Source organism: Podarcis pityusensis (genome assembly GCF_964106645.2).
Source record: "Podarcis pityusensis genome assembly, chromosome: 8".
Taxonomy (NCBI): domain Eukaryota; kingdom Metazoa; phylum Chordata; class Lepidosauria; order Squamata; family Lacertidae; genus Podarcis; species Podarcis pityusensis.
The window spans coordinates 16,469,439-16,536,404 of record NC_138033.1 but is presented as its reverse complement, the minus strand read 5'-3'; the positions used below and the strand labels follow the sequence as shown (position 1 = coordinate 16,536,404).

General features: G+C 40.4%; 1 protein-coding gene and 3 long non-coding RNA genes across 5 annotated transcripts; all 4 read right to left on the bottom strand.

Annotated features, from left to right (window-relative positions):
- Positions 1-11,185: 11,185 nt before the first annotated feature.
- Positions 11,186-16,972, bottom strand: LOC308484532. Of its 2 annotated transcripts, XR_013989940.1 has the most exons (6): positions 16,946-16,972; positions 16,405-16,431; positions 15,566-15,592; positions 15,186-15,206; positions 14,100-14,126; positions 11,186-12,955 (listed from the first exon to the last, which is right to left on the bottom strand). It is a non-coding gene; the product is annotated as an uncharacterized lncRNA (long non-coding RNA). The 2 variants fall into 2 exon arrangements; XR_013989939.1 differs by having other exon boundaries at positions 11,186-14,126.
- Positions 16,973-17,244: 272 nt separating this feature from the next.
- LOC308483165 (uncharacterized protein) lies at positions 17,245-40,741 on the bottom strand (the record flags this gene model as incomplete). The annotated part of the gene is made up of 24 exons (XM_081016751.1): positions 17,245-17,386; positions 18,473-18,499; positions 19,104-19,130; positions 21,209-21,229; positions 23,085-23,102; positions 24,138-24,164; positions 25,585-25,605; positions 25,961-25,987; positions 26,978-27,004; positions 27,518-27,538; positions 27,932-27,958; positions 29,044-29,070; positions 29,855-29,881; positions 31,750-31,776; positions 32,300-32,320; positions 34,148-34,165; positions 35,200-35,226; positions 36,647-36,667; positions 37,023-37,049; positions 38,036-38,062; positions 38,577-38,597; positions 38,991-39,017; positions 40,103-40,129; positions 40,670-40,741. 24 exons carry the CDS (start codon positions 40,739-40,741, stop codon positions 17,339-17,341), a joined length of 660 nt encoding a protein of 219 aa, XP_080872877.1. The 3' UTR covers positions 17,245-17,338.
- Positions 40,742-42,988: 2,247 nt separating this feature from the next.
- Positions 42,989-47,824, bottom strand: LOC308483187. Its single transcript, XR_013989605.1, has 5 exons — positions 47,786-47,824; positions 47,410-47,430; positions 45,963-45,989; positions 44,910-44,927; positions 42,989-43,054 (listed from the first exon to the last, which is right to left on the bottom strand). It is a non-coding gene; the product is annotated as an uncharacterized lncRNA (long non-coding RNA).
- A 1,370-nt stretch (positions 47,825-49,194) lies between these two features.
- Positions 49,195-61,057, bottom strand: LOC308483164. Its single transcript, XR_013989604.1, has 9 exons — positions 61,010-61,057; positions 60,228-60,245; positions 59,696-59,713; positions 55,425-55,442; positions 54,128-54,148; positions 53,029-53,055; positions 50,876-50,902; positions 49,764-49,790; positions 49,195-49,370 (listed from the first exon to the last, which is right to left on the bottom strand). It is a non-coding gene; the product is annotated as an uncharacterized lncRNA (long non-coding RNA).
- Between the last annotated feature and the right edge of the window lie 5,909 nt (positions 61,058-66,966).

Below are 66,966 nucleotides of genomic sequence, written 5' to 3'. Positions count from 1 at the left end.
AGTCAAACCTCAGCTCCCGAATGCCTCCATTTTGGAATGTTTTGGCTCCCAAATGCTGAAAACCCAGAAATAAATGCTCCAGTTTTCAAATGTTTTTCAGAAGCCAAACATCCGATGCGGCTTCTGCTTGAGTGCAGGAAGCTCCTGCAACCAATTGGAAGCCGTGCCTCAGTTGTTGAACATTTCGGAACCTGAACAGGCCTCCAGAATGGATTACATTTGACAACCATGGTTTGACTGTATATCTCTTTCATCTATGGACAGCCATCGCTCCATATCCTCCAATACCTTGAAGCCAAAATCAGGACACATTATTTCTGGATTCCATCTTCCTGGGTTGTTGTTTTTTATAGCCAGGGCACAGTGCCAATAAATGTGAATTTCAGGGTGCCTTGTGATACTGTGGCTCCCCAAAAGCACTTTTTAAGGGTGAAATTGCATGAGATTACAGCAACCAAAATGGCCGCAGTTCTCTTACAATAAAAAGAAAGGGATGCTCCAATTTTTCCAGGACACTTGCAGAGTATGAGAAATTGCTGAAAACGTAGCAGGGCAGAAGATGCTCCTTAACTAAGTGATTAATGCAAAATATTTAGCAAAATATAAATAAAACCATGTAAATACTCACAGTCAAAGTAGCCGGGTCCTGAAATGTCAAAGTGCACAGTTATTTCATGGGATGTTTTAAAAACTTCAAAAAGTAACACTATAGTTTCCACTATAAAAGGGGAAATTTGCCCATTGTTAGTGAGACGAACAAAGCACTTTTACTGTAAGGTTCACTGGGATGAGAAGGGGGGGGGGGGGTTGAGAGGATCTCCACTGAACCAGAAAGTTCATGGCTCTGCCAATCTACCTGTAACTCTTGATCGTGAGCTCAGCTGGAGATATGCTAAAATATCCCTCTCATCGCAGGACATCCAGGACCCCATACCCTCTAACACTCTGAAACCAAAATCTGGGACACCATTTTTCTAGAGGCCAGCTTCCTATTTTTTATCACTAGAGCTGTCAGCCATTTTGGTTGCTGTGAACTTGCATAATTTTTCACCATGGTTTCCCCCACCAAAAAGCACTTTCTCAGACATGGTGCCCAAAAATGTGAATTTTAGGGTGCCACACAAGATACAAAACTGCTTTTGGGGGGAAATCGTGACATGTATTAATGCAAGACAACAGCAACCAAAATGGCCGCAGTTCTCTGCCAATAAAAAATGTGATGTCCTGGTTTTTCTGAGACGGCGGTGGGGTATGGTACCCTGCTGGCTAGATACATAGCAGGGCATGTATTGTGCTAGTACAAAATAATTAGTTACACTCCTTGGGAAATATGTAAACGCAATCATGTGAATACTCACTGGTATAACAGCAGGTACAGCTTCAGCCTGAAATGTCAACATGCACAGTTATTTAATGGCTTCTTATTTCACATAGTATAAAACAGATTCTCAATATAAAAGAGGGAGATTTCCTTTTATTCTTAGCAGACCACCAGAGCAATCTTACAGGTAGATCCACTGGGATGAGCAAGGTTGGGATCCAGCAGCTCTCTAGGTGAACTAGAATGTTCTTGACTGAGCAGTGATGTGCCAACATAACTCCCCATCTTCATCTCAGCTGGGGATATCCTACCATATCTCCTTCATCCCAGGGCAACCAGGACCCCATACCATCCAACACCTTGAAGCTCAAATCCAGGATGGCCCCTTTCTGGATGCCATCTTCCTGTTTTTTTAATTGCAAGAGCCTGATGGCCATTTTGACTGCCATGATTTCACACGGTTTCATATATTGACCCCCCTCCCAATGTGAATTTTGCGGCACTCTGTCAGGCGTGAGGAATTCTCTCCCTCCCCCAATGGCACCAAGAAGCAGGGAGGAAACAGGAAAGTTCTTAGTTATGATTTATTTCAGTATGACAGTGAAAGACAAAGAATCCAGTCATTCCTCAATGGTGGCGTTGCTTGCACTGAGCTCCTCCTCCTTCCCTTTTAGCAACAACACCTGCCTCTATGGCATCTGTCCACGGTCAACTGCCTGTGTACCCTTTGTTCTTGCACATGTAACGAATGCCACATTTTAGGAATGCCACGTGTCAGCTAGCTGCTCTGCCTCCCTTCTTCCTTCTCCTAACATCTCATAACTCTGCTGTTCGCCTGTCTCTGAGCTGTTATCTTCCTCAAAGCTCAGCTGTAACTCGAGACTGCCTTCCTCTTCTCTGAGAGCTACAAGAGAAATGGGGAGGGTCGATCTTCACCATTCCTCCTCCTCTTCAGTCCAGTCCATGACACACTGCATGAGATTGCAGCCCTGCTAAAAACACTTTTGGGGGGTAATCACACCACAAAATCATGCAAAATCATAGCAACCAAAATGGCCTCAGTTCTCTTGGGATAGAAAATGGGATGTCCCTGTTTCTCTGGGTCACTTGTGGGACATGGGACCCTGCTGGATGAATACATAAGAAGGCCAAAAGTGTTCCTGATCTGAGTTAGTCTATATTTCCAATGCAAAATAATAAGAAAAATATAAACAAAACTATGTGAATACTCACTGCTGCAGCAATAATACCCTGAAATGTCAAAGTGCACAATTATTTCATGCTTTTTTAAACAACAACAACTACTTCACATAGTAACAGTCTGCACACAAGGAGAAGCTCTCCAAATAGATGCCTCTGAAAAACAAAATTCACTGCTGTAATTGAATTTTTGTTATGGTGAGAATAATATTGTCAGCTTGGGTGAAAGACAAACCTGCAATGGAATGCAAACAGTGCAAAAGGACAGAAATCACGCTTAACTAGGCCTGCTCAGAAGTAAGCCCTATTTAGTTCAAGGGGGTTTTCTCTCATACAAACGGATTTCAGAAAACAGTCTTACTCACTAGTGTTGTGCTGAATTTTTCTCTGAATTTTATTTTACCATTCTCAATCAGTAAGGCAGAAGCCTCTTCTGCAGGGCAAGAAAAATGTCAGGAAATTGGAGAAGAGGTTTCAGCCCACCAGTATTACTCACCAACAGGGGCAGAGAACCACCATTAAGGTGTACAGAGTAGGGAACCTGAGAATCCATCAGACAGCATTTCCTCCACCATCATTCCATTCCATTCCATTCCATTCCAAGGCCCTGAGCAATACCCAAACTTCCAAAGTATCAAAGTAAATCTGTTACATTTGTGTTGTATGTTATAGGATTTCTACAGGGAAAACATACACAGTATAGCAAATATACATTTTCCCCACCCGCTATGGATGGTAGAGATTGAATTGGAGGGATGGATGCATTCTTCAACCAGATGCTGCTCATGCATTGATATATTGTGACTACTCAAACTCTGCTCATTCAATGGATAGGATATAACCCTCAAATTCTACATTCCAGCCATGAGTCTCATCCCAGCAGGTTTCAGAAATGCCTATTAGATCATCTTTGCTCAAATTCGTCTTGGTTGTTTCCTATACTCTGTACCAGTGCTTTTTTCTAAAAAATGTTTAGGGGTACTCTCATTTTCATACTCATAGTGAAATACTGCCCCTCAATGAGGCCAAACTTAGGTTCACAAAATGTTTAGGGGTATGCGTAGCCCTGCATGCCCCCAGAACAAAGCACTGCTCTGTACATTAGGATAGAGGCAACTGAAACCATGAATCATTCCCTCCAGCTGCTTCCTTCTTGCAGTTGCCTGCCCTTTAACAGGTTTCTGCAGCACCACCTCAGTTTCCTATGCATCACTGAAGCTATTGTCCCCAGTACCAGGTGTTCCTATGTAATATGTAATATTGACAATGCAAAATTATCAGCAATACTCACAAATTTGGCAGGAATAACCTAGAAAGTAGAATATTGCAGTTAATTATTGCTCTTATTTTACATCACATAGCTACACCACCATGGGCACAACCATTGGTATTTACTGTAATTTGCCGTATCATGAAGGTTCTCAGCACATTTCAGTGTAAAAAATAAAATAAAAATCTTACTCCAAGAAGTGACAGTATAAAATTTCATACAGGGGAGGCAACAGAGGGAGCAGAGGGAGGTAGAAGGTATGATAAAAGGAGTGCTGATATGAGGCGAATAGGTTCATTCTGTTCAGCTGCATGTTTTTAGACTTGTGTTCATGGGGGATTTGGACCATGGGGCTGTGTCAAAGACTCCACAGACAATGGGCATTTTGAGGAACAATTTGAACCAATAGGAGAGGAAGGCAACAACAGGGAGACAATCCATCCATCAGGGAAGCAAGTTGGGAAAGGGTAGAGTCAATGAACTGGGCAAGAGTCAGGCCTGGGCTGTGAGCATCAAACTGAAGTGAGCTATGAACTGGAAACTAGAATCCATGGGGCAAGTCACAACTCAAGACCACAAAGTAAGTCAGGACCAGGGATGGAGGAGAAATTCACTATTGTTTGCATTTTCATGAGAAAGTTCCTAATCTGTACCTCTTGAACCAATTCAAAAGCCTTCATAGAATTCACACTCAAATGCTGATGGATTTTCATGAGGTTCCCATCGCCCACCCCAGATTGCAGCAGAAGTAAGTAGAAGTGAATTTAAAGTTGTTAAATGGAAAACAGAGGGAAACCCACATTTGCACATTCATCCATTTCTAGGGAGGACCATAGGACCACAATAGGAGAAATAATACAGAGATTTGCACCAGTGAGTGAAAATTAGTAGATTGAAAATTACTTAATTTCATGATGCTGTTGCAGAACATGCTGACTGTGGTGTCAGCAATGCACCCCTCTGTACATTGACATTGCAAAAGATAAAATAAAAACATGACAAAATGCAGCCATATCTGTGGGTGAGTGAAATTTAGTTCACCACATCCATGTGACCTTAAAGCCCTGGTCTTGGACTGATGGGTGAAGGTCCACTACTGCAGGGATAGGGAATCAGTTGATCTCCAAGTGGTGTTGGATTACAGCTCCCATCATCATTCCTGACCATTGGCCATGCTGGCAGGGCTGATGGGATTTGGAGTCCAACAACATCTGGGCAGCCACGGATCCCCCATTTCTATCCTACTATTCAAGTGTTGCTGAATTAAAGAAGAACATGGATACAGTTGATAACCAAGGCTCTTAAGGGAGTCCAGAGCTTCCATGGATACAAAAGGCTTTCTGCTGCCAGACATCAGCCCTAAAGATGTGAGGGCAAGGAAGAATTGGATGACCTTGAAACTAGGTCTAAATGCTGGCCCTTCCAGCTCATCTCTGGCATTGTGTATATTGCAAAAAAAAAAAAAAAAAAAAAAGGAAAATACAGCAAGTCATGAAAAAGATCATATACTTACAGGAGATCTCTTGCTTCGAAGTCCCTTCAGATAAAAAAAGCAAAGCAAAGTGACAAGTTAATGAAATGACAAACAGATGACCACTGTGGTTGTTTTTTTCGGTCCACAAAGATATGTAATTCATGAGGTCCCCCCCCCCATTTAAAACTGTGTTTCCTTTGCAGTAAAATGGAAGGCGTGGGCATAATTATGGCATTGATTCCTAAATTATGTTTAATAGTAGACAGAGACACTAATAATGTAGCATTTTTGCAGAGGCCCAACTGCAGCAGAACAGAAACTGCACTAATTGTGATGAAGACAGGATAAAATGAAAAATTATCCCTTCGTACCTCCCCAGTTCACACCAGGGACTTCTTAATTCACAGCTCAGTCCACTGGCTAAAACGCTGCACTACATTGTAGTGTGTATTCCTTGTGGGGGTTTACAATGAAAAGTGGGATATTGCCAGGTCATTTCTGAGAATGAGCCAGGCCAAAATGGTTGCTTAACTGTGGAACAGCTTTATTGTAAAAAAGGAAAAGTCCAGAAGAAAAGTCACAAAAAGTTGGCTGAGTGCCCTGGTGGAGACTGTAAGAGTGGAGTGATTCAACAATTTGTATGAATCCCTGTACAAAGAGCAACACAACCATATATGAATCACTGTTTGGGCACTGCTGTCTCCACCTGGACATTTCTGATATTGTAGTAGGATTCTCCTATAATAGCCCTCAGGTACTGCTGAAGGAAGCACATTCTCTAGGGTACTTGAAGAGAAAGATCATTGTGGCAGAAAGGTGTTGCATGTCTCCTTTCAAAGCAGAAGTCACCTTACCGCAATGCTTTCCTGTGGGCAAAGGAGAAAGAGGAGAAGAACGGTAACCACAATCTGGGGAGTCATCTTGGTTTCTCCTTGGAAGTCTGTAAACTCTCTGGTGTGAGGCTTGGGTACCTTCAGCTGCTCTATTTATGGCATGGCTCTTTCCAGAAATTGCAGCCCAGGCTGCTCAGTGTAAAAGCTCCATTGTCAAGAGGACCAATCTCTTTAGGAATGAGGAAAGCATAACTTATCAGAAACCACCATCAAATGGAAAGGTGTTGTAGATCTCAAAGACAGGGACCAACGGGGTGGCAAACAATAATGCATTATTATTCAGCAAGCAATTATTAATCATTAGCTAAGCCAAGTTGCTCAGCTTGACCTTTTTCCAGGTATGTGCAATGAGGTAAGTGCATGGTCCATACACACAACATCCCCTCTTTGTAGTACAATTGAAGATTCTCTTGCAGAGATGGAAAGGCTTGTGGAGGTAAAACTGCAGACAACTGTGCTGTGTCAGGAAACTAGAAATAAGCAGGCAAGAAGCAGGGTAAGCAGTTGTAAATAGGCCTCCTTGATTAACTATCCCTTAAGAATTTTTGAAGTGCCTAAGGGAAATGAGACCATGTGCAGGAACTGTACAAATCTTCTTTAAGGTTCCTAAGCCTGTTGTGACAGGGCAATCCCTTGTCAAGCTCGTTTCAAGTAAACAGTGTGAACTTAGCTGACTACCGTAGCTACTCTGAGTGGTGGGGGTGACCTTTGGAGCCTAATTCATACTGTAGTGCCAAGTAGGAGTGACTCACAGTGGGAACTGAATCATTGGTTTTGGTCACTTGGCAGCTGGGTCATGGATGGGAAGAGGTGGACACCAATGGTGAGATCCCTGAATCTTCCACCAAAGTATCCTGGGGACAGGATGGGACTTTTCTATGGTTGCTTCCCATCTGTAGAATGTTCTCCCCTGGGAGGTTCGGCTGGCAGCTTCATTTAAACTGCTCTTATGTTTAAATGTTAAACTGGGTCAATACAGTCTAGGAATACGTGCGGAAATCAATCATTATGCTGACAGTCATTATGGAATACCTATTTCCCTCAGAAAGCAATAATTCTCAGAGTGCCTTCGCAGTCAATCCCCCTTCCCAGGAAGCTCTGGGAAATATAGCTCTGGGACGCGAATAAGGGTCTCTTGATGACTCTCAGCACCTTTAACAAACCCACAGGAGTCCTTGCAGGAAGCCATGACTGTTTATAGTGGCATCATACTGTTTTAAATATACAGTCGGATGCGGCCCAATTCACACAGCACAGCAGGGGAGGCTGGTCACTGTGTGTCAGGGACTAGCAGGATGCTGACAAGTGTTCACACTGGCAAGGGGAGGTGTCACTGACTTGAGAGAGGTTAGTGATTTGTGGGCTACTGTAGCAGCCAGGAGGCAAAAGCTGAAGGCAGGGGAAGCTTCAGAGCTGGAAGGTGGTGCACAGGATGGGTCAGAAGAAGAGGAGGAAGAGGCAGGTCAGGCAAGTGAAGGGTCTCATCTAATTTGACCCTGAGGTTCTATATCTTAGCCTGGTCCACCATAAAGAACCAGACAATACTGTACGAGAAAAAGCAGCATGTAACTTGCTTCAGTTGTTTGGTGAATGGAGTGTCCTTTATGCCAAGGACAAGGAAATTAAGACAAGCATTGGTAGGTGACGTCCCAGCTAAAGCCATTCAATAAAATACACTTTGTTGAAGCTGCTATTGTGAAGAATTAAAACATTCCAAAGTGTAGCTATTAAAAGAGTTGCACTTGGAATTTGACTTCGTCATAGGGAGTCCAGAGAGTTGAAAGAATGTCCTCCAGAGACCTCATTGCAGCCGGAAGTGGCAGCTCACCTCCTTGAGAGATTCAAGCAGCTGGACACTGGTGCTGTTATTGGATAATCACTGATCTAAGCTTTGCAAATTGATTTAGGTGTTTTGTTATAAGTTTGCTGCAAGACTTGAGGGGAGTTAACTCTCTAACCCACAGTGTTTTTAAATGGGGTTTACAAGTAAGATTTACAGGATAATGGAAATGTAATAATACCATTTCAAAAACAGGTCTGATTTAGGCAATCCAGGGTTTGATTCTCCTCTGGATAGGATAGCCATGTAGGAATGCAGGAAGCTGCCTTATACCAAGTCACACCATTGATACATTTTAGCTCTATATTGTTGACACTGACTGGCAGCGTCCCTTCAGGATTTCAGGCATCGGTCTCTCCCAGCCATCTCTGGAGGTTCCAGGGATAGCCCCTGGGAACTTCTGCATGCAAGGCAGCTGTCTGGTGCATGCTGCTCTGCAACTCAGTCCATTGCAGGTGAGTCGTGCAGAATTAAGAAATGGTTGTAAATCAGAACATTTCTGGAATATTTGTATCCATGTATTTATTCATTTTTAGAAGGTTGGTGTGGTGGTGCTATATACAAAGCACAACAGAAAACTGCTAAATGCTAAAGGATTACATGTAACTTCTGTACCCCAATTCCCAGGGAAAGGATTAGAGGTGAGGTTATTTGGGTAAGGCTTCTCAGCACGTTTTCAGGACAGTAAGGGCACCAAGCAAGGGTTTGGCAGACTCCTAGCATCTCATTTTGTGTTTTATAGACCATTTTGCTCATCCTGCTAACTCCATCAATTGCTGAGAAAGAAGTCTGGCAGCACCACCACCAGCAGCAGAAGCCTGGGGAGGAACAGCTAATTGACCCCAAGGACCCAGAGATAATAAATAATAATAATAATTATTATTTATACCCCGCCCTCCCCAGCCAAGACCGGGCTCAGGGCAGCTAACAACCAATAATAAAAACAAGTTGATTAAAATACAACTTAAAAAACAAGATTAAAATACAACATTAAAACATTAAGATGCAGCCTCTTCACAGGAGGAGAAAGGAAAAAAGAAAGAGGGGGGAGGAATCAAATTGATTCTAAGCCAAAGGCCAGGCGGAACAACTCTGTCTTACAGGCCCTGCGGAAAGAAATCAGATCCCACAGGGCCCTGGTCTCATGAGACAGAGCGTTCCACCAGGCCGGAGCCAGTGCTGAGAAGGCCCTGGCTCTGGTTGAGGCTAATCTAACTTCCTTAGGGCCCGGGACCTCTAGGGTGTTGCTATTTATGGACCTTAAGGTCCTCCGTGGGGCATACCAGGAGAGGCGGTCCCGTAGATACGAGGGTCCTAGGCCGTGAAGGGATTTAAAGGTCAAAACCAGCACCTTAAATCTGACCCTGTACTCCACCCTGTACTCCACTGGAGTTTCTGGGACAGCTTCAAATGCAGCCCCGCATAGAGCGAATTACAATAGTCCAGCCTGGAGATGACCGTCGCATGGATCACTGTGGCCAGGTAGGGATGCAAGCATGCTTATTTCCACACTCTCCAGTTCCTCTGCCCACCCCTGCATCTCATCCTCAATTGCTGCCAGCTGACATGCTCTGCTTTCATGCCTTCCATGGGCAAAAGCCTGGATGCTGAGACCAAGCCGCTGCTCCGAGTCACCGGTTGCAAGCTCATCAGGGTTGTCGGATCCTGCTTCCTCACTCAACGTCTTTCTCGCGGCCTCTCCCTCTTGCCTGGTGGACTCAACTGGCCGCTCCACTTGCTCCCCTTAGCGTCCACCTCCTCCTTCACCAACTTGTCAGCCAGGGTGAGGCTGCAGAAGCTGGGGCAGCTGGTGGTGGACAGGACAGAGTGCAGCGGGAACATACTGAGATTGGAGGCACTGCTGGACCTCCTGGTCGGCCTCCACACCAAGTGCAGCCATGACTCACTGCTCAGGAGGGACAGGCTTGTCTCAAACTTCCTCAAGTGGGAATTGACCTCCTGATTATCATGAGTGAGGGAGACAAGTTTTTTGTCAACAATGCCTGGGCAGGCTACCCAGTCAATGCCCACCTTACCATTGGCAGTAGGCCCAGAGCCCCACTGTCTCCACCATGGTCCACTGCCCAGGGACCCCAGCATCTGGCTGAGCTGGTGTAACAATGGGCAGCATCTGTGTTTTATGTGTATTTTAATGAACTGACTAGAGTGAAATATTATGAGTCATGAGGGCATGCAGTGTCTGTGTATAACCTTAACAGTGCTTTGCTTATTTTTTAAGTTGCTATTCTGTTGTCAATATTGTTTTATAGATTGTAAATGCTGTGTTGATTTGTTAATCATATGACTTTTACTGTAATTGCGATGTTTAGCCTATGTTTTTAGTTGCTGCTTTATAGGTTGTAATTGTTTTATTGATGATTGGTTAATTGCTTTATATTATTTATGCTGTATTTGTAATGTTCTTTTATGTTTTATTACGCTATTGTTATTTATTATTCGTAAGGCACTTTGGGATTCATTTGAATGAAAAGCAGCATAGAAATACAACAAATCAAATCATTAAAATTGATTTTCTCCTGGCCTGTCATATGCAGCTTTGGTTGAGTGGGCATATGATGAAATTTCCATAATTTCAGGAAAAGGAAGCTGTTTCTACACCAAGGACGTTAACCACATAATCCTCCCCTAATTTTCCTTCTGACCACTAGTTTCTCCACTTATTCCCATAACCACTGCTTATATGCATCTCCAGCTTGGACCAGCTTGCATTGCTTCCACCACAAATTAAAGAGAGGCAGGCCTGAGCAGAAGGAGGGAGCAGTCTGGCACACTTTTACTGGGCCTCGGAAGACTAAGCTGGCTAGGGGACCCCACCACAGACCGGCCCCTTTTTGGTTTGAGTTTATAACTTTATTCCAACAAGATTCCCAACCCGGGAATCAAACTGCAGGATGAAGTCATCATGTGCCCAGATTCCTGAACAGGTTTGCAGAAAATTCATGAATAGGTGGAGTCCTGTGGTTTTACTACCTCGTAGTGAAGATGGGCCATTCTGTAGCGAGCCACTGCCTAGTTGCCATCAGCCCTGTATTTACTGAATTCATATATCACAAAAACAAACATACGTGGTGACATGTGTGACATGTGAGTGGATCTTGTTTCAGCAGTAATGAATGTTATGATTTCTTAGTTGGACCGTTAATAAAAAGCAAGCAAACCATTTCAGTGCCATTGCAATTTTCTTTTATTTTTGCAAAGCGATTGCCATCCTCCAGGGGGGTAGTGGGGCAGTTTTTAGTGCCCTCTGCCTTCTATTACAAAGACAACAAAATCAGTTACAGAAATTATCTAAAGTGTACTAGTATGATTCGTGATTCTCTGGTTTCACTTGATTGGCTTTGGAGTGGCAATGTGGAGTGCGCAGGAGCAAGAAGTCATTGTCAACCTGGTCCAGGAGCGTAGGTATGTTCAGTCCGTAATACACCTGGAAATAATAAAGTAAATCATATAAATTAATGTAGTGATGACAATCTTATTCTAAAGGGAATTGAGGGACAACCTACCAATATTCTTGAACCCAGTCCCCATTTTTCCTAGACAGCATAGCCAATGGTCAACAATGATGGGACTTAGCATCCAACAATATCTGCAGAGCATCATTTCTCAGGAGTCCAGGCAGTGAGTGGTATCACCACAGGCCCAACTTTAACTCTCCAGTTTATCATCAGAGTTGAGTATGTTATCTAGTCAACTGAGCTGAAGTTTTATTAGTAGGGTCTTGATTTCATTTTGTATGATGGAGTATATATGTTATACTGTGGATTTGAGTCAAAGCATATTCAGTGGTGACAGGGTACCCATCCTACCCCCTAATCTGACAGCTTCTCTACAGACTAGAAAATATTTCACACATAGGAGGCTCTCAGAGAAAGGTAATCCTTTCCCCTGAAGTATTTCAGTCCCACCAGGATATTGCTAATGACACAGATGAACCATATGTAGACTATGTACATAGAAATACTTACAATTCTTTACTGCTCAGGTAGATTGTTGTTGAAAAAGAAGCAAAAGACACAAGTTATTTCTCTGTTTCCTTAGGACACTTAAGTAAGTCACTACAGGTCACTAAATGACTAGCAAACAGGCATTTAATTGAAAGGAAGGAGAGGCTACCCAGAACAAAGATTTGCTTATCACTGAGAAATATATATTTTACTCACAGAAGACTGACTGAAATTAATGGACATGACTAACTTAGGTAATTAATTTCAGTCGGTCTCCTCTGAATAAATAGACCAAGGAAGGCAGCCATTTCCACACTGAGGGAAGCTTTTGTAGGCTCAGAGCTACTGTAAAATGTTTCTTACGATTGTTTATATTTAATATATTTGTTATATACTGCCCTTAATCAGAAGATCTCATGGTGGTCCACAAGATGTAAATACAAGATAAAAATGCAAATAATGAGGCACCAATCTGCACATTTGTCTGTTTTCCATTCTAGGCTTGTGGTAGAAAACTCAGCCATGTAAGATATCAGAAGGCTAAATGGATTCTTGAATACCACTCCTTTCCCCAACCGCGCCTCCCTTGCCCCCAGGGGGTAAGATTTGCATTTCATGCTCAGTGCCATTTTTCCTGCCTTCCAGCCCTGTTTGGGGGGTGGGAAATGAGGCACTATTCTGAGGGGGAAGCATTTGGGGTCCCCACATGAAATGCAGCACTAGGGGGTGGGAATGGGGTTAACAACTTTATGCAGAGGCTCAACCTGTTGCTTCTCTCCATTTCCACTTGGAGAACCATAGTACTGCTATTACTCAGACTGCACTAATGTTGCTAGGGCCACAAACAAAGATTACACACAAATGCAAAAGAAGCTACTGGGTATCATCTAGTTAAATAATACTAATAATAGTAATAATGCCCCTTTCGTGGTAAACCAAAATATTGCTCATTTAAAAGTATCAGCAATACTCACAACTACACCAGTAACACCCTGAAATATAGAAGTGTGTATATAGTTAGTCTTTCCTCAGCAGCTCAAGCATTCATCACTGAGGTGTATAAGGGAGAGGACCTCAACATCCAATAGGCAGCATTGTCCCATATTTCCATGTGCTGCATTGCATGTCAAGGCCCTGAGCTTTCCCCCATTTGTTGAATAATAAAACACATGGACACCAGTATTTTAGTTTAATGGGCTAATAAAGGCCACAACTTAATTGGTCACAGAATGTGAGTGGTATTGGCTTAGGCATTGGAATTGAACTGACTATATCTGACTCCTGCCCGACATGCAGGTAGTCCAGTAAGGGTCAACCACCAGTAGGGGGAGCCCTGTGGATGTGCTGAGGCAGGAACCAAGATGGAGAACAACCAGGCCGTGTGGCTGCGTAAATGCTATAAGCCACGGCCATGGCCGACTGGATTGGTCAGTGGGGGTGTGACGCGGCCGGGACTCCCCCATGATGTGAGGGCACTGCCACACCCCCGCTGAACACGGTGGGAAGAAGAAGAAGAGTTTGGATTTGATATCCCGCTTTATCACTACCCTAAGGAGTCTCAAAGCGGCTCACAATCTCCTTTCCCTTCCTCCCCCACAACAAACACTCTGTGAGGTGAGTGGGGCCGAGAGACTTCAGAGAAGTGTGACTGGCCCAAGGTCACTCAGCAGCTGCATGTGGAGGAGCGGAGACGCGAACCCGGTTCCCCAGATTACAAGTCCATCGCTCTTAACCACACTGGCTCTCTCCCCACACTTGGAGTGTGGGGCCTGCCCGCAACCCTGCCCCCAGGGAAGGGAGTGGCCTACTAAGATCCTAAGAGACACCTGAAACTCTGCAGGAAACTGTGAGTAACCTTGTTGCTTAAGTAGCAAACTCTTCAAGATAGTATTTCTGGAAATGTGGACCAAATCTAATATATACCATGATCTAACACTACTATGAAGAAAAGAGATAATTCAGCTGCAAAGGGTTCCTTCTATAGTAGGCTGCTTACAACAGGAGAATCGATTATTTATCATATTCTTTTCTCGCTAGGATCATATTCTGAGGCAGAAAAGAACTTCCACCTTGCCTCCCTACTACCTTCCCACTACGGACTATATAAAAAATACAGAAAAGTTCCAGAATACTCACGCTCAGTAAGTTGTTCAAATCAAGACCCTAAATTGAAAAACAAATTGAACTTATTATGCTTTCAGGTGCCCTACATTACGGATGACTGCCTATGAAAATAGATAACTATCACCAGACAGTTTTCAATTAAAATGTGTTCTCTTAGAGGGGATGCCTGGTCCAAGTCCAGTTGAACAATATGGAATCAAGTCCAGGTTCATATTACATGCTGCTTGTTTGTTTCATATGCTTCCTTTCCTTCACGGATTCTTGCTTTTATTACAGCTGTTAGCAATACTAAGTGACCTTTTCCAGGAAGGATATGTGAGATATGAACATTTTAATACAACTCAAATTACATGGCCTTCAAGAGATATTCAGATACTCCAGTTAATCATGAGGCATTCACACTCCAATGCTCCCAAAAACTTTACACCAACAGGAAACACAAGACTTGTCATATGAAGTGACAATATACAGTACAGTAGATCTGCATGTCCCATGGGCGTCATGTTTCGGGGGTTTACGTACAAAGGCAAAACCATGCAAAGTGAGGAAGGAACCATGGAACCATTCGCTCAAGGCCTGCTACTACCTTGCCCGACTCTGGGAAGGTTGTGCGAGGCCTCTGGAAGGCTGTGGGAGGCTCCGGAGAGATATGAAGGGATGTCAATCCAAGTCCAGTTACATATTACACTATCTTGGAGACACCTACAATAAGACATCCCAGCTTTGATTTCCTTCATGTCAGCAATGAATGTAGGGAAGCAGCAAATGATAATCAAATGCTCTTCACAAATGCCTACCTTTAAAAAAGGACAATCATATTAACTCTGTCTGTTCTTCCCTGGCTTGGATCATATTTTGAAAAAGAGAAGAAGTAAATGGAAATAACAAGTTGAACTTCCTATGTTTTTGTGCTAAATTTTATAATTCTCTGCCTGGGTATCAAAACTTGGCTGCCTGTAACAAATGGCAAACATTATAGCCCAATGAGTTCTTCCCTTGCTGGGATCATCCTCTGACCACCTCCTTCCTTCCCTTCCTGCTTTCCATTTTCACATTACATACAATATAATAATCATTCAAAGGTTTCACAATACTCACGCTCAATAAACTTTGCACATTCTACAGTGAAAAACAAATAAAACTTGTTAGGCTTTCATGTTGTTTGCGCCCCTTATAATCTGCAACACTTGACACAGCACAGTTGTTTATTCTGAACAACCATCAGTACACAGTCCACTATATAAAAGTGTCCTTTGAGAGAATATGTGGCCAAAGTCCAGTTTAAGGATACAGGGCACAGCAGATTATATCTAAAATATAATCATTCAAAATTCCTGCCTTTGGAAAGGCAAGGCATTTTAGCTCTGTGAATTCTTCCCTGGCTGAGGTTATATTGTGACAGAGAATAACTTTTCCTTTCTTCCTCATCTCCCTTCCACTTTCCCACTAAAATCAAAACAAAAAATCTCAATACTCACTGCCAAGGCTCCAGTCGCATCAGCACGCTAAATTGAAAAGCAGATTGAACTGATTAGCAAATGGTATGGAAGATCCAGTCACAGATATGGCACGTAACACATATTTGGGTCAATACATATCAAGTACTAACAAGAATTCTTTCAAAGCGTTAATTCCATCACGCCAGAGCAAGCTATAACTCGGCTTTGGAACACGTTTTTAAAAGAAAAGCCTTACTAGCTTTACAGATATCTTTTAAATGAAAAACTTTTTAAAGAAATTCCTGAAGTAACTGCTATTATAGTTTGTACAAGTGTACAAAATATTAACAAAATTGGATGACATGAAGTAAAGAGTTGGATCACTTGACATGGAATGACCAAGTTTCATTCTCAGACAAGGATTCCTCATTTTCATGTAGGAAAGATTAGAATATACAGAAAAACCCATCAGAACTGATTCAGGCTCACGTCCAGTATCACTGCCATCATTTTAGCAACTTTCCTTTCCATGGTAATTCTAAAACATCCCGAAAGGAGGGTCCCTCTCTAACAGCCAGGCTGGTAAATTTGGTGTAGAGTTCACTCTCCTTTTCCATGAGGGTTACAAGAGCAGGTAACAGAGTAGACTGTCCAACTTGCAAGGACAAAACAATAGTGGAGTTGGAGCATACAAGGAAAATAAAACTATTTTCTGAACAAAAGAGAAATCAGCTGCCCAAAACAAAGATATATACAGAACTGCGGGGATTTAGAAAGGCAATTTTAAACCCTGGATGGACCTAAAATTGCATTTTGCAGGGGGAGGTTCAAACAAAACAGACCATATAGGTAATACACAAAGACTTCAAAATACTCACTTCCAGTGTCGAATGCACCTGAGGATCCTAAATTGAAAAGCAAATGGAATTACTTGGGCTTTTATGTACTCTTAACACTATGTCAGGTGCCCACCTATACAGAGGAAAATCTTCTACTTTGAAGGGTTGTCAGCTGTTTAAAAGTGCTCTCTATATGAAAGGAGATTAATCAAAGTCCAGATACATATGAAACACTGCTTGGGGAGATCTACAATGAGACGCCCCAGCTTTCATTTCCTTAATGGTAGCAATGAATATAGGGGGGCAGCAAATGCTTTGACAAATGCCTAGCTTTAAGAAAGGGCAATCATATTAGCTCTGTTTGTTCTTCCCTGAGTCAGATTCTATTTTTTTTGGGGGGGGGGGAGACCTACTCTTTTCTTCCCCGCCTTCCTCCCACTTTCCCATTATGGACTACGTAGACAAAACAATGGTTCACAATGTAATCATTCACTTTCACAACAGCACGCTAAATGGAAATAAATGGAACTTTCTCACTACAAACCATAGAATAACCATAGAAAGCTTTCACAATACTCACGTTCAACATTTGATTCAAAACCTACAGTGAAAAGCAAATTGAACATATTAGGCTTTCATGTTCTTTGCACAACATATATTTTGCAATACTTGACACAGGGCAATTGTTTATTCTGAAGAACCATCAACACACAGTCCACTGTGTAAAAGTGTCCTCTGTTTGAGAGAATGTTTAGCCAAAAGTCCAGGATTTTACCCAATTTCCTTCCTTGAATCATTCCATACCTTCTGGAAAAGAGGGCTGGCAAATAATATTAGTTGCCAGCCAAATGGCAAACATTATCGCCTAATGAGTTCTTCCACGGTTTGGGTCATCCACTGAGTCACAGAAGAGTTCCTCCTTCCTTCTCTCTCTTCCTCCCATTTTACTGCAACAAACCGTATCGTAAACACACTAAGCTTTCGCAATACTCACTTGCAGTTTGTCTGACAGACCAAGGCTCTAAATAGAAAAGCAAATTGAATTTATTAGATATTAGTGTCTGGCCAAAGTTCAGTATTTAAGGATACAGAAATGTAAAAAATGAGACCTGCAGGGGGCAGCAGATTATATCTGAATGCCTAAAAGAATTCATTGCTTTAGGAAAGGACAAGCATTTTAGCTCTGTGAATTCTTCCCAGCATGAGGTTATATATTGTAACAGAGAATAACTTTTCCTCTCCCCACCCCCAACTCCCTTCCACTTTCCCACTACAAATCATATAGGAAACCCACTCAAGAATCACAATACATTCATGGCTGCATTCACATCAAGACCCTAAACTGAAAAGCAAATCGAACTGATTAGCAAATGGTGGGAGATCCAGTCCCAGGTATGCCACCTAACACATAGTTTCATCCTCAAGCAGGAATTCTACCATTTCATGTGGCAAAGAACAAAATATAAAGGCAAACCAACGGAAACTGATTCAGTCGCAGGTGTTGCACAGCTGCCTTCATTTTAGCCAATTTCCTTTTGTGAATAATTCCGTATCTTCCCAAAAGGAGGGTCCCTCTCTAACAGTCAGGCTGATATATTTGGTGTGGAATTCAGTCTCCTATTCACTAAGGTTAGAAGAGTAGACTGTCCAACTTGAAAAGACAAAGTAATAGTGGAGATGGGACATACATGGAAAATGTGGAAATAATTTTATGAACTTGCTTGAAAGTTCTGCTATACTAGTTGCCAGCCTGCTCCTGCTTGCAGACATTTCCTAAAAGCCTTTATATTAAAAAAACAAAAACCCAAGATTCTTATTTCCAGTAGAACAATTTTCTGAATAGAAGATGATGCCAAGGAGATCCGCTACCCAAGACAAAGATATAGAAACTGAGCCCAGGCTGTGAGAGTGTAGAACTAAGGCAATTTTAGACCCTGGATGGGTTTGGCAAATAATATTAGTTGCCAGCCAAATGGCAAACATTATCGCCTAATGAGTTCTTCCATGCCTTGGATCCTCAGAAGAGTTCCTCCTTCCTTCCCTTTCTTTCTCCCATTTTACTACTACAAACCATATAGCAATCACACAAAGGTTTCACAATACTGACTTGCAACGTCTTTTGCAAATCAAGGTTCTAAATAGAAAAGGAAATTGAATTTATTAGACATTCATGTCTGGCCAAGGTCCAGGATTTAAGGAAAAGGGGTGTAAAAAAGGAGACCTGCAAGGGGCAGCAGATTATATCTGAATGCTTAAAAAATTACGGTAATTCCTGGCTTTGGAAATGGCAAGCATTTTAGCTCTGTGAATTCTTCCCTGGCTGAAATTATATATTGTGACAGAGAATAACTTTTCCTTTCCTCCCCATCTCCTTTCCACTTTCCTGCTATAAATCATATAGGAAACCCACTCAAGAATCACAACACATTCATGGCTGCATTCACATCAAGACCCTAAACTGAAAAGCAAATCGAACTGATTAGCAAATGGTATGGTGGGAGATCCAGTCCCAGGTGTGCCACCTAACACATAGTTAACTCCTCAAGCAGGAATTCTACCGTTTTATGTGCCAAAGATCAGAATATAAAGGCAAAGCAACAGAAACTGATCCAGTCTCACATGTTTGCCAATTTCCTTTGTATGACCTTTCTTGGAAATTCCTCCTTCCTTCCCTCCCTTCCTCTCATATTACTACTACAGACCATATAGTAATCACACAAAGGTTTCACAATACTCACGTTCAACGTTTCTCCCAAACCAAGGTTCTAAATAGAAAAGCAAACTGAATTTATTAGACAAGTTATTTGGACACCTTATAATTTGTGCTACTTTACAGAGGACAATTGTCTTTTCTGAGGAGCCATGAGTACACAGAACTCTATGTAAAGCTATCCTGGCCAAAGTCCAGTTTAAGGATACAGAAATTGGAGAAGGGAGACTTGCAGCTGCCTCCTGTTTTGTTTCTCTTTCTAGTTCTTGCCCATATTGAGGATCATATCATAGCATGAAAGGATGCTATATGAATATTTGATGTTTCAAAGCCTACAGTGGAAAATGGCATGGCGGGAGATACAGACACTGAAATGGCGCATAGCACATAGTTTCATCCTCAGACAGGGATTCCCTCTTTTCCTGGGGGAAAGATCAGAATAAATAAGCAAACGGATCTAAAGGCAGTCTCACATGTCTTCATTTTAGCCAATCTCCTTTCCTGGGTAATTCCATACCTTCCTAAAAGGAAGGTCCCTCTGCAATAACCAGGCTGATAGATTTGGTGTGGACTTCACTCTCCTTTTCCATTACGGTGAGAAAAGCAGATGAAGGAGAGTTGAGTGTCCAACGTGCAAAGACAAAGTATTAGTGGAGATGGGGCATAACATGGAAAATTTGAAAGTGCTTTCATGAAACTGCCTGGAGGTTCAGCTAGGTCCTGCCTACAGAACTTTCCTTTAAAAAACACCTTTATTAAAAACCCACAATTCTTATTTCCAGTACAACAATTTTCTGAAGAGAAGAGGATGCCTTTGCCCTAGGCGATCAGCTGCCCACCAAAAAAATATGAAATTAGAGCCGAGGATGTGGGGGTTCAAAAAAGCAATTTAAATTCCTGGGTGGGCCTAAAATTTAATTTATTAGCTAGTCTTTACTCAACAGCTAAATCATTCATCTCTGAAGTGCCTGAAATAGGAGACTTCAGCATTCAAAAGGCAGAATTTTACCATATTTTCATAAACTGCGTAATAAGATCCAAAGAGATACCAGAACCTCTAAGAAAAATGTGATCAAGCTTGTTGCTTTTGCACCAAACTTTTCAATATATTCTTTCTGGAAATATAGACTGAATCTAACACACACAAGGATCGAACAGTACTATGAAGAGAAGAGATAACTCAACCAAACAAAGGTTCCTTCTGTAGCAAACTGATTAGAACTGGAGAACAGATTGTCATATACTTGCCTGGCTGGGATCATACTTTGAGGCTAAAAAGAACTCGCTCTCTCCCTCCCTCCCTCCCAGTTTCCCACTCCAGAGCATACAATAAATAAACAAAAGTTCCACAATACTCACATCCACTAAACCAGACACACCAAGACTCTAAATTGAACAACAAAATGAACTGATTAGCAAATGGCATCGTGGGAGCTCCAGTCACAAATATGCCACACAACATAGTCTTATCCTCAGTCAGAGATTTTCCCACTTCATGTGGGAAAATGAGAGTTTACAGGCAAACCATAGGAAACTGATTTACTCTCACGTGCCGTACAGCTGCCTTCATTTTAGCCATTTTTATTTCCTGAGTTATTCCATACTTGCCTGAACCTCTAAGAAAAAATGTGATCAAACTTGTTGCTTTTGCACAAACTTTTCAATTTATTATTTCTGGAAATGTAGACTGAATCTAACACACACAGGGATCGTGTGGGAAAATGAGAATTTACAGACAAACTAAAGAATTTACCGGCAAACTAGGGTTAGAAGAGCAGATAAAGAAGAGCAGACCGTCCAACGTGCAAAGACAAAGTAACAGTGGAAAATGTGTAAAACAACAACAACAAAAAGTAACTTATGTAAAATTTGAAAATATTTTCATGGAATTGCTTGGACATTCTGCTATACTGGTTGCCAGCTAGTAGGATAATATAAGTTATTGATGAGGCTAAGTTTTATAATTCCTTGGTTTGGAATTCAAACTTCATTGAGTAATAATGCCTGGCTTTCACAAATGGAAAACATTATAGCGTAGTGAATTTTTCCCCCAGTGGGATCATCCTATGAGCAACAGAAGACTTTCTCCCTCCCACTACAAATCTTAGGGTATGAAGATTTCTCAATACTCACGCTAGTTGCTCCACCCAGAAGCTAAATTGAAAAGGAAATTCAACTTGTTAGTCTGTCATGTTCTCTTAACTGCTTAACATATGGAAATGTCATGTAACACATATTTAGGTCCTAAGGCAAGGGTTCCCCTATTCATCAAGGAAACATCAGAAGAGAAAGCAAAAGCGATCTGAACTGATTCAGTCTCATGTGCATCACAGCTGCCTCAGTATTAGTCATTTTTCTTTACAGAGCAATTCCATAACAAAGGAGAGGAGGCCGACCAAATTGCAAAGAGAAGGAAATAGTGGAGGTGGAGCATAATGCGGAAAATCTGAAAACCCTTTTTAGAAAAATCATTGGGGTGTTCATTTGGGTATACTATTTGCCAGCCAGATCCTGCTCCCATATGTTTCCTAAGAAACCTTCTGGATTTTCACTTCCACTACAACAATGTTCTGAACAGAAGGAAAAGTGGATGCCAAGAAGATCAGCTCCCCCAAGCAAATACAGAGAGTTCAGGCCCTGTACTGAGTGGACTTATTTGGGCTGGAGCACACAGGAAGACACGTGAATATCCATCACCAACTGTGGTGTGCTTGGTGAGCATGGGTGATAGGGTCTTCTTGGTGGCTGTGCTCAGGTTATGGAACTCAGTCATGGAAGAGTTCCATCTCTTGGACATCAGCTAAACACAACAAAATTTAAGTGTACATTTCACTACTAGATAAGTAATATTTCTCCCATGTCTGTCATTGCTGGCGGTTTGCAGGGGTGTTGCTTCGTATGCTTTCTTGGTTTCAATGACTACTCTTCTTACATTACTTCTAAGCCACCCTGAGGCACCTATTTTAGGATGGATCCCAAGTGCTTCAGTTAGATGTGGTTCACAGTTGCCATCACACAGGGGATGGCCAAATATGTCCCTTCTGGTTTCTCTCAGATCCTCATTTTCCCATCCTGAAGATCTGTTCTCCACATTTCCACAGTTTGTGATTTTTTTTTAAGCCCTCAAGAAAATCCTTTTGCATTTTGGTGCCTTTTTTCCTAATATAGAAGACTTATATGCACTTTTGCCTAATGTTCAAATTCTTGCAAATAATCTGTAATGTAATGCACTTTTTGTATGTGAATTTAACTAATAAATGCATTTTAATGCATATTTAGATAGATAGATAGATAGATTTATATTTTTACCCTGCCCCATCCATTCTTGTACACACTGCTTGCCTGGAGAGCCGCACTGCAACATTCAGAGAATGTTGAATTCAGAAGCGCTGATATGTTCCAGTTAGTACAGCATTTTGTTTCAGAAAGTGAGAAGTAGGCAAGTGGGCTTTAAAATGATAGCTGAATCTAATTTCTCCCTCATCTCTACAGCAGATTGGATTTTTTCTTCCCCTTGGCTTTCTTCATCATTTCCTGAAGGGCCCCTCCCCAATATTTAGGGCTAACACATTCGGTGAAATGTCTATCATCATTTGCCAAAAGGCTTAGGACAGAAGGCAAAGGAAAGGATACCAGACAGACCAACTAACAGGGACAAAAATATAGCAGAGGGACATAACATCGAAAAGGTCTCTTTTAGGAAATAACTAGATGTTTTCCAGCCTACATCAAAGATATATATTTTTTAATTGTGATTTCAGTTGCAGTATAAAAATTTCCCAAAGAGAAGGACAGGAGCCCCCGGCCCCCCAAAAAACACCTCCCCAAAGAACAGAATAATGAAGGAGCCCAGAATAAATTCTACCCACGCCTGGGCTATTTGATTTAGTTTCAGATTCCCAGAAGACATGAACCTGAATCAATCAGGATACGACCACATGACTAAATGTTAAAAAATAAATATTTATTTTTTTAAATTGAAAAGTCACGATGAGGATTGGATACTTACTGGAGATCTCTTCTTTCTCTGTCGTTGTTTTACAAAGGGAAACAATAGTGTTTTTTTAGTTTTTTGCTTTTTTGTTTTTCATATATTTTATCATCAAATATATTCAAAGAAAATACAGGAAAGATCAAATTGTTATTTATTTCTATTCACACCCCATTTCTGAGTATATTACAGGAGAAACACATTATACTTGTTTCTGTTCACATCTCTGTATCAGAAGTGACTCTCAACATACATGAGGGTTATGTTCCAGGGACAACGCATAAAGCCAAAAATTTGTATAATCAAAATACATTCTCCCTGCACCTCCAAACACTCTCCTAAGGTAGGGTTAACAAAGTTTCTACCCTCAAACGTCCGCCTCCTTATTTATTTACGTTTAGCCAAGTGAGTAAAGCTGAACGTGCATAAGTTAAGTTGTGAGTTACCAGTATGAGAAAGAAACTTGTGTTCCCATTGATGTGCACTTTGACCCCCGTGTACATTAAGATGCAACTGAAGTCCTCAATTCCCGCTAGAAATCCAGATTTCTCTCTCTCCTGGCTGTTCTGCAAGCTGCAGTTTCCGGAGGCAGCACTACCTGCTCACATTATGCTGAAAACTGTCTCATTGTTATCCATAATATATGCATGATTATCAATCTATCAAAAATATGTATCAAATAGCATATTTTTTTACTTTTACCAATAGGCAGCATTTCCTCATATTTTCATATGCTACATATTAAGATTCAAAGAAACACCTGAAACTCTGAGGGAAACTGAGTAACCCTGTTGCTTTAATACCAAACGCTTCAAGATAGTATTTCTGGAAATGTGGACCAAATCTAATACACACCATGAATCCAACACTACTACAGAAAGAAGAGATAATTTAGCTGCAAAGGGTTCCTTCTATAGTAGGCTGCTTAGAACAGAAGAATCGATTCCTTGTCATATTCTTCTCTGGCTGGGATCTCATATTCTGAGCGAGAGAAGAACTTCCTCCTTGCCTCCCTCCCACCTTCTCAATATAGACTATATAATAAATACACAAAAGTTCCACAATACTCACGCCCAGTACTTTGGACAAATCAAGACCCTAAATTGAAAAACAAATTGAACTTATTAGGCTTTCAGGTGCCCTACTTTACAGATGACAGTCTTTGAAAGTAGATAACTGAAAACAGACAGTCTTCAATAAAAATGTGTTCTCTTTTGATGGGATGCCTGGTCCAAGTCCAGGTCTTTCCCAAAAATCCTTGTGTATTTTCCCTTCCAGGACAATAGTTTTTTGAAACAAATTAAAAGAGGATGCCACGGAAATCAGTTTCACAAAGCAAAAGGACAGGAACAGAATCCAATCTGTGGTTACACAGTAAGACAATTTGAGACCCTGGACTGACTGGTCTTATGGGGGCACTGGGGCAGGAAGACATCTGAATCTCAGGAGGAAACTCACTTTGATCTTCAGAAAAGGCCTGGCTCTGGTTTGCATCACTAACTGTGTTGTTGTTGGTGAGTGTGCAAGGAAGGGCCTTTGGTGGTTATGCCCAGTCTTTGTTTCAACGTACATTTCAGGAAGAGATAAGTTACTATGTCTTCCACGTTTCTCATTGCTGCTGTAGTTTTGGGGTTTTGTTTCATATGCTTCCTTTCCTTCACGGATTCTTGCTTTTATTACGGCTGTTAGCAATACTAAGGGACCTTTTCCAGGAAGGATATGTGAGATATGAACATTTTAATACAACTCAAATTACATGGGCTTCAAGAGACAGAGCACTAGGAGAATTCAGATACTCCAATTATTCGTGTGGCATTCACACCCCAATGTTCCCAAAAGCTTTACACCAACAGGAAACCCAAGACATGTCATATGACGTGACAATATACAGTACAGTAGATCTGCATGTCCCATGGGCGTCATGTTTCGGGGGTTTACGTACAAAGGCAAAACCATGCAAAGTGAGGAAGGCCCCATGGAACCATTCGCTCAAGGCCTGCTACTACCTTGCCAGACTCTGGGAAGGTTGTGCGAGGCCTCTGGAAGGCTGTGGGAGGCTCCGGAGAGATATAAAGGGATGTCAATCCAAGTCCAGTTACATATTACACTATCTTGGAGACACCTACAATAAGACATCCCAGCTTTGATTTCCTTCATGTCAGCAATGAATGTAGGGAAGCAGCAAATGATAATCAAATGCTCTTCACAAATGCCTACCTTTAAAAAAGGGCAATCATATTAACTCTGTCTGTTCTTCCCTGGCTTGGATCATATTTTGAAAAAGAGAAGAAGTAAATGGAAATAACAAGTTGAACTTCCTATGTTTTTGTGCTAAATTTTATAATTCTCTGCCTGGGTATCAAAACTTGGCTGCCTGTAACAAATGGCAAACATTATAGCCCAATGAGTTCTTCCCTTGCTGGGACCATCCTCTGACCACCTCCTTCCTTCCCTTCCTGCTTTCCATTTTCACATTACATACAATATAATAATCATTCAAAGGTTTCACAATACTCACGCTCAATAAACTTTGCACATTCTACAGTGAAAAACAAATAAAACTTGTTAGGCTTTCATGTTGTTTGCGCCCCTTATAATCTGCAACACTTGACACAGCACAGTTGTTTATTCTGAACAACCATCAGTACACAGTCCACTATATAAAAGTGTCCTTTGAGAGAATATGTGGCCAAAGTCCAGTTTAAGGATACAGGGCACAGCAGATTATATCTAAAATATAATCATTCAAAATTCCTGCCTTTGGAAAGGCAAGGCATTTTAGCTCTGTGAATTCTTCCCTGGCTGAGGCTATATTGTGACAGAGAATAACTTTTCCTTTCTTCCTCATCTCCACTTTCCCACTAAAAAGAAAACAAAAAAATCTCAATACTCACTGCCAAGGCTCCAGTCGCATCAGCACGCTAAATTGAAAAGCAGATTGAACTGATTAGCAAATGGTATGGGAGATCCAGTCACAGATATGGCACGTAACACATATTTGGGTCAATACATATCAAGTACTAACAAGAATTCTTTCAAAGCGTTAATTCTATCATGCAACAGCAAGCTATAACTCAGCTTTGGAACACATTTTTAAAAGAAAAGCCTGACTAGCTTTTCAGATATCTTTTACAGGAAAAACTTTTTAAAGAAATTCCTAAAGTAACTGCTATTATAGTTTGAGGTCTTGTTTATTCTGTTATATTTTACTCCAAGAAGACCCATTTATCCTAAATAGAACCCCATAAGGTGGAGATGTATGTACTATATATATATATATATATATATATATATATATATATATGATCCCATTGAGATCCCAAGATGAAAGTTTGCAAGCAGCTCTTAGAAATATTAAATAAATACATTTTTGGAAATTTATAATCATAATAATTTTTAATCACTTTTTAAATTTTTAGAATTTGTAAATTAAATTAAACTCTAAAGTAAGTACACCATACAACATATCATATTAAAAACCATGGCGTTCTGAAGAGATTGGTGTTTTTAGTTTTGATATATCTGAATTCTGGGTTGAGCTTTTAAGGTGTTTGTGTAGTTTGGCAAGGCCAAAAAATAATAGTGAGGTTGGAGCACACAAGGAAAATCTGAAAATATTTTCATGATATTGCTTGGAAGTTCGGCTATACTGTTGCCAGCCAACTCCTGCTTGCAGAGCTTTCCTAAAAAGCCTCTCTTAAAAGCCCAGATTCTTCTTTTCAAGACAAAAATATTTTCTGAACAAAAGAGAAATCAGCGGCCCAAAACAAAGATATATAGACGGAGCCTAGGCTGCAGGGATTTAGAAAGGCATTTTTAGACCCTGGATGGACTTAGAATTGCATTTTGCAGGGGGAGGTTCAAACAAAACAGACCATATAGGTAATACACAAAGACTTCAAAATACTCACTTCCAGTGTCGAATGCACCTGAGGATCCTAAATTGAAAAGCAAATGGAATTACTTGGGCTTTTATGTACTCTTAACACTATGTCAGGTGCCCACCTATACAGAGGAAAGTCATCTACTTTGAAGGGTTGTCAGCTATTTAAAAGTGCTCTCTATATGAAGGGAGATTAATCAAAGTCCAGATACATATGAAACACTGCTTGGGGAGATCTACAATGAGACGCCCCAGCTTTCATTTCCTTAATGGTAGCAATGAATGTAGGGGGGCAGCAAATGCTTTGACAAATGCCTAGCTTTAAGAAAGGGCAATCATATTAGCTCTGTTTGTTCATCCCTGAGTCAGATTCTATTTTTTTGGGGGGGGGGGAGACCTACTCTTTTCTTCCCCGCCTTCCTCCCACTTTCCCATTATGGACTACGTAGACAAAACTATGGTTCACAATGCAATCATTCACTTTCACAACAGCACGCTAAATGGAAATAAATGGAACTTTCTCACTACAAACCATAGAATAACCATAGAAAGCTTTCACAATACTCACTTTCAACAATTGATCTACAACCTACAGAGAAAAGCAAATTGAACATATTAGGCTTTCATGTTCTTTGCACGACATATATTTTGCAATACTTGAGAGAGGACAATTGTTTATTCTGAAGAACCATCAGCACACAGTCCACTGTGTAAAAGTGTCCTCTGTTTGAGAGAATGTTTAGCCAAAAGTCCAGGATTTTAGCCCATTTCCTTCCTTGAATTATTCCATACCTTCTGGAAAAGAGGGCTGGCAAATAATATTAGTTGCCAGCCAAATGGCAAACATTATCACCTAATGAGTTCTTCCACGGTTTGGGTCATCCACTGAGTCACAGAAGAGTTCCTCCTTCCTTCTCTCTCTTCCTCCCATTTTACTGCAACAAACCGTATCGTAAACACACTAAGCTTTCGCAATACTCACTTGCAGTTTGTCTGACAGACCAAGGCTCTAAATAGAAAAGCAAATTGAATTTATTAGATATTAGTGTCTGGCCAAAGTTCAGTATTTAAGGATACAGAAATGTAAAACATGAGACCTGCAGGGGGCAGCAGATTATATCTGAATGCCTAAAAGAATTCATTGCTTTAGGAAAGGACAAGCATTTTAGCTCTGTGAATTCTTCCCAGCATGAGGTTATATATTGTAACAGAGAATAACTTTTCCTCTCCCCACCCCCAACTCCCTTCCACTTTCCCACTACAAATCATATAGGAAACCCACTCAAGAATCACAATACATTCATGGCTGCATTCACATCAAGACCCTAAACTGAAAAGCAAATCGAACTGATTAGCAAATGGTGGGAGATCCGGTCCCAGGTATGCCACCTAACACATAGTTTCATCCTCAAGCAGGAATTCTACCATTTCATGTGGCAAAGAACAAAATATAAAGGCAAACCAACGGAAACTGATTCAGTCGCAGGTGTTGCACAGCTGCCTTCATTTTAGCCAATTTCCTTTTGTGAATAATTCCGTATCTTCCCAAAAGGAGGGTCCCTCTCTAACAGTCAGGCTGATATATTTGGTGTGGAATTCAGTCTCCTATTCACTAAGGTTAGAAGAGTAGACTGTCCAACTTGAAAAGACAAAGTAATAGTGGAGATGGGACATACATGGAAAATGTGGAAATAATTTTATGAACTTGCTTGAAAGTTCTGCTATACTAGTTGCCAGCCTGCTCCTGCTTGCAGACATTTCCTAAAGCCTTTATATTAAAAAAACAAAAACCCAAGATTCTTATTTCCAGTAGAACAATTTTCTGAATAGAAGATGATGCCAAGGAGATCCGCTACCCAAGACAAAGATATAGAGACTGAGCCCAGGCTGTGAGAGTGTAGAACTAAGGCAATTTTAGACCCTGGATGGGTTTGGCAAATAATATTAGTTGCCAGCCAAATGGCAAACATTATCGCCTAATGAGTTCTTCCATGCCTTGGATCCTCAGAAGAGTTCCTCCTTCCTTCCCTTTCTTTCTCCCATTTTACTACTACAAACCATATAGCAATCACACAAAGGTTTCACAATACTGACTTGCAACGTCTTTTGCAAATCAAGGTTCTAAATAGAAAAGGAAATTGAATTTATTAGACATTCATGTTTGGCCAAGGTCCAGGATTTAAGGAAAAGGGGTGTAAAAAAGGAGACCTGCAAGGGGCAGCAGATTATATCTGAATGCTTAAAAAATTACGGTAATTCCTGGCTTTGGAAATGGCAAGCATTTTAGCTCTGTGAATTCTTCCCTGGCTGAAATTATATATTGTGACAGAGAATAACTTTTCCTTTCCTCCCCATCTCCTTTCCACTTTCCTGCTATAAATCATATAGGAAACCCACTCAAGAATCACAACACATTCATGGCTGCATTCACATCAAGACCCTAAACTGAAAAGCAAATCGAACTGATTAGCAAATGGTATGGTGGGAGATCCAGTCCCAGGTATGCCACCTAACACATAGTTTCATCCTCAAGCAGGAATTCTACCATTTCATGTGGCAAAGATCAGAATATAAAGGCAACCCAACAGAAACTGATTCAGTCTCACGTGTTGCACAGCTGCCTTCATTTTTGCCAATTTCCTTTCTTGAATTCTTCCATACCTTCTCGAAAGGAGGCTCCCTCTCTAACAGCCAGGCTGATATATTTGGTATGGAGTTCACTCTCCTACTCATTAAAGTTAGAAGAGCAGGTAAGGGAGAGCAGACTATCCAACTTGCAAAGACAAAGTAATAGTGGAAATATTTGTATGACCTTTCTTGGAAATTCCTTCTTCCTTCCCTCCCTTCCTCTCATATTACTACTACAGACCATATAGTAATCACACAAAGGTTTCACAATACTCACGTTCAACGTTTCTCCCAAACCAAGGTTCTAAATAGAAAAGCAAATTGAATTTATTAGACAAGTTATTTGGACACCTTATAATTTGTGCTACTTTACAGAGGACAATTGTCTTTTCTGAGGAGCCATGAGTACACAGAACTCTATGTAAAGCTATCCTGGCCAAAGTCCAGTTTAAGGATACAGAAATTGGAGAAGGGAGACTTGCAGGGGCCTCCTGTTTTGTTTCTCTTTCTAGTTCTTGCCCATATTGAGGATCATATCATAGCATGAAAGGATGCTATATGAATATTTGATGTTTCAAAGCCTACAGTGGAAAATGGCATGGTGGGAGATATAGACACTGAAATGGCACATGGCACATAGTTTCATCCTCAGGCAGGGATTCCCTCTTTTCCTGAGGGAAAGATGAGAATAAATAAGCAAACGGATCTAAAGGCTGTCTCACATGTCTTCATTTTAGCCGATCTCCTTTCCTGGGTAATTCCATACCTTCCTGAAAGGAAGGTCCCTCTCAAGTAACCAGGCTGATAGATTTGGTGTGGACGTCACTCTCCTTTTCCATTAAGGTTAGAAAAGCAGATGAAGGAGAGTTGAGTGTCCAACGGGCAAAGACAAAGTATTAGTGGAGATGGGGCATAACATGGAAAATTTGAAAGTGCTTTCATGAAAGTGCCTGGAGGTTCAGCTATACTAGTTACCAGCTAGGTCCTGCTTACAGACCTTTCCTTTAAAAAACACCTTTATTAAAAACCCACAATTCTTATTTCCAGTACAACAATTTTCTGAAGAGAAGAGGATGACTTTGCCCTAGGCGATCAGCTGCCCACCAAAAGGATATGAAATTAGAGCCGAGGATGTGGGGGTTCAAAAAAGCAATTTAAATTCCTGGGTGGGCCTAAAATTTAATTTATTAGCTAGTCTTTACTCAACAGCTAAATCATTCATCATTGAAGTGCCTGAAATAGGAGACTTCAGCATTCAAAAGGCAGAATTTTACCATATTTTCATAAACTGCGTAATAAGATCCAAAGAGATACCAGAACCTCTAAGAAAAATGTGATCAAGCTTGTTGCTTTTGCACCAAACTTTCAATATATTCTTTCTGGAAATATAGACTGAATCTAACACACACAAGGATCGAACAGTACTATGAAGAGAAGAGATAACTCAACCAAACAAAGGTTCCTTCTGTAGCAAACTGATTAGAACTGGAGAACAGATTGTCATATACTTGCCTGGCTGGGATCATACTTTGAGGCTAAAAAGAACTCGCTCTCTCCCTCCCTCCCTCCCAGTTTCCCACTCCAGAGCATACAATAAATAAACAAAAGTTCCACAATACTCACATCCACTAAACCAGACACACCAAGACTCTAAATTGAACAACAAAATGAACTGATTAGCAAATGGCATCGTGGGAGCTCCAGTCACAAGTATGCCACACAACATAGTCTTATCCTCAGTCAGAGATTTTCCCACTTCATGTGGGAAAATGAGAGTTTACAGGCAAACCATAGGAAACTGATTTACTCTCATGTGCCATACAGCTGCCTTCATTTTAGCCAATTTTATTTCCTGAGTTATTCCATACTTGCCTGAACCTCTAAGAAAAAATGTGATCAAACTTGTTGCTTTTGCACAAACTTTTCAATTTATTATTTCTGGAAATGTAGACTGAATCTAACGCACACAGGGATCGAACACTACTATGAAGAGAAGAGATAACACAGCCAAACAAAGGTTCCTTCTATAGTAAACTGATTAGAACTGGAGAACAGATTGTTCGTCATTTTCTTCCCTGGCAGTGGTATCATATTTTGAGGCAGAAAAGCCCTCCCTCCCAGTTTCCCACTCCAGATCATACAATAAGTACACAAAAGTGCCATAATACTCATGTCCACTACATCAGACAAACCAAGATTCTAAATTGAACAACAAATTGAGCTGATTAGCAAACTGCATGATGGGAGCTCCAGCCACCACGTAACACAGTTTTATCTTCAGGCAGGGATTCTCCCACTTCATGTGGGAAAATGAGAATTTACAGGCAAACTAAAGAATTTACAGGCAAACTAGGGTTAGAAGAGCAGATAAAGAAAAGCAGACCGTCCAACGTGCAAAGACAAAGTAATAGTGGAAAATGTGTAAAACAACAACAACAAAAAGTAACTTATGTAAAATTTGAAAATATTTTCATGGAATTGCTTGGACATTCTGCTATACTGGTTGCCAGCCAGTAGGATAATATAAGTTATTGATGAGGCTAAGTTTTATAATTCCTTGGTTTAGAATTCAAACTTCATTGAGTAATAATGCCTGGCTTTCACAAATGGAAAACATTATAGCGTAGTGAATTTTTCCCCCAGTGGGATCATCCTATGAGCAACAGAAGACCTTCTCCCTCCCACTACAAATCTTAGGGTATGAAGATTTCTCAATACTCACGCTAGTTGCTCCACCCAGAAGCTAAATTGAAAAGGAAATTCAACTTGTTAGTCTGTCATGTTCTCTTAACTGCTTAACATGTGGAAATGTCATGTAACACATATTTAGGTTCTAAAGCAAGGATTCCCCTATTCATCAAGGAAACATCAGAAGAGAAAGCAAAAGCGATCTGAACTGATTCAGTCTCATGTGCATCACAGCTGCCTCCATATTAGTCATTTATCTTTACAGAGCAATTCCATAACAAAGGAGACGAGGCCGACCAAATTGCAAAGAGAAGGAAATAGTGGAGGTGGAACATAATGCGGAAAATCTGAAAACCCTTTTTAGAAAAATCATTGGGGTGTTCATTTGGGTATACTATTTGCCAGCCAGATCCTGCTCCCATATGTTTCCTAAGAAACCTTCTGGATTTTCACTTCCACTACAACAATGTTCTGAACAAAAGGAAAAGTGGATGCCAAGAAGATCAGCTCCCCCAAGCAAATACAGAGAGTTCAGGCCCTGTACTGAGTGGTCTTATTTGGGGTGGAGCACACAGGAAGACACGTGAATATCCATCACCAACTGTGGTGTGCTTGGTGAGCATGGGTGATAGGGTCTTCTTGGTGGCTGTGCTCAGGTTATGGAACTCAGTCATGGAAGAGTTCCATCTCTTGGACATCAGCTAAACACAACAAAATTTAAGTGTACATTTCACTACTAGATAAGTGATATTTCTCCCATGTCTGTCATTGCTGGCGGTTTGCAGGGGTGTTGCTTCGTATGCTTTCTTGGTTTCAATGACTACTCTTCTTACATTACTTCTAAGCCATCCTGAGGCACCTATTTTAGGATGGATCCCAAGTGCTTCAGTTAGATGTGGTTCACAGTTGCCATCACACAGGGGATGGCCAAATATGTCCCTTCTGGTTTCTCTCAGATCCTCATTTTCCCATCCTGAAGATCTGTTCTCCACATTTCCACAGTTTGTGATTTTTTTTTAAGCCCTCAAGAAAATCCTTTTGCATTTTGGTGCCTTTTTTCCTAATATAGAAGACTTATATGCACTTTTGCCTAATGTTCAAATTCTTGCAAATAATCTGTAATGTAATGCACTTTTTGTATGTGAATTTAACTAATAAATGCATTTTAATGCATATTTTTACCCTGCCCCATCCATTCTTGTACACACTGCTTGCCTGGAGAGCCGCACTGCAACATTCAGAGAATGTTGAATTCAGAAGCGCTGATATGTTCCAGTTAGTACAGCATTTTGTTTCAGAAAGTGAGAAGTAGGCAAGTGGGCTTTAAAATGATAGCTGAATCTAATTTCTCCCTCATCTCTACAGCAGACTGGATTTTTTCTTCCCCTTGGCTTTCTTCATCATTTCCTGAAGGGCCCCTCCCCAATATTTAGGGCTAACACATTCGGTGAAATGTCTATCATCATTTGCCAAAAGGCTTAGGACAGAAGGCAAAGGAAAGGATACCAGACAGACCAACTAACAGGGACAAAAATATAGCAGAGGGACATAACATCGAAAAGGTCTCTTTTAGGAAATAACTAGATGTTTTCCAGCCTACATCAAAGATATATATTTTTTAATTGTGATTTCAGTTGCAGTATAAAAATTTCCCAAAGAGAAGGACAGGAGCCCCCGGCCCCCCAAAAAACACCTCCCCAAAGAACAGTATAATGAAGGAGCCCAGAATAAATTCTACCCACGCCTGGGCTATTTGATTTAGTTTCAGATTCCCAGAAGACATGAACCCGAATCAATCAGGATACGACCACATGACTAAATGTTAAAAAATAAATATTTATTTTTTTAAATTGAAAAGTCACGATGAGGATTGGATACTTACTGGAGATCTCTTCTTTCTCTGTCGTTGTTTTACAAAGGGAAACAATAGTGTTTTTTTAGTTTTTTGCTTTTTTGTTTTTCATATATTTTATCATCAAATATATTCAAAGAAAATACAGGAAAGATCAAATTGTTATTTATTTCTATTCACACCCCATTTCTGAGTATATTACAGGAGAAACACATTATACTTGTTTCTGTTCACATCTCTGTATCAGAAGTGACTCTCAACATACATGAGGGTTATGTTCCAGGGACAACGCATAAAGCCAAAAATTTGTATAATCAAAATACATTCTCCCTGAACCTCCATACACTCTCCAAGGTAGGGTTAACAAAGTTTCTACCCTCAAACGTCCGCCTCCTTATTTATTTACGTTTAGCCAAGTGAGTAAAGCTGAACGTGCATAAGTTAAGTTGTGAGTTACCAGTATGAGAAAGAAACTTGTGTTCCCATTGATGTGCACTTTGACCCCCGTGTACATTAAGATGCAACTGAAGTCCTCAATTCCCGCTAGAAATCCAGATTTCTCTCTCTCCTGGCTGTTCTGCAAGCTGCAGTTTCCGGAGGCAGCACTACCTGCTCACATTATGCTGAAAACTGTCTCATTGTTATCCATAATATATGCATGATTATCAATCTATCAAAAATATGTATCAAATAGCATATTTTTTTACTTTTACCAATAGGCAGCATTTCCTCATATTTTCATATGCTACATATTAAGATTCAAAGAAACACCTGAAACTCTGAGGGAAACTGAGTAACCCTGTTGCTTTAATACCAAACGCTTCAAGATAGTATTTCTGGAAATGTGGACCAAATCTAATACACACCATGAATCCAACACTACTACAGAAAGAAGAGATAATTTAGCTGCAAAGGGTTCCTTCTATAGTAGGCTGCTTAGAACAGAAGAATCGATTCCTTGTCATATTCTTCTCTGGCTGGGATCTCATATTCTGAGCGAGAGAAGAACTTCCTCCTTGCCTCCCTCCCACCTTCTCAATATAGACTATATAATAAATACACAAAAGTTCCACAATACTCACGCCCAGTACTTTGGACAAATCAAGACCCTAAATTGAAAAACAAATTGAACTTATTAGGCTTTCAGGTGCCCTACTTTACAGATGACAGTCTTTGAAAGTAGATAACTGAAAACAGACAGTCTTCAATAAAAATGTGTTCTCTTTTGATGGGATGCCTGGTCCAAGTCCAGGTCTTTCCCAAAAATCCTTGTGTATTTTCCCTTCCAGGACAATAGTATTTTGACACAAATTAAAAGAGGATGCCACGGAAATCAGTTTCACAAAGCAAAAGGACAGGAACAGAATCCAATCTGTGCTTACACAGTAAGACAATTTGAGACCCTGGACTGACTGGTCTTATGGGGGCACTGGGGCAGGAAGACATCTGAATCTCAGGAGGAAACTCACTTTGATCTTCAGAAAAGGCCTGGCTCTGGTTTGCATCACTAACTGTGTTGTTGTTGGTGAGTGTGCAAGGAAGGGCCTTTGGTGGTTATGCCCAGACTTTGTTTCAACATACATTTCAGGAAGAGATAAGTTACTATGTCTTCCACGTTTCTCATTGCTGCTGTAGTTTTGGGGTTTTGTTTCATATGCTTCCTTTCCTTCACGGATTCTTGCTTTTATTACGGCTGTTAGCAATACTAAGGGACCTTTTCCAGGAAGGATATGTGAGATATGAACATTTTAATACAACTCAAATTACATGGGCTTCAAGAGACAGAGCACTAGGAGAATTCAGATACTCCAATTATTCGTGTGGCATTCACACCCCAATGTTCCCAAAAGCTTTACACCAACAGGAAACCCAAGACATGTCATATGACGTGACAATATACAGTACAGTAGATCTGCATGTCCCGTGGGCGTCATGTTTCGGGGGTTTACGTACAAAGGCAAAACCATGCAAAGTGAGGAAGGAACCATGGAACCATTCGCTCAAGGCCTGCTACTACCTTGCCAGACTCTGGGAAGGTTGTGCGAGGCCTCTGGAAGGCTGTGGGAGGCTCCGGAGAGATATAAAGGGATGTCAATCCAAGTCCAGTTACATATTACACTATCTTGGAGACACCTACAATAAGACATCCCAGCTTTGATTTCCTTCATGTCAGCAATGAATGTAGGGAAGCAGCAAATGATAATCAAATGCTCTTCACAAATGCCTACCTTTAAAAAAGGGCAATCATATTAACTCTGTCTGTTCTTCCCTGGCTTGGATCATATTTTGAAAAAGAGAAGAAGTAAATGGAAATAACAAGTTGAACTTCCTATGTTTTTGTGCTAAATTTTATAATTCTCTGTCTGGGTATCAAAACTTGGCTGCCTGTAACAAATGGCAAACATTATAGCCCAATGAGTTCTTCCCTTGCTGGGATCATCCTCTGACCACCTCCTTCCTTCCCTTCCTGCTTTCCATTTTCACATTACATACAATATAATAATCATTCAAAGGTTTCACAATACTCACGCTCAATAAACTTTGCACATTCTACAGTGAAAAACAAATAAAACTTGTTAGGCTTTCATGTTGTTTGCGCCCCTTATAATCTGCAACACTTGACACAGCACAGTTGTTTATTCTGAACAACCATCAGTACACAGTCCACTATATAAAAGTGTCCTTTGAGAGAATATGTGGCCAAAGTCCAGTTTAAGGATACAGGGCACAGCAGATTATATCTAAAATATAATCGTTCAAAATTCCTGCCTTTGGAAAGGCAAGGCATTTTAGCTCTGTGAATTCTTCCCTGGCTGAGGTTATATTGTGACAGAGAATAACTTTTCCTTTCTTCCTCATCTCCACTTTCCCACTAAAAAGAAAACAAAAAAATCTCAATACTCACTGCCAAGGCTCCAGTCGCATCAGCACGCTAAATTGAAAAGCAGATTGAACTGATTAGCAAATGGTATGGGAGATCCAGTCACAGATATGGCACGTAACACATATTTGGGTCAATACATATCAAGTACTAACAAGAATTCTTTCAAAGCGTTAATTCTATCATGCAACAGCAAGCTATAACTCAGCTTTGGAACACATTTTTAAAAGAAAAGCCTGACTAGCTTTTCAGATATCTTTTACAGGAAAAACTTTTTAAAGAAATTCCTAAAGTAACTGCTATTATAGTTTGAGGTCTTGTTTATTCTGTTATATTTTACTCCAAGAAGACCCATTTATCCTAAATAGAACCCCATAAGGTGGAGATGTATGTACTATATATATATATATATATATATATATATATATATGATCCCATTGAGATCCCAAGATGAAAGTTTGCAAGCAGCTCTTAGAAATATTAAATAAATACATTTTTGGAAATTTATAATCATAATAATTTTTAATCACTTTTTAAATTTTTAGAATTTGTAAATTAAATTAAACTCTAAAGTAAGTACACCATACAACATATCATATTAAAAACCATGGCGTTCTGAAGAGATTGGTGTTTTTAGTTTTGATATATCTGAATTCTGGGTTGAGCTTTTAAGGTGTTTGTATAGTTTGGCAAGGCCAAAAAATAATAGTGAGGTTGGAGCACACAAGGAAAATCTGAAAATATTTTCATGATATTGCTTGGAAGTTCGGCTATACTGTTGCCAGCCAACTCCTGCTTGCAGAGCTTTCCTAAAAAGCCTCTCTTAAAAGCCCAGATTCTTCTTTTCAAGACAAAAATATTTTCTGAACAAAAGAGAAATCAGCGGCCCAAAACAAAGATATATAGACGGAGCCTAGGCTGCAGGGATTTAGAAAGGCATTTTTAGACCCTGGATGGACTTAGAATTGCATTTTGCAGGGGGAGGTTCAAACAAAACAGACCATATAGGTAATACACAAAGACTTCAAAATACTCACTTCCAGTGTCGAATGCACCTGAGGATCCTAAATTGAAAAGCAAATGGAATTACTTGGGCTTTTATGTACTCTTAACACTATGTCAGGTGCCCACCTATACAGAGGAAAGTCATCTACTTTGAAGGGTTGTCAGCTATTTAAAAGTGCTCTCTATATGAAGGGAGATTAATCAAAGTCCAGATACATATGAAACACTGCTTGGGGAGATCTACAATGAGACGCCCCAGCTTTCATTTCCTTAATGGTAGCAATGAATGTAGGGGGGCAGCAAATGCTTTGACAAATGCCTAGCTTTAAGAAAGGGCAATCATATTAGCTCTGTTTGTTCATCCCTGAGTCAGATTCTATTTTTTTTTGGGGGGGGGGAGACCTACTCTTTTCTTCCCCGCCTTCCTCCCACTTTCCCATTATGGACTACGTAGACAAAACTATGGTTCACAATGCAATCATTCACTTTCACAACAGCACGCTAAATGGAAATAAATGGAACTTTCTCACTACAAACCATAGAATAACCATAGAAAGCTTTCACAATACTCACTTTCAACAATTGATCTACAACCTACAGAGAAAAGCAAATTGAACATATTAGGCTTTCATGTTCTTTGCACGACATATATTTTGCAATACTTGAGAGAGGACAATTGTTTATTCTGAAGAACCATCAGCACACAGTCCACTGTGTAAAAGTGTCCTCTGTTTGAGAGAATGTTTAGCCAAAAGTCCAGGATTTTAGCCCATTTCCTTCCTTGAATTATTCCATACCTTCTGGAAAAGAGGGCTGGCAAATAATATTAGTTGCCAGCCAAATGGCAAACATTATCGCCTAATGAGTTCTTCCACGGTTTGGGTCATCCACTGAGTCACAGAAGAGTTCCTCCTTCCTTCTCTCTCTTCCTCCCATTTTACTGCAACAAACCGTATCGTAAACACACTAAGCTTTCGCAATACTCACTTGCAGTTTGTCTGACAGACCAAGGCTCTAAATAGAAAAGCAAATTGAATTTATTAGATATTAGTGTCTGGCCAAAGTTCAGTATTTAAGGATACAGAAATGTAAAACATGAGACCTGCAGGGGGCAGCAGATTATATCTGAATGCCTAAAAGAATTCATTGCTTTAGGAAAGGACAAGCATTTTAGCTCTGTGAATTCTTCCCAGCATGAGGTTATATATTGTAACAGAGAATAACTTTTCCTCTCCCCACCCCCAACTCCCTTCCACTTTCCCACTACAAATCATATAGGAAACCCACTCAAGAATCACAATACATTCATGGCTGCATTCACATCAAGACCCTAAACTGAAAAGCAAATCGAACTGATTAGCAAATGGTGGGAGATCCGGTCCCAGGTATGCCACCTAACACATAGTTTCATCCTCAAGCAGGAATTCTACCATTTCATGTGGCAAAGAACAAAATATAAAGGCAAACCAACGGAAACTGATTCAGTCGCAGGTGTTGCACAGCTGCCTTCATTTTAGCCAATTTCCTTTTGTGAATAATTCCGTATCTTCCCAAAAGGAGGGTCCCTCTCTAACAGTCAGGCTGATATATTTGGTGTGGAATTCAGTCTCCTATTCACTAAGGTTAGAAGAGTAGACTGTCCAACTTGAAAAGACAAAGTAATAGTGGAGATGGGACATACATGGAAAATGTGGAAATAATTTTATGAACTTGCTTGAAAGTTCTGCTATACTAGTTGCCAGCCTGCTCCTGCTTGCAGACATTTCCTAAAGCCTTTATATTAAAAAAACAAAAACCCAAGATTCTTATTTCCAGTAGAACAATTTTCTGAATAGAAGATGATGCCAAGGAGATCCGCTACCCAAGACAAAGATATAGAGACTGAGCCCAGGCTGTGAGAGTGTAGAACTAAGGCAATTTTAGACCCTGGATGGGTTTGGCAAATAATATTAGTTGCCAGCCAAATGGCAAACATTATCGCCTAATGAGTTCTTCCATGCCTTGGATCCTCAGAAGAGTTCCTCCTTCCTTCCCTTTCTTTCTCCCATTTTACTACTACAAACCATATAGCAATCACACAAAGGTTTCACAATACTGACTTGCAACGTCTTTTGCAAATCAAGGTTCTAAATAGAAAAGGAAATTGAATTTATTAGACATTCATGTTTGGCCAAGGTCCAGGATTTAAGGAAAAGGGGTGTAAAAAAGGAGACCTGCAAGGGGCAGCAGATTATATCTGAATGCTTAAAAAATTACGGTAATTCCTGGCTTTGGAAATGGCAAGCATTTTAGCTCTGTGAATTCTTCCCTGGCTGAAATTATATATTGTGACAGAGAATAACTTTTCCTTTCCTCCCCATCTCCTTTCCACTTTCCTGCTATAAATCATATAGGAAACCCACTCAAGAATCACAACACATTCATGGCTGCATTCACATCAAGACCCTAAACTGAAAAGCAAATCGAACTGATTAGCAAATGGTATGGTGGGAGATCCGGTCCCAGGTATGCCACCTAACACATAGTTTCATCCTCAAGCAGGAATTCTACCATTTCATGTGGCAAAGATCAGAATATAAAGGCAAACCAACAGAAACTGATTCAGTTTCACGTGTTGCACAGCTGCCTTCATTTTTGCCAATTTCCTTTCTTGAATTCTTCCATACCTTCTCGAAAGGAGGCTCCCTCTCTAACAGCCAGGCTGATATATTTGGTATGGAGTTCACTCTCCTACTCATTAAAGTTAGAAGAGCAGGTAAAGGAGAGCAGACTGTCCAACTTGCAAAGACAAAGTAATAGTGGAAATATTTGTATGACCTTTCTTGGAAATTCCTCCTTCCTTTCCTCCCTTCCTCTCATAATACTACTACAGACCATATAGTAATCACACAAAGGTTTCACGATACTCACTTTCAACTTGTCTCCTAAACCAAGGTTCTAAATAGAAAAGCAAATTGAATTTATTAGACAAGTTATTTGGACACCTTATAATTTGTGCTACTTTACAGAGGACAATTGTCTTTTCTGAGGAGCCATGAGTACACAGAACTCTATGTAAAGGTATCCTGGCCAAAGTCCAGTTTAAAGATACAGAAATTGGAGAAGGGAGACTTGCAGGGGCCTCCTGTTTTGTTTCCCTTTCTAGTTCTTTCCCATATTGAGGATCATATCATAGCATGAAAGGATGCTATATGAATATTTGATGTTTCAAAGCCTACAGTGGAAAATGGCATGGTGGGAGATATAGACACTGAAATGGCACATGGCACATAGTTTCATCCTCAGGCAGGGATTCCCTCTTTTCCTGAGGGAAAGATCAGAATAAATAAGCAAACGGATCTAAAGGCAGTCTCACATGTCTTCATTTTAGCCAATCTCCTTTCCTGGGTAATTCCATACCTTCCTGAAAGGAAGGTCTCTCTCAAGTATCCAGGCTGATAGATTTGGTGTGGACTTCACTCTCCTTTTCCATTAAGGTTAGAAAAGCAGATGAAGGAGAGTTGAGTGTCCAACGGGCAAAGACAAAGTATTAGTGGAGATGGGGCATAACATGGAAAATTTGAAAGTGCTTTCATGAAAGTGCCTGGAGGTTCAGCTATACTAGTTACCAGCTAGGTCCTGCTTACAGACCTTTCCTTTAAAAAACACCTTTATTAAAAACCCACAATTCTTATTTCCAGTACAACAATTTTCTGAAGAGAAGAGGATGCCTTTGCCCTAGGCGATCAGCTGCCCACCAAAAAAATATGAAATTAGAGCCGAGGATGTGGGGGTTCAAAAAAGCAATTTAAATTCCCGGGTGGGCCTAAAATTTAATTTATTAGCTAGTCTTTACTCAACAGCTAAATCATTCATCTCTGAAGTGCCTGAAATAGGAGACTTCAGCATTCAAAAGGCAGAATTTTACCATATTTTCATAAACTGCGTAATAAGATCCAAAGAGATACCAGAACCTCTAAGAAAAATGTGATCAAGCTTGTTGCTTTTGCACCAAACTTTCAATATATTCTTTCTGGAAATATAGACTGAATCTAACACACACAAGGATCGAACAGTACTATGAAGAGAAGAGATAACTCAACCAAACAAAGGTTCCTTCTGTAGCAAACTGATTAGAACTGCAGAACAGATTGTCATATACTTGCCTGGCTGGGATCATACTTTGAGGCAGAAAAGAACTCGCTCTCTCCCTCCCTCCCTCCCAGTTTCCCACTCCAGAGCATACAATAAATAAACAAAAGTTCCACAATACTCACATCCACTAAACCAGACACACCAAGACTCTAAATTGAACAACAAAATGAACTGATTAGCAAATGGCATTGTGGGAACTCCAGTCACAAGTATGCCACACAACATAGTCTTATCCTCAGTCAGAGATTTTCCCACTTCATGTGGGAAAATGAGAGTTTACAGGCAAACCATAGGAAACTAATTTACTCTCATGTGCCATACAGCTGCCTTCATTTTAGCCAATTTTATTTCCTGAGTTATTCCATACTTGCCTGAACCTCTAAGAAAAAATGTGATCAAACTTGTTGCTTTTGCACAAACTTTTCAATTTATTATTTCTGGAAATGTAGACTGAATCTAACACACACAGGGATCGTGTGGGAAAATGAGAATTTACAGACAAACTAAAGAATTTACCGGCAAACTAGGGTTAGAAGAGCAGATAAAGAAGAGCAGACCGTCCAACGTGCAAAGACAAAGTAACAGTGGAAAATGTGTAAAACAACAACAACAAAAAGTAACTTATGTAAAATTTGAAAATATTTTCATGGAATTGCTTGGACATTCTGCTATACTGGTTGCCAGCTAGTAGGATAATATAAGTTATTGATGAGGCTAAGTTTTATAATTCCTTGGTTTGGAATTCAAACTTCATTGAGTAATAATGCCTGGCTTTCACAAATGGAAAACATTATAGCGTAGTGAATTTTTCCCCCAGTGGGATCATCCTATGAGCAACAGAAGACTTTCTCCCTCCCACTACAAATCTTAGGGTATGAAGATTTCTCAATACTCACGCTAGTTGCTCCACCCAGAAGCTAAATTGAAAAGGAAATTCAACTTGTTAGTCTGTCATGTTCTCTTAACTGCTTAACATATGGAAATGTCATGTAACACATATTTAGGTCCTAAGGCAAGGGTTCCCCTATTCATCAAGGAAACATCAGAAGAGAAAGCAAAAGCGATCTGAACTGATTCAGTCTCATGTGCATCACAGCTGCCTCAGTATTAGTCATTTTTCTTTACAGAGCAATTCCATAACAAAGGAGAGGAGGCCGACCAAATTGCAAAGAGAAGGAAATAGTGGAGGTGGAGCATAATGCGGAAAATCTGAAAACCCTTTTTAGAAAAATCATTGGGGTGTTCATTTGGGTATACTATTTGCCAGCCAGATCCTGCTCCCATATGTTTCCTAAGAAACCTTCTGGATTTTCACTTCCACTACAACAATGTTCTGAACAGAAGGAAAAGTGGATGCCAAGAAGATCAGCTCCCCCAAGCAAATACAGAGAGTTCAGGCCCTGTACTGAGTGGACTTATTTGGGCTGGAGCACACAGGAAGACACGTGAATATCCATCACCAACTGTGGTGTGCTTGGTGAGCATGGGTGATAGGGTCTTCTTGGTGGCTGTGCTCAGGTTATGGAACTCAGTCATGGAAGAGTTCCATCTCTTGGACATCAGCTAAACACAACAAAATTTAAGTGTACATTTCACTACTAGATAAGTAATATTTCTCCCATGTCTGTCATTGCTGGCGGTTTGCAGGGGTGTTGCTTCGTATGCTTTCTTGGTTTCAATGACTACTCTTCTTACATTACTTCTAAGCCATCCTGAGGCACCTATTTTAGGATGGATCCCAAGTGCTTCAGTTAGATGTGGTTCACAGTTGCCATCACACAGGGGATGGCCAAATATGTCCCTTCTGGTTTCTCTCAGATCCTCATTTTCCCATCCTGAAGATCTGTTCTCCACATTTCCACAGTTTGTGATTTTTTTTTAAGCCCTCAAGAAAATCCTTTTGCATTTTGGTGCCTTTTTTCCTAATATAGAAGACTTATATGCACTTTTGCCTAATGTTCAAATTCTTGCAAATAATCTGTAATGTAATGCACTTTTTGTATGTGAATTTAACTAATAAATGCATTTTAATGCATATTTAGATAGATAGATAGATAGATTTATATTTTTACCCTGCCCCATCCATTCTTGTACACACTGCTTGCCTGGAGAGCCGCACTGCAACATTCAGAGAATGTTGAATTCAGAAGCGCTGATATGTTCCAGTTAGTACAGCATTTTGTTTCAGAAAGTGAGAAGTAGGCAAGTGGGCTTTAAAATGATAGCTGAATCTAATTTCTCCCTCATCTCTACAGCAGATTGGATTTTTTCTTCCCCTTGGCTTTCTTCATCATTTCCTGAAGGGCCCCTCCCCAATATTTAGGGCTAACACATTCGGTGAAATGTCTATCATCATTTGCCAAAAGGCTTAGGACAGAAGGCAAAGGAAAGGATACCAGACAGACCAACTAACAGGGACAAAAATATAGCAGAGGGACATAACATCGAAAAGGTCTCTTTTAGGAAATAACTAGATGTTTTCCAGCCTACATCAAAGATATATATTTTTTAATTGTGATTTCAGTTGCAGTATAAAAATTTCCCAAAGAGAAGGACAGGAGCCCCCGGCCCCCCAAAAAACACCTCCCCAAAGAACAGAATAATGAAGGAGCCCAGAATAAATTCTACCCACGCCTGGGCTATTTGATTTAGTTTCAGATTCCCAGAAGACATGAACCCGAATCAATCAGGATACGACCACATGACTAAATGTTAAAAAATAAATATTTATTTTTTTAAATTGAAAAGTCACGATGAGGATTGGATACTTACTGGAGATCTCTTCTTTCTCTGTCGTTGTTTTACAAAGGGAAACAATAGTGTTTTTTTAGTTTTTTGCTTTTTTGTTTTTCATATATTTTATCATCAAATATATTCAAAGAAAATACAGGAAAGATCAAATTGTTATTTATTTCTATTCACACCCCATTTCTGAGTATATTACAGGAGAAACACATTATACTTGTTTCTGTTCACATCTCTGTATCAGAAGTGACTCTCAACATACATGAGGGTTATGTTCCAGGGACAACGCATAAAGCCAAAAATTTGTATAATCAAAATACATTCTCCCTGCACCTCCAAACACTCTCCTAAGGTAGGGTTAACAAAGTTTCTACCCTCAAACGTCCGCCTCCTTATTTATTTACGTTTAGCCAAGTGAGTAAAGCTGAACGTGCATAAGTTAAGTTGTGAGTTACCAGTATGAGAAAGAAACTTGTGTTCCCATTGATGTGCACTTTGACCCCCGTGTACATTAAGATGCAACTGAAGTCCTCAATTCCCGCTAGAAATCCAGATTTCTCTCTCTCCTGGCTGTTCTGCAAGCTGCAGTTTCCGGAGGCAGCACTACCTGCTCACATTATGCTGAAAACTGTCTCATTGTTATCCATAATATATGCATGATTATCAATCTATCAAAAATATGTATCAAATAGCATATTTTTTTACTTTTACCAATAGGCAGCATTTCCTCATATTTTCATATGCTACATATTAAGATTCAAAGAAACACCTGAAACTCTGAGGGAAACTGAGTAACCCTGTTGCTTTAATACCAAACGCTTCAAGATAGTATTTCTGGAAATGTGGACCAAATCTAATACACACCATGAATCCAACACTACTACAGAAAGAAGAGATAATTTAGCTGCAAAGGGTTCCTTCTATAGTAGGCTGCTTAGAACAGAAGAATCGATTCCTTGTCATATTCTTCTCTGGCTGGGATCTCATATTCTGAGCGAGAGAAGAACTTCCTCCTTGCCTCCCTCCCACCTTCTCAATATAGACTATATAATAAATACACAAAAGTTCCACAATACTCACGCCCAGTACTTTGGACAAATCAAGACCCTAAATTGAAAAACAAATTGAACTTATTAGGCTTTCAGGTGCCCTACTTTACAGATGACAGTCTTTGAAAGTAGATAACTGAAAACAGACAGTCTTCAATAAAAATGTGTTCTCTTTTGATGGGATGCCTGGTCCAAGTCCAGGTCTTTCCCAAAAATCCTTGTGTATTTTCCCTTCCAGGACAATAGTTTTTTGAAACAAATTAAAAGAGGATGCCACGGAAATCAGTTTCACAAAGCAAAAGGACAGGAACAGAATCCAATCTGTGGTTACACAGTAAGACAATTTGAGACCCTGGACTGACTGGTCTTATGGGGGCACTGGGGCAGGAAGACATCTGAATCTCAGGAGGAAACTCACTTTGATCTTCAGAAAAGGCCTGGCTCTGGTTTGCATCACTAACTGTGTTGTTGTTGGTGAGTGTGCAAGGAAGGGCCTTTGGTGGTTATGCCCAGTCTTTGTTTCAACGTACATTTCAGGAAGAGATAAGTTACTATGTCTTCCACGTTTCTCATTGCTGCTGTAGTTTTGGGGTTTTGTTTCATATGCTTCCTTTCCTTCACGGATTCTTGCTTTTATTACGGCTGTTAGCAATACTAAGGGACCTTTTCCAGGAAGGATATGTGAGATATGAACATTTTAATACAACTCAAATTACATGGGCTTCAAGAGACAGAGCACTAGGAGAATTCAGATACTCCAATTATTCGTGTGGCATTCACACCCCAATGTTCCCAAAAGCTTTACACCAACAGGAAACCCAAGACATGTCATATGACGTGACAATATACAGTACAGTAGATCTGCATGTCCCGTGGGCGTCATGTTTCGGGGGTTTACGTACAAAGGCAAAACCATGCAAAGTGAGGAAGGCCCCATGGAACCATTCGCTCAAGGCCTGCTACTACCTTGCCAGACTCTGGGAAGGTTGTGCGAGGCCTCTGGAAGGCTGTGGGAGGCTCCGGAGAGATATAAAGGGATGTCAATCCAAGTCCAGTTACATATTACACTATCTTGGAGACACCTACAATAAGACATCCCAGCTTTGATTTCCTTCATGTCAGCAATGAATGTAGGGAAGCAGCAAATGATAATCAAATGCTCTTCACAAATGCCTACCTTTAAAAAAGGGCAATCATATTAACTCTGTCTGTTCTTCCCTGGCTTGGATCATATTTTGAAAAAGAGAAGAAGTAAATGGAAATAACAAGTTGAACTTCCTATGTTTTTGTGCTAAATTTTATAATTCTCTGCCTGGGTATCAAAACTTGGCTGCCTGTAACAAATGGCAAACATTATAGCCCAATGAGTTCTTCCCTTGCTGGGATCATCCTCTGACCACCTCCTTCCTTCCCTTCCTGCTTTCCATTTTCACATTACATACAATATAATAATCATTCAAAGGTTTCACAATACTCACGCTCAATAAACTTTGCACATTCTACAGTGAAAAACAAATAAAACTTGTTAGGCTTTCATGTTGTTTGCGCCCCTTATAATCTGCAACACTTGACACAGCACAGTTGTTTATTCTGAACAACCATCAGTACACAGTCCACTATATAAAAGTGTCCTTTGAGAGAATATGTGGCCAAAGTCCAGTTTAAGGATACAGGGCACAGCAGATTATATCTAAAATATAATCGTTCAAAATTCCTGCCTTTGGAAAGGCAAGGCATTTTAGCTCTGTGAATTCTTCCCTGGCTGAGGTTATATTGTGACAGAGAATAACTTTTCCTTTCTTCCTCATCTCCACTTTCCCACTAAAAAGAAAACAAAAAAATCTCAATACTCACTGCCAAGGCTCCAGTCGCATCAGCACGCTAAATTGAAAAGCAGATTGAACTGATTAGCAAATGGTATGGGAGATCCAGTCACAGATATGGCACGTAACACATATTTGGGTCAATACATATCAAGTACTAACAAGAATTCTTTCAAAGCGTTAATTCTATCATGCAACAGCAAGCTATAACTCAGCTTTGGAACACATTTTTAAAAGAAAAGCCTGACTAGCTTTTCAGATATCTTTTACAGGAAAAACTTTTTAAAGAAATTCCTAAAGTAACTGCTATTATAGTTTGAGGTCTTGTTTATTCTGTTATATTTTACTCCAAGAAGACCCATTTATCCTAAATAGAACCCCATAAGGTGGAGATGTATGTAATATATATATATATATATATATATATATATATATATATATATATGATCCCATTGAGATCCCAAGATGAAAGTTTGCAAGCAGCTCTTAGAAATATTAAATAAATACATTTTTGTAAATTTATAATCATAATAATTTTTAATCACTTTTTAAAATTTTAGAATTTGTAAATTAAATTAAACTCTAAAGTAAGTACATCATACAACATATCATATTAAAAACCATGGCGTTCTGAAGAGATTGGTGTTTTTAGTTTTGATATATCTGAATTCTGGGTTGAGCTTTTAAGGTGTTTGTGTAGTTTGGCAAGGCCAAAAAATAATAGTGAGGTTGGAGCATACAAGGAAAATCTGAAAATATTTTCATGATATTGCTTGGAAGTTCGGCTATACTGTTGCCAGCCAACTCCTGCTTGCAGAGCTTTCCTAAAAAGCCTCTCTTAAAAGCCCAGATTCTTCTTTTCAAGATAAAACTATTTTCTGAACAAAAGAGAAATCAGCGGCCCAAAACAAAGATATATAGACGGAGCCTAGGCTGCAGGGATTTAGAAAGGCATTTTTAGACCCTGGATGGACTTAGAATTGCATTTTGCAGGGGGAGGTTCAAACAAAACAGACCATATAGGTAATACACAAAGATTTCAAAATACTCACTTCCAGTGTCGAATGTACCTGAGGATCCTAAATTGAAAAGCAAATGGAATTACTTGGGCTTTTATGTACTCTTAACACTATGTCAGGTGCCCACCTATACAGAGAAAAGTCATCTACTTGGAAGGGTTGTCAGCTATTTAAAAGTGCTCTCTATATGAAGGGAGATTAATCAAAGTCCAGATACATATGAAACACTGCTTGGGGAGATCTACAATGAGACGCCCCAACTTTCATTTCCTTAATGGTAGCAATGAATGTAGGGGGGCAGCAAATGCTTTGACAAATGCCTAGCTTTAAGAAAGGGCAATCATATTAGCTCTGTTTGTTCATCCCTGAGTCAGATTCAATTTTTTTTTGGGGGGGGGGGGAGACCTACTCTTTTCTTCCCCGCCTTCCTCCCACTTTCCCATTATGGACTACGTAGACAAAACAATGGTTCACAATGCGATCATTCACTTTCACAACAGCACGCTAAATGGAAATAAATGGAACTTTCTCACTACAAACCATAGAATAACCATAGAAAGCTTTCACAATACTCACTTTCAACAATTGATCTACAACCTACAGAGAAAAGCAAATTGAACATATTAGGCTTTCATGTTCTTTGCACGACATATATTTTGCAATACTTGAGAGAGGACAATTGTTTATTCTGAAGAACCATCAGCACACAGTCCACTGTGTAAAAGTGTCCTTTGTTTGAGAGAATGTTTAGCCAAAAGTCCAGGATTTTAGCCCATTTCCTTCCTTGAATTATTCCATACCTTCTGGAAAAGAGGGCTGGCAAATAATATTAGTTGCCAGCCAAATGGCAAACATTATCGCCTAATGAGTTCTTCCACGGTTTGGGTCATCCACTGAGTCACAGAAGAGTTCCTCCTTCCTTCTCTCTCTTCCTCCCATTTTACTGCAACAAACCGTATCGTAAACACACTAAGCTTTCGCAATACTCACTTGCAGTTTGTCTGACAGACCAAGGCTCTAAATAGAAAAGCAAATTGAATTTATTAGATATTAGCGTCTGGCCAAAGTTCAGTATTTAAGGATACAGAAATGTAAAACATGAGACCTGCAGGGGGCAGCAGATTATATCTGAATGCCTAAAAGAATTCATTGCTTTAGGAAAGGACAAGCATTTTAGCTCTGTGAATTCTTCCCAGCATCAGGTTATATATTGTAACAGAGAATAACTTTTCCTCTCCCCACCCCCAACTCCCTTCCACTTTCCCACTACAAATCATATAGGAAACCCACTCAAGAATCACAATACATTCATGGCTGCATTCACATCAAGACCCTAAACTGAAAAGCAAATCGAACTGATTAGCAAATGGTGGGAGATCCGGTCCCAGGTATGCCACCTAACACATAGTTTCATCCTCAAGCAGGAATTCTACCATTTCATGTGGCAAAGAACAAAATATAAAGGCAAACCAACGGAAACTGATTCAGTCGCAGGTGTTGCACAGCTGCCTTCATTTTAGCCAATTTCCTTTTGTGAATAATTCCGTATCTTCCCAAAAGGAGGGTCCCTCTCTAACAGTCAGGCTGATATATTTGGTGTGGAATTCAGTCTCCTATTCACTAAGGTTAGAAGAGTAGACTGTCCAACTTGAAAAGACAAAGTAATAGTGGAGATGGGACATACATGGAAAATGTGGAAATAATTTTATGAACTTGCTTGAAAGTTCTGCTATACTAGTTGCCAGCCTGCTCCTGCTTGCAGACATTTCCTAAAGCCTTTATATTAAAAAAACAAAAACCCAAGATTCTTATTTCCAGTAGAACAATTTTCTGAATAGAAGATGATGCCAAGGAGATCCGCTACCCAAGACAAAGATATAGAGACTGAGCCCAGGCTGTGAGAGTGTAGAACTAAGGCAATTTTAGACCCTGGATGGGTTTGGCAAATAATATTAGTTGCCAGCCAAATGGCAAACATTATCGCCTAATGAGTTCTTCCATGCCTTGGATCCTCAGAAGAGTTCCTCCTTCCTTCCCTTTCTTTCTCCCATTTTACTACTACAAACCATATAGCAATCACACAAAGGTTTCACAATACTGACTTGCAACGTCTTTTGCAAATCAAGGTTCTAAATAGAAAAGGAAATTGAATTTATTAGACATTCATGTCTGGCCAAGGTCCAGGATTTAAGGAAAAGGGGTGTAAAAAAGGAGACCTGCAAGGGGCAGCAGATTATATCTGAATGCTTAAAAAATTACGGTAATTCCTGGCTTTGGAAATGGCAAGCATTTTAGCTCTGTGAATTCTTCCCTGGCTGAAATTATATATTGTGACAGAGAATAACTTTTCCTTTCCTCCCCATCTCCTTTCCACTTTCCTGCTATAAATCATATAGGAAACCCACTCAAGAATCACAACACATTCATGGCTGCATTCACATCAAGACCCTAAACTGAAAAGCAAATCAAACTGATTAGCAAATGGTATGGTGGGAGATCCAGTCCCAGGTATGCCACCTAACACATAGTTTCATCCTCAAGCAGGAATTCTACCATTTCCTGTGGCAAAGATCAGAATATAAAGGCAAACCAACAGAAACTGATTCAGTCTCACGTGTTGCACAGCTGCCTTCATTTTTGCCAATTTCCTTTCTTGAATTCTTCCATACCTTCTCGAAAGGAGGCTCCCTCTCTAACAGCCAGGCTGATATATTTGGTATGGAGTTCACTCTCCTACTCATTAAAGTTAGAAGAGCAGGTAAAGGAGAGCAGACTGTCCAACTTGCAAAGACAAAGTAATAGTGGAAATATTTGTATGACCTTTCTTGGAAATTCCTCCTTCCTTTCCTCCCTTCCTCTCATAATACTACTACAGACCATATAGTAATCACACAAAGGTTTCACGATACTCACTTTCAACTTGTCTCCTAAACCAAGGTTCTAAATAGAAAAGCAAATTGAATTTATTAGACAAGTTATTTGGACACCTTATAATTTGTGCTACTTTACAGAGGACAATTGTCTTTTCTGAGGAGCCATGAGTACACAGAACTCTATGTAAAGGTATCCTGGCCAAAGTCCAGTTTAAAGTTACAGAAATTGGAGAAGGGAGACTTGCAGGGGCCTCCTGTTTTGTTTCTCTTTCTAGTTCTTGCCCATATTGAGGATCATATCATAGCATGAAAGGATGCTATATTAATATTTGATGTTTCAAAGCCTACAGTGGAAAATGGCATGGTGGGAGATATAGACACTGAAATGGCACATGGCACATAGTTTCATCCTCAGGCAGGGATTCCCTCTTTTCCTGAGGGAAAGATCAGAATAAATAAGCAAACGGATCTAAAGGCAGTCTCACATGTCTTCATTTTAGCCAATCTCCTTTCCTGGGTAATTCCATACCTTCCTGAAAGGAAGGTCCCTCTCAAGTAACCAGGCTGATAGATTTGGTGTGGACTTCACTCTCCTTTTCCATTAAGGTTAGAAAAGCAGATGATGGAGAGTTGAGTGTCCAACGGGCAAAGACAAAGTATTAGTGGAGATGGGGCATAACATGGAAAATTTGAAAGTGCTTTCATGAAAGTGCCTGGAGGTTCAGCTATACTAGTTACCAGCTAGGTCCTGCTTACAGACCTTTCCTTTAAAAAACACCGTTATTAAAAACCCACAATTCTTATTTCCAGTACAACAATTTTCTGAAGAGAAGAGGATGCCTTTGCCCTAGGCGATCAGCTGCCCACCAAAAAAATATGAAATTAGAGCCGAGGATGTGGGGGTTCAAAAAAGCAATTTAAATTCCTGGGTGGGCCTAAAATTTAATTTATTAGCTAGTCTTTACTCAACAGCTAAATCATTCATCACTGAAGTGCCTGAAATAGGAGACTTCAGCATTCAAAAGGCAGAATTTTACCATATTTTCATAAACTGCGTAATAAGATCCAAAGAGATACCAGAACCTCTAAGAAAAATGTGATCAAGCTTGTTGCTTTTGCACCAAACTTTCAATATATTCTTTCTGGAAATATAGACTGAATCTAACACACACAAGGATCGAACAGTACTATGAAGAGAAGAGATAACTCAACCAAACAAAGGTTCCTTCTGTAGCAAACTGATTAGAACTGGAGAACAGATTGTCATATACTTGCCTGGCTGGGATCATACTTTGAGGCAGAAAAGAACTCGCTCTCTCCCTCCCTCCCAGTTTCCCACTCCAGAGCATACAATAAATAAACAAAAGTTCCACAATACTCACATCCACTAAACCAGACACACCAAGACTCTAAATTGAACAACAAAATGAACTGATTAGCAAATGGCATCGTGGGAGCTCCAGTCACAAGTATGCCACACAACATAGTCATATCCTCAGTCAGAGATTTTCCCACTTCATGTGGGAAAATGAGAGTTTACAGGCAAACCATAGGAAACTGATTTACTCTCACGTGCCGTACAGCTGCCTTCATTTTAGCCAATTTTATTTCCTGAGTTATTCCATACTTGCCTGAACCTCTAAGAAAAAATGTGATCAAACTTGTTGCTTTTGCACAAACTTTTCAATTTATTATTTCTGGAAATGTAGACTGAATCTAACACACACAGGGATCGAACACTACTATGAAGAGAAGAGATAACACAGCCAAACAAAGGTTCCTTCTATAGTAAACTGATTAGAACTGGAGAACAGATTGTTCGTCATTTTCTTCCCTGGCAGTGATATCATATTTTGAGGCAGAAAAGCCCTCCCTCCCAGTTTCCCACTCCAGATCATACAATAAGTACACAAAAGTGCCATAATACTCATGTCCACTACATCAGACAAACCAAGATTCTAAATTGAACAACAAATTGAGCTGATTAGCAAACTGCATGATGGGAGCTCCAGCCACCACGTAACACAGTTTTATCTTCAGGCAGGGATTCTCCCACTTCATGTGGGAAAATGAGAATTTACAGGCAAACTAAAGAATTTACAGGCAAACTAGGGTTAGAAGAGCAGATAAAGAAAAGCAGACCGTCCAACGTGCAAAGACAAAGTAATAGTGGAAAATGTGTAAAACAACAACAACAAAAAGTAACTTATGTAAAATTTGAAAATATTTTCATGGAATTGCTTGGACATTCTGCTATACTGGTTGCCAGCCAGTAGGATAATATAAGTTATTGATGAGGCTAAGTTTTATAATTCCTTGGTTTGGAATTCAAACTTCATTGAGTAATAATGCCTGGCTTTCACAAATGGAAAACATTATAGCGTAGTGAATTTTTCCCCCAGTGGGATCATCCTATGAGCAACAGAAGACCTTCTCCCTCCCACTACAAATCTTAGGGTATGAAGATTCCTCAATACTCACGCTAGTTGCTCCACCCAGAAGCTAAATTGAAAAGGAAATTCAACTTGTTAGTCTGTCATGTTCTCTTAACTGACTAACATATGGAAATGTCATGTAACACATATTTAGGTCCTAAGGCAAGGGTTCCCCTATTCATCAAGGAAACATCAGAAGAGAAAGCAAAAGCGATCTGAACTGATTCAGTCTCATGTGCATCACAGCTGCCTCAGTATTAGTCATTTTTCTTTACAGAGCAATTCCATAACAAAGGAGAGGAGGCCAACCAAATTGCAAAGAGAAGGAAATAGTGGAGGTAGAGCATAATGCGGAAAATCTGAAAACCCTTTTTAGAAAAATCATTGGGGTGTTCATTTGGGTATACTATTTGCCAGCCAGATCCTGCTCCCATATGTTTCCTAAGAAACCTTCTGGATTTTCACTTCCACTACAACAATGTTCTGAACAAAAGGAAAAGTGGATGCCAAGAAGATCAGCTCCCCCAAGCAAATACAGAGAGTTCAGGTCCTGTACTGAGTGGTCTTATTTGGGGTGGAGCACACAGGAAGACACGTGAATATCCATCACCAACTGTGGTGTGCTTGGTGAGCATGGGTGATAGGGTCTTCTTGGTGGCTGTGCTCAGGTTATGGAACTCAGTCATGGAAGAGTTCCATCTCTTGGACATCAGCTAACACAACAAAATTTAAGTGTACATTTCACTACTAGATAAGTGATATTTCTCCCATGTCTGTCATTGCTGGCGGTTTGCAGGGGTGTTGCTTCGTATGCTTTCTTGGTTTCAATGACTACTCTTCATACATTACGTCTAAGCCATCCTGAGGCACCTATTTTAGGATGGATCCCAAGTGCTTCAGTTAGATGTGGTTCACAGTTGCCATCAGACTGGGGATGGCCAAATATGTCCCTTCTGGTTTCTCTCAGATCCTCATTTTCCCAAAGGAGAGGATACCAGACAAACCAACTCACAGGGACAAAAGGATAGCAGAGGGACATAACATTTGAAAAGTCTCATTCAGGAAATAACTAGAATTTTTTTCTAGCCTCCATTCAAAATATTGATTTTCATTTCCAGTATAGAAATATCCCAAAGAGAAGGACAGGCTCCCAATGCCCCTTAACCCCCCCCCCCCATAACAGTATAATGACTGAGCCCAGAATAAATTCTACCGATTCAGGGGCTTTTTGTGTTAGTTTCAGATTTCCAGAATCAATCAGGAAACTACAACACAACTAAATGTTAAAAAATAAATAAATAAAAATTTCAATTGAAAAGTCACAATAAATACTGGATACTTACTGGAGATCTCTTCTTCCTCTGTTGTTATTTTACAAAGGGAAACAATAGTGGTTTTTTTAGTTTTTTGCTTTTTTGTTTTTCATATATTTTGTCATCAAATATATTCAAAGAAAATACAGAAAAGATCAAATTGTTATTTATTTCTATTCACATCCCGTTACTGAGTATATTACAGGAGAAACACATTATATTTGTTTCTGTTTCTGTTCAATCTCTATATCACAGTGGTACCTCTGGTTAAGAACTTAATTCGTTCTGGAGGTCCGTTCTTAACCTGAAACTGTTTTTAACCTGAAGTACCACTTTAGCTAATGGGGCCTCCCGCTGCCACTGCACGATTTCTGTTCTCATCCTGAAGCAAAGTTCTTAACCCGAGGTACTATTTCTGGGTTAGCGGAGTCTGTAACCTGAAGCGTCTGTAAACTGAAGCGTCTGTAACCCGAGGTACCACTGTACATTCAACTGTCAACATACATGAAGGTAATGTTCTAGGGACAACTCATAAAGCTAAAATCGTGTATAATCAAAACACATTCTCCCTGCACCTCCAAACACTCTCCCAAGGTGGGGTTGCCAAAGTCCCCCCCCCCCAAAAAAAAACCTCCACCCCTTATTTATTTACTTTTTGCCAAGTGAATAAAGCTGAATAGTGCGGCATTCCTAGATGGCAGAGGCTTCACTGGGGGAGGGAACTCAACCTTCAGAGCTTTTCCTGCTGGACCGTGGGGCCATAAGCCCCCATGGCCTATCAGGAACCAAATCCTAGCCTGCACCCTGCTTTGGCAACTGCAGTTCCTGGAGGTAGCAGTATCTGCTTACATTATACTGAAAAAGTCTCATTGTTATCCATAATACAGACACAATTATCAATCTATCAAAAATATGTATCAAATAGCATATCACTTCAATCATTTGTCTCTGAAGCACCAAGATTAAGAGCAAGGAAGTGGTCCCTGTTTTTTTTTTGGGGGGGGGGGGGGTTAGCTTTTCAAATCTCCCTAAAGTTAATGGATGTCCAAGAAAAGTAATACAATACTGACAGAAAGTCTAGGCAGGCCCTAAAATAGAAAACAGTGTGTTTTGTGAAAAAGCGTGTTCTCCTTCATGGAAAGCACGTGTTGCGGTGGGGGCCGCCAGGACACTCCAAAGTTGGGGGGCGGGCTAATTGATCGTTGGCCACTGATACGATTGGGGCTTCCCTTGTTGTTGGGATGAAGTTAATGTTGCCATTTTTTTATTGACAGCCAGAAATAGTAAAACTCCTTGCACGAGGCTAGGGCTTCCTCTTTTCGCCCGTGCATCAGATTGCCCGTCCCTCCCTCCCTAGAATAGGGTTGTTCGCTTTGACCTTGCTATGCCTGTCATGGGGTCGTCTGCTTTGGAGCAGGGGCCTGGTAGGAATTTTGTCCATCTGGCTGATTGGCTGGGGCCATTTGGTTTTTGCCTACTGCGTAGCAAATCGTCACAACTTGTAAGGTTCGTGGTTAGGCATTGGTTTATGGTTTGGTTGGTTGAGGGGCATGGATTGGCTGTGCCTGCCCCTCTAATGCTGCTGCTGCAAGGGATTCCGTTAAAGGAATTGGGGGCTAACTATTGCTTGTCCACTCTGTCAATAGGGCTCGGGCCATAGCAATGAGCTCCTGGTTGCATTTGGGGTGAGGGCAGGTTCCCTGTTCCACGTAACCCCCAAGTGTATTCCCCCATTCTGACTTTCGCATCGTGCGGAATGTCAATCTATCCCCCATGGTGGGGGCAGATAGTTGCAACCAATGCCTACGCAACCACTCACAAATTTGTATTTTAATAAAGTTGTGGCCAAAATTATGCCAAAAATCTTAAACAAAAACTTCTGTGTGATGTGTGAGTTATTGGGGTGGACCTGGGGACCTCGACACGCAACATCATTTGAGACAAAATAAGCAAATCTGGGCATGCTTCCCAACACTACTATATCTACAGATCTCCAGATTTAAGGGAAACAAAGCTCCTGAGAGCACATATGAATAGTTGAGCACAGTTAAATAACAACAGCCACTTCTGTGGGACACTGTTATGAACTAAGGGATACTTCTCGACTTCATGATCACAATTAATATACCGTATTTTTTCGTCTATAAGACGCCGCCTATCTTGGGGGCCTCAAAATTTAGAAAATAGGTGGAGATTGAGCTTTTGGGAAGGATTATTTGGGGGGGATGCCAAAAATCGTTCACCCCACAGAATGCAGCACACAACCCCTCGTATTGCTTACAATCTCCTCTTACGATCTCGGGCTCGCACCTAAAAACCATTCGCCCGTCCCCCCTTGGCACTACCCGTGTATAAGACAACCCTAAATTTTGAACCTCATTTTGGGGTCAAAAAAAGTTTGTCTTATACATGGAAAAATATGGCAACTTCTACAGTTTTGACTGGTTTGAATTTTGCAGCCATTGCTATTGATCTTTCCCCTCTTAGGATGCTAGTCCAGGGCCACCTACTAGTAAACCACTACTATGAGATAGAGAGGAGAAAGGAGTATGCAGAACTTTGAAGCCTATGTCAGACTTCCACCTGTGACCATACAGCCAGATGGTATCTGACATATCATTCAAACTGTCTTTAAAAACAACAAGTCGTCTGATCATGGTTTGCAGAGAATGGCTATGCCCATCCTCCTCTGTTGACCCCCGGTGACAATTAATAATGTTCCAATTAAAAGTAACTTGCAATACTCACGCCTAGTAAACCGCCCTCCTGAAATAAAAAGGAGGAAATCAATTTTTAGACAATCAACATCTCCTTTAAGCACTGTTACTTTAGTTTTAACGCCCTTTAATATCTTTGTGGGAGTATACAAAATCAGGCACACTTCTGGCATAAACATCTCTTTCCCAGAAATATTTGGGTTGTTTGTGCAGTGAATGGTCATAATAGGGAAAACGCAGCATTGGCATTCATAACCTACATCAGGTATCTTCAACCTTTTTTAGATCCAGGACTCACTAACTAGGTGATCAAAAATAAGATACCTAACAGGTTTTTGTTTTTGTTTTGATTTTGTATGATATTATATACCTTCACATAACACTTTTGTTTACGTATTTGTTTTTGCAAATTATAAGGGCCATGTCATGCAGCCAGTATGCCTTAACCATTTCAATCACACAGCAGTATTATGGCACAAATCTCATCAGCCAATATTGAGGGACACATCAATGAACTAATCTGCAAAATCTTGCAGGAAACACAAGCCCCCCCCCCCCCCCAGTGAAGGATGTTGTGGATCATTAAGGCATTACATAGAGGATTGCCAATACTCACATTTCCACCAAGAACGCTCTAAAGATGATAAAGAAATATGTTAGTCAATCGTATTATAGGAACACGATAAATATAGTGAACATTTTGATGATTTCACACAGACAAATGTGGACTTGCTGCCTGTTCTAAATAGGTCTCGCTTATGTCAAATTTCTTCAATAGAAGGCATCATTGACTGGCCGTCCTACTGACCTGGCAACTTCTACAGTTTTGACTGGTTTGAATTTTGCAGTCATTGCTATTGATCTTTCCCCTCTTAGGATGCTAGTCCAGGGCCACTTACTCCTTATGTTTAAAGCCACAGGCACATTTCATCTATCTTTGTGTGCCTGTGGGGGTGGGGGTGTTTTATCTGCCTACAAGGATTGTTGCCATGATACTGCTATGAGTATGCAAGGAGAAAGTAGGCTGTATCCCAGGTCCTTTATCTGCTGTAAACCTAGGCATCACTGTAACAGCATGCAGAACTGTGAAGCCTGATAGACCTACCAAATAACTCCTAGAGCTGTTGAATCTTGTTGGACCTGATGACAGAGCTTTGTAGCCAAGGAGTCTTGACGTTTCATTAGAACAGCATTTCTCAAAGCAACTTTGCAACTTCTACCATTGGGACTGCTTTGCATTTTGCAGCCATTACTACTCACCCATCACCTGTTATTATGCTACTGCAGGACAAACTACTCCTTCTGTTAAAGCCAAAATCACATTTAATGTCTCTCGCTCTCTCTGTTTGTGTGTGTTAAATACCTTCAGAGGTTGAAGGTATTTCTCTCTCTAATTAAAAGTAATATAAAATACTGACACTTAGTAAACCATTACTACGAACTAGAAAGGAGGAAATCAATATTTCCACTAAGGGACACTTCCATGATCTGATTGGCAAAATCTTGCAGGAAAGGCAAGGCCAACTCCCCCAGTGAAGGATGTTGTGGATCATTAAGGCATTACATAGGATTTTCAGTACTCACATTTCCACCAAGAAGGCCCTAAATAAGGTCTCTATCACAACTTATGAATAGTTGAACACATCAAAGTCTGTCTGGAGAGGCTAGATTTCTACTACTCACACGGCAAATACTTATCATCTACTTGAATGGAACCCTAGTATGGCTCGGTGGATCACTTCAGTTACATTAAGAAGCATCTAGGACCTGAGGGACACTGCTTAACGAAGTGACCAAATATAACAAACATAAATTTTTTGTTTGTTTGTTTTTATGCAAAGTAATAGGGCTTTACTGTCTGTTCTACATATGTCTCGCCTACATTGAATCTCTTCCCTATTTAGAAAGCATCATTGCCTGGATTTGAAACTCTTCAAATGGTGGCCTGTTGCTGGAGAGACAACAACAGAAGCCCCAGATGATGCAATCTGTTATTCTTTGTGGCCCTTTTGATACTTCATCTGGTGTAAACCTAGGCATCACTGTAACCTCCTCCCCTGTTGACCCCCGGTGACAATCAATGATGGTCCAATTAAAAGTAACATGCAATACTCACGCCTAGTAAACCAGCACCCTGAAATAAAAAGGAGGAAATCAATCAAAAAGGAGAAAAACAATCAACATCTCTTTTAAGCAATGTTTCCTTAGTTTTAATGCCCTTTAATACTTTTGTGGGAGTATAGAAAATCAGCCACACTTCTGGCATAAACATCTCTTTCCCAGAAGTTTTTTTGTTTTTTGTGCAGTGAATGGCCATAGTAGGGAAAACGCAGCATTGCCATTCACAACCTACATCAGGTATCTTCAACCTTTTTTTAGATCCAGGACTCACTAACTAGGTGATCAAAAATAAGATACCTAACAGGTTTTTGTTTTTGTTTTGATTTTGTATGCTATTATATACCTTCACACAACACTTTTGTTTACGTATTTGTTTTTGCAAATTATAAGGGCCATGTCATGCAGCCAGTATGCCTTAACCATTTCAATCACACAGCAGTATTATGGCACAAATCTCATCAGCCAATATTGAGGGACACATCAATGAACTAATCTGCAAAATCTTGCAGGAAACACAAGCCCCCCCCCCCCCCCAGTGAAGGATGTTGTGGATCATTAAGGCATTACATAGAGGATTGCCAATACTCACATTTCCACCAAGAACGCTCTAAAGATGATAAAGAAATATGTTAGTCAATCGTATTATAGGAACACGATAAATATAGTGAACATTTTGATGATTTCACACAGACAAATGTGGACTTGCTGCCTGTTCTAAATAGGTCTCGCTTATGTCAAATTTCTTCAATAGAAGGCATCATTGACTGGCCGTCCTACTGACCTGGCAACTTCTACAGTTTTGACTGGTTTGAATTTTGCAGTCATTGCTATTGATCTTTCCCCTCTTAGGATGCTAGTCCAGGGCCACCTACTCCTTATGTTTAAAGCCACAGGCACATTTCATCTATCTTTGTGTGCCTGTGGGGGTGGGGGTGTTTTATCTGCCTACAAGGATTGTTGCCATGATACTGCTATGAGTATGCAAGGAGAAAGTAGGCTGTATCCCAGGTCCTTTATCTGCTGTAAACCTAGGCATCACTGTAACAGCATGCAGAACTGTGAAGCCTGATAGACCTACCAAATAACTCCTAGAGCTGTTGAATCTTGTTGGACCTGATGACAGAGCTTTGTAGCCAAGGAGTCTTGACGTTTCATTAGAACAGCATTTCTCAAAGCAACTTTGCAACTTCTACCATTGGGACTGCTTTGCATTTTGCAGCCATTACTACTCACCCATCACCTGTTATTATGCTACTGCAGGACAAACTACTCCTTCTGTTAAAGCCAAAATCACATTTAATGTCTCTCGCTCTCTCTGTTTGTGTGTGTTAAATACCTTCAGAGGTTGAAGGTATTTCTCTCTCTAATTAAAAGTAATATAAAATACTGACACTTAGTAAACCATTACTACGAACTAGAAAGGAGGAAATCAATATTTCCACTAAGGGACACTTCCATGATCTGATTGGCAAAATCTTGCAGGAAAGGCAAGGCCAACTCCCCCAGTGAAGGATGTTGTGGATCATTAAGGCATTACATAGGATTTTCAGTACTCACATTTCCACCAAGAAGGCCCTAAATAAGGTCTCTATCACAACTTATGAATAGTTGAACACATCAAAGTCTGTCTGGAGAGGCTAGATTTCTACTACTCACACGGCAAATACTTATCATCTACTTGAATGGAACCCTAGTATGGCTCGGTGGATCACTTCAGTTACATTAAAAAGCATCTAGGACCTGAGGGACACTTCTTAACGAAGTGACCAAATATAACAAACATAAATTTTTGTTTGTTTGTTTTTATGCAAAGTAATAGGGCTTTACTGTCTGTTCTACATATGTCTCGCCTACATTGAATCTCTTCCCTATTTAGAAAGCATCATTGCCTGGATTTGAAACTCTTCAAATGGTGGCCTGTTGCTGGAGAGACAACAACAGAAGCCCCAGATGATGCAATCTGTTATTCTTTGTGGCCCTTTTGATACTTCATCTGGTGTAAACCTAGGCATCACTGTAACCTCCTCCCCTGTTGACCCCCGGTGACAATCAATGATGGTCCAATTAAAAGTAACATGCAATACTCACGCCTAGTAAACCAGCACCCTGAAATAAAAAGGAGGAAATCAATCAAAAAGGAGAAAAACAATCAACATCTCTTTTAAGCAATGTTTCCTTAGTTTTAATGCCCTTTAATACTTTTGTGGGAGTATAGAAAATCAGCCACACTTCTGGCATAAACATCTCTTTCCCAGAAGTTTTTTTGTTTTTTGTGCAGTGAATGGCCATAGTAGGGAAAACGCAGCATTGCCATTCACAACCTACATCAGGTATCTTCAACCTTTTTTTAGATCCAGGACTCACTAACTAGGTGATCAAAAATAAGATACCTAACAGGTTTTTGTTTTTGTTTTGATTTTGTATGCTATTATATGCCTTCACACAACACTTTTGTTTACGTATTTGTTTTTGCAAATTATAAGGGCCATGTCATGCAGCCAGTATGCCTTAACCATTTCAATCACACAGCAGTATTGTGGCACAAATCTCATCAGCCAGTATTGAGGGACACTTCAATGAACTAATCTGCAAAATCTTGCAGGAAACACAGCCCCCCCCCCCCAGTGAAGGATGTTGTGGATCATTAAGGCATTACATAGAGGATTGCCAATACTCACATTTCCACCAAGAACGCCCTAAAGATGATAAAGAAATATGTTAGTCAATCGTATTATAGGAACACGATAAATATAGTGAACATTTTGATGATTTCACACAGACAAATGTGGACTTGCTGCCTGTTCTAAATAGGTCTCGCTTATGTCAAATTTCTTCAATAGAAGGCATCATTGACTGGCCGTCCTACTGACCTGGCAACTTCTACAGTTTTGACTGGTTTGAATTTTGCAGCCATTGCTATTGATCTTTCCCCTCTTAGGATGCTAGTCCAGGGCCACCTACTCCTTATGTTTAAAGCCACAGGCACATTTCATCTATCTTTGTGTGCCTGTGGGGGTGGGGGTGTTTTATCTGCCTTCAAGGATTGTTGCCATGATACTGCTATGAGTATGCAAGGAGAAAGTAGGCTGTATCCCAGGTCCTTTATCTGCTGTAAACCTAGGCATCACTGTAACAGCATGCAGAACTTTGAAGCCTGATAGACCTACCAAATAACTCCTAGAGCTGTTGAATCTTGTTGGACCTGATGACAGAGCTTTGTAGCCAAGGAGTCTTGACGTTTCATTAGAACAGCATTTCTCAAAGCAACTTTGCAACTTCTACCATTGGGACTGCTTTGCATTTTGCAGCCATTACTACTCACCCATCACCTGTTATTATGCTACTGCAGGACAAACTACTCCTTCTGTTAAAGCCAAAATCACATTTAATGTCTCTCGCTCTCTCTGTTTGTGTGTGTTAAATACCGTCAGAGGTTGAAGGTATTTCTCTCTCTAATTAAAAGTAATATAAAATACTGACACTTAGTAAACCATTACTACGAACTAGAAAGGAGGAAATCAATATTTCCGCTAAGGGACACTTCCATGATCTGATTGGCAAAATCTTGCAGGAAAGGCAAGGCCAACTCCCCCAGTGAAGGATGTTGTGGATCATTAAGGCATTACATAGGATTTTCAGTACTCACATTTCCACCAAGAAGGCCCTAAATAAGGTCTCTATCATAACTTATGAATAGTTGAACACATCAAAGTCTGTCTGGAGAGGCTAGATTTCTACTACTCACATGGCAAATAATTATCATCTACTTGAATGGAACCCTAGTATGGCTCGGTGGATCACTTCAGTTACATTAAAAAGCATCTAGGACCTGAGGGACACTTCTTAACGAAGTGACCAAATATAACAAACATAAATTTTTGTTTGTTTGTTTTTATGCAAAGTAATAGGGCTTTAGGGTCTGTTCTACATATGTCTCGCCTACATTGAATCTCTTCCCTATTTAGAAAGCATCATTGCCTGGACTTGAAGCTCTTCAAATGGTGGCCTGTTTCTGGAGAGACAACAACAGAAGCCCCAGATGATGCAATATGTTATTCTTTGTGGCCCTTTTGATACTTCATCTGGTGTAAACCTAGGCATCACTGTAAACTCCTCCCCTGTTGACCCCCGGTGACAATCAGTGATGGTCCAATTAAAAGTAACATGCAATACTCACGTCTAGTAAACCACCACCCTGAAATAAAAAGGAGGAAATCAATCAAAAAGGAGAAAAACAATCAACATCTCTTTTAAGCAATGTTTCCTTAGTTTTAATGCCCTTTAATACCTTTGTGGGAGTATAGAAAATCAGCCACACTTCTGGGGCTTCCGGGACGCCGCGGCCACGGGAAGGAGCGCGAGGCTGCCCTCCGGGGGGGTCTCGAACAACACGGTGTTCTAGAGGGGTCACGAAGGCTCCATGAACCCCAAAACCTCAGGAGGATTATTCTGGGGGACAGAGTACCCTGCGACGCTGCTTGTGCTTGCCTGTGTTGTTGGCATTTTACAGGGCTGGAGCTGCAGCATGAAGGGGAAGCAACAGACTCCGTGTTGTGAAGCCTCAGGCTCCGCGTGAAAAGCGGTGAACCTCCGACAACAGCCAAAAAGCTGGGAAATAGCTAAAGTAAATAAGCTGATAACAGACAGAAAGCTTAACTAAAGAACCCAGCGGAAAAAGAATTGTGTGGGGTGAAGGAGAAGGAATCCACTACTGGCGGTAAGAGTAAAAGGGAGTATGGCGGAAGCCTGCGAGAGAGAGAAAGCATGAAAAGCTGCCGCTAAGTGGGCGTAGAGGAGAGACCTCAGATACAAAGTATAAAATACAAGGAATCTGAGGCAAAGTAACACTGAAAATATTTTAATGGACTAGAGATTAGAGAGAAGTGAAAGGAATTTGTCTGTTTTATCTGGTCAGAGAGTGTTGTGCCAGCGACCGGCTTGAGATATATCGGTGGGTTTTTTACACCCAATTCTATGCCTGGTGTATTTGAGCGGAGACTGATTTAAGTATTACTTAAACAACGATTTCTACTCCTCTCATCCTCCACGTTTGAACAAAGGGGAGAGTCTGGTACATATTTAGCCCAGTCAAACGACTGAAAATCAGACTGATAATAGGAGGAGGGGAGACGCGGAAAGGCAGTGTTCTTCCGGCGAGGTTTGGGAGAAAAAGTGAATGGCTTGGAGAAAGTAAACTAAAGTAAAGTAAAAAGTAAAAACTTACTGGGTTTTCGCACCGCCATTTTCCTCCCAGTCTCCACCCGTTTTAAAGAGACATACTCCAATATTTAAGTAGGAGAAGGCTGGACTATTAATGCAGTGGAAAAAGACCGAGAACTCTTTGGCAAGAAAAGAAATTCAATAAGACAATTTGTCAGGACCCTCTGCCATTTACGGAATCCTTTTCATCGCGGAGTGTCTCTCCATTCGGCCCCGCTTTGCTCTCCTGGGTCCGCTCCCGGATCAAGACTCACCTCACAATTCTTCCAGAGTTCCAGAGAGCCACTACGTGATTACGTGACTTCACCTACCCGCCCGTGTATCTTTGGCGGTTACTTTTTCCTCACCTCCCCACCCACCCTTTATTTCCCTTTAACCCTCCCTTTAACCCTCTCTATTGTACGTCCCTAGGGTATCTTTTGAGACGCTGGCTTTCCCTATTTGTAACTGCTTTGTTTTCTTTCTTTGTTTTTCTTTTTTGTTCTTTTCTCTTTGGTTCTCCTTTTTATTGGTTTTCCTTCTTCGGCTTTTTTAGCTGCTTTCTTTTTATTCCTTTTTGTTGTTTTTGCTTTGGTTGGTATTTAGCGTATCTTTGTATATTTGGTTCCCCCTAATTGTGTGATTGCTAATACTGCACGAGATTGGCTGCTTGGCTTTGTGCAGAAGGAGACATTCGGTTGATGAACTCTACTGAAGAGAAGAGAACTAAGACTTGGAAGGTCAACAAGGCGCCATCGTGTGGGATCAAAGGAAACTGCATTGGAAGAAATTAATGAGAAGAACAGGCCAGGAGCTCTCTTCAGTGTCTTATGGGGGGAAAAGTCTTTAATAATTAGTTAATTTAAGTTGACATACAAAATGAAAAAGGCGGTGGGAATGCCAGCAGAAGGGAGGCCATCTAGACAAGAAGATGGGAAGGAGGGAAAAGAGATCAAGGACTACGATAGTTTGATGGCTGAAATAAGGAAAGAATTTAAACATAATGAGCAATATATAGAGAAAAAGCTATTGGAAGTGCAGGATACATTAGATAAGAGATTAGAGGGGGTGGTGGGAGAACTGACAGGAAAAGTCAAAGACCTATCGGTAAGAGCCAAAGTACTTGAGGATTCTATGAAAAGAGTGCAAAAGGATACAAAAGACAGTAAGAAGGATTTGGACAGAATTAAAATAGAAGTTAAGGAGATAGGTAAGGTACAGGAAGAATTGCTGGACAGTATGGCTATGACTCAGATGAGACAGAACCAACTAAATTTAAAATTTAGAGGGATCCCAGAGGACCCAAATGAGAATATAAGATCTAAAATGGTGAAAGAGTTGGCAATTTGGTTAGATAGGAAGGAGGAAGGAAGAGATAAGCTTCTCCCTAGCAAATATATTTCGGATAAAAGCAAAATCGGCTAAAGCTAGGGGGGGGGAAATTGCCAGGAGATGTAATAGCCATGTTTAACTCGTTGGATATGAGGAATGAAGTACTGAAACAGAATTATAGTAAAAGGTTATATATTGAAGGA